This window comes from Strigops habroptila, chromosome 4, assembly GCF_004027225.2.
Source record: "Strigops habroptila isolate Jane chromosome 4, bStrHab1.2.pri, whole genome shotgun sequence".
Classification (NCBI taxonomy): Eukaryota; Metazoa; Chordata; class Aves; order Psittaciformes; family Psittacidae; genus Strigops; species Strigops habroptila.
The window spans coordinates 31,976,430-32,048,518 of NC_046358.1; the positions used below are offsets into that span (position 1 = coordinate 31,976,430).

The 72,089-nt window shown below is 36.7% G+C and overlaps 2 long non-coding RNA genes across 2 annotated transcripts; both read left to right on the plus strand.

Annotated features, from left to right (window-relative positions):
* Nucleotides 1–11,626: 11,626 nt before the first annotated feature.
* On the plus strand, nucleotides 11,627–37,118 carry LOC115606673. The gene is made up of 4 exons (XR_003990962.1): nucleotides 11,627–11,703; nucleotides 26,918–27,122; nucleotides 36,638–36,745; nucleotides 36,936–37,118. It is a non-coding gene; the product is annotated as an uncharacterized LOC115606673 (long non-coding RNA).
* Nucleotides 37,119–59,798: 22,680 nt separating this feature from the next.
* LOC115606674 lies at nucleotides 59,799–62,485 on the plus strand. The gene is made up of 4 exons (XR_003990963.1): nucleotides 59,799–59,883; nucleotides 60,798–60,874; nucleotides 62,138–62,199; nucleotides 62,354–62,485. It is a non-coding gene; the product is annotated as an uncharacterized LOC115606674 (long non-coding RNA).
* The last annotated feature ends 9,604 nt before the right edge of the window (nucleotides 62,486–72,089 follow it).

Consider the following 72,089-nt stretch of genomic DNA (forward strand, 5'->3'; position numbering starts at 1 on the left):
GTACACCAGATCTATACTTGAAAAAGCCTAGATATTATGGATTTCTAATGGTCCAATCAAGATCAGTATCTAATGTATGTTTTCACAAACTTCTGATTCTTATTTAGCTAAAATAAAGGTTTTAGCCAGGCTAAACTGAATGTGACTCACATGTACTGTGTGGCTTACCATTCCTCCTCAATCCATCAGAAAGCGGTGACAGCACTCTTCACTATGAGTCGGCTGTCCGTTTTAAAATGTTATTCTGGTTTTTTGTAAGATCCATCAAAGATCCAAGCAAAGTGTTTCTAACAAGGAGAAACGTTTATAATAGATTTAGTGAAACTGGAATCCACTGTAAACAGCAAAACAGAGTACAGAATACAGCCAAACAGAAGTAAATGTATTAGTTCGGGTATAGCACAATAATATTTAATGGGAGTTTATTGAAATTGCATAATGTGGAACACCTTTATAAATTCACGATTTATATAAACGTACAGAATTGATCTAGGCTATGTTACTTTACCAGCCTGCAATTCTTTCACATGATCAGCTTGTCTTTTTTTTTGGTTTCTTTTTTCCCTTCTCTCAAGAGCTGTATACACCATGCAAGGCACACAGTAACACAGAACATCATGAATATTGAGAACATATGTTGTCTGCTTTGGGATGTTTAGCGCAGATTTACAAAACAGAATTTAAACCACAGTCTCAGGTTCCCTGAGAGTTTCTGAAGCAGCTGTTAAAATAATAAATAAATAAGCTTGCCTGCAATCAGATGAGTTGACTGGAGAGCGCTTTATCATTTTGGCTTAACTTGGTAGATACATCGAATTCAGATGCTTACTACCTCAGAAAAGAAACAGCAAAGCCATCGTGCTTTCCAGCACACTCCTAAATTTTTTTTTTTTATTTTTTTTTTTTTTGATCCGTTTTGTTTGGTTGTGTTTGGGCTTTGTTTCATTGGGTTTTTTTTGATGAGGATCAGCAAACATCTTTCCCCTTGTTGCACCATGAAATTCTTAGCACAAAATTTTACCATTTTAATTTATTTTCAAAAATGAAAAACTTTTGACTACAGCTACATCTAGATGTTGTGTATTATATAACCAAATAGATTTGCAATACAAAGTGCAATCTCAAAATTACACAAATCACACAGATAATCAAATACTACCCACTTTGTTCTTTATGTATTCTCAAAAAGTTATCCAAAGTGAATACAGAATCATGTTTACTACCAAGATGTCTAAACATCAAGCTTTCTGTTAGTACAGTTGTAGCATTTTTTATCAGACTTATATCCGCTGCCAACAAAATAAGCATGTTTCTTATATAGTAGTCTCTTCCTCCTATGGAGAAAGAATGCATTCTAAAAACACATTCCTCATCTTGTCCTGTACACAAGAAGTGTGGTCACACCAACGATCCACGTAACTGAGTATTGTGTAGCATTTTGGGAATATTCAGAGAAAAGTATATACCAGAAAAGATATATCTATACCTTATATATTTATTCCCCAATATGTTGTTCTACTGTCCACCAATTTGCTTTATGGACTTCCTAAAACAGAACTTATACCACTGTATTTAAAAATGCTTCATAATTTTTTTCTTCTATGAATTTGTCACCTATCTTTTCCAACTTTTGTTATCTTTTAGTTTAACTTCACATTGGTAAGTGAAGTTATACCATTTTCTTTGTTTCAAGCTTGCTTTTTGATGCATCTCAAACAGTCATTCTCTTTTCACCTCTTCTTTACCTTCACGCTATATAAAATAAACTTGAAGGAGGAAACTACACACTATGTAACACAGTGTCTTGAAAATTTCATCTTTAAAATACTGTTCATGGTCACATTGATGAAATCCAAATGAGCAGATTGATTTAACTTGGTTCTACAGTGTATTTTAACACAGTTTGGCCTCTCATTCAGAGAGCTTAACAGCAACTTTATATCTTTTTGTCTACTGCCAAGGATCATATTTTCCCATCCGTCTTGGATCAGAGAAACTTGGCAGAAAAAAAAAAAAATGCAGGAAGTAGTGAGCTATTACAGTTTTCAGGAAATTTAGGACAATTTGAACACTTTCTATTGTGTCAAAATTCCTAATTCAAATGGCAAAAACAAATCCTACCTGCAAGGAAGGAGGTGTGTTAGTGGCAAATACTGAAACCTGAAAGCAACTTGATAACCACCCAATCTTGCTCATGCTCATACTCATACACAAGATTAGCTACTTAAATAAAGCAGAATTACCTGACAGTGTTTAATTCTTGTTTGACAGGTTTAGTAGTGAAAGTAATTGTCTCTGTAACTATGGCATTCTTTGGAGCATTACCAATTTTGAACCAATTAAGTGCAACAACTACTCAACCTAAGAATGCCATAACAGGGGCAGTTAATAAACACTGATGGGGATTCAAATATAAAATCAACATCACGCTGTTTCTTTAAGAAACTAACAATAACAACAATTAAAAAAAAAAAGCTAGGAAATGTGAAATGTCTGTTCATTGTAGAAGTACAGATTCCATTTCAAGGGAAAACATGTTCAAGTATGATCCAACAGTGTCTTCTAAGCAAACATTTAACTCAAAGTTGACCTCAGATTTTATAAAAGTTGTAAACTATATACTATATATAACCTATTTAAGTTTTTCAGGCTTAACATCTATTAATCATGAATGAGGTTTTCTAAAAGTAAGAACTAGAAAGTAAATGCCATTTTAACAATTTGGTAGAGTAAATGAGGTTTAGGTTGATGAAAAGGAGAGCTTGGTGAGCAGACCTATATTAGAAGGTTTCGTATGATCTGAAATAGTTGAAGTTACTTTTTCTATTTCTATCTATTCTCATAGTGGTTATAAAATTACTTCCAGCTCTCTGCATCATTACCTGTAAAATCTTGTGAAATAATCTTTTCATGCTGATTCTTATCACTCTCGCTTATCTTTTGCAAAAAAGGATGAATCACAATGTTGAGATTTAATTCAAATGCACTCTTAGACTCTCACCTTGATAAAAGGGAACTTGTTCCCTTATCAATTGCTACTTTCACCTACTGGATATCTTTTCAGAAGTTGTAACTATTTTCAAAGAAAATATATTAACGTTCAATTCAATATAAAAGGTCAACACAACCCTATTCACTGACAGAAAACTCTTTTCGAAACAGCAGGTATCAAGATCAAAGTGCACATTGAATTCAGCTGGAAGGCTGCATCAGGTTAGTTAATGGTCATCTGTGACAACTGTGTGACTTCAGTAGATTGCTCAAGACTTCTAACACAGCTTCTGAAAAGCAACATGACTTGTGAGGTTGTTATATCACAAACATGTTTGCTTTCTCTAAGGGACTGTATTACTTTAAATAATCATGATGTTACTTTCCAAATTTAATTCCTAGTGCTAAACTTCAGCTTTAATTCAGATGGTAAAAGATTTGTTATCTCTGCCAATCTCAACTCTGAAGATATTTCTGTTTCAAGTGCCTGGCAGCCTTTTATGAAGGTTGTGACACCTCTCAGCCTAATCAGGCAAACCACCTGCCAGTATTTCTGCAATCAATGTGCAGATTGCCTAAAATGGCCGGTGTAGTTAAGAGGTGAGCAGAGCTGGAAATGTATCAGTGCTCAGTTGCTCCTGTGGCGACCCTTTTAAGAATGGCATAACAACAACTACGAAGTCTGTTATACCAGACATGATAAAATGAATTATCCATTTAGCAAGTGTTGTTGGGACAATATGCGTTTACAGACAATATGTCTATAATGATATGATTTTCTAAAGGAATTAGCTATGATTTTCTGGAAAAATCCAGCAAGACCTTTTCAGGGTGCTCTGGGAAGATTACTTTTATTATATCAATGTTAATGTGCCAGTGTCTGAGCAAGACTTGTAAAGCTGTTGTGACTAATGCATGCCTCAAATTATAGTCTACACAGGAGTGCCATGACTCAACTTTCAAACAAGTTTGCTTTGATATGGGGACAGGAAAGGGAGTAAGAGATTAATTGAAAAGCAAAGGTACTTGATGCTTTTTTTCACTGAGATAAAGCATAGGTGCCTATGTTAATTTTCTTTTGTCCTAGCCAATCTCATTAAATCTGGGGAGATGAGTTCTGGAAAGATGGAAAGATTTCATTGAAAAGGTTAAGAGAAATTGGATATGATAGGATATGCACCTCTTTAGAAATGCTTATTGAGAACCTATTAAATCTGTGGAAGGTTGTCTATCCAAGCTGAACTGGGAACTTCTTTTATCATTGTCCTTAATCTTTCACAGGCTAGCTGAGTGACTATGATTTAAAGAGACACAGCACTAGTTTGAACCCTTCATTTCTTTCTCACTAGATGGTGAGGAACATAAATAGACACCAGTGTCAATTACAAGTTTTTTAGTCTATCGCTTTATTACCTGATTTTTTTTTTTTTAATAATTATAATTTAATGAGAGCATTATTGTGGGGGATTTTTTTTCCTAAATTCCTTTCTGTTACTTTCCATTTTAGCAACTTGGTGGTTGCTGAAGGATTTTGTTAATCTACCAATCTGAATTCACCTCTCCCAAATGGAAATACAGTCATTCAGAGACTGATACAAGAGTTTATACACAGCTGCTGTGGATTTTGCTCAGAGGGAGAAGTTTGAGTAACACGACTATAGAAAGTGGAAAAAAAAGCTGGAGCATGAAGCTTAAAGTAAAGCACTGGCATCCAAAGGCTTAGGTACTCCAACTAGTATTTTTGTGATTTTATTCCTTTTCATTTGTATGTTTTATTCTGTGAAAGTGACAAAGATTTCAGAGAAAACCTTTGAGAACACCTACTTCTTACTCCAACATAAATAGTTGTAAAGTCCAGAAATTTTAGCTGTAATTTTTACCTCTATCATAACTATTTGTTGCATATGTTCACATTTTACACAAAACTTTAATTTCTAGAATTCTTATGGAATTTTTATAAGGAATCCATTGTAATATTTGATTGTCACACATTCAAGCCAACAAAAACCACATTCTACTGTAGTTCTACTGTGCTTTTGGCATTTCTTTATATTTTTTAAACAAATCTTAATGTAAACTATGACATTTCACTTGTATTGTGCAAGTGTTAGGTTCAGGGCTCAAGTCTTTGACAGCTATATAAAAGATACCTATCTAAATAAAGTGGAAGAAAGCTAGTAGGGTAGAAGTGTGAAATGCAGAGTTATTTCAGATGATAGACCTTTGTCTTGTCATGTGAGGTACCCTTTACATACCACTACAGTCTTAGCTTCTATCATAAGATTTCTTTTGTTTTTCAACTGCATCCAGTTTTTTAACGTCTGCTCAGTGAAGAACAGTAAGGGTCTGAAATGCTATATTTATCATCTCTTAGGGTACAGTGAGGACTGACTTTTCTGAAGTAAAGGATCACAGGCCTTTCAGCTAATTTATGCAACATAATATGGTATAGGCACAGTATTATGCTAAAATGGCTATAATATTCAAACAGTGCACTGATATTTCTGTATAGCATTATTGATGCTATGCCTCTTCAGAGCTACCTCAAGGATATCTGCCCAGTGACACAGTCACCTTAACTTCATGAAACTTGTTAACAGTTAAGCATCTTGTAACATCATATTTCACTCTTTAGTGAAATAGACATTTATTGTGAAATCTGCACTAAAAGTAATTCCGTTCACCTTTGCTTCCCAGCACTAGGGGCTAAGCACATCTGTCATCCCATTCTTATTCCCACATCAACTTACAGTGGTGTTATGCTGACTCCAGTTTGTGCCAGTAAACTCCTGAAAGCCTTGTGCAGTACCAGCAGGGGGAAATTAAACTAAAGGTTAATGTCATTTTTTTATGATTGACCAGTTATTTAAAAACACCAAAGGGAAGGTAACCTCTGAAGCCTGAAATATTTATTAGCCTGAGGACCATCAGGGAGTACCAAATATACCTGTCAAAGCTGAGTTTATCGTCTTGTGAGGAGGAATTACATTTGCTTGTTACAAAAGCAGCAAAGTCACTAATACTGCTCTCAAGTCAGCATTAATGTAACAAAGACGGTAGCAGAAAACTACATACAGAAGTGGGTACAACATAAATTCGAACTGTAGTATAATTTCCAACCTCACAACTAACCTTTACAGGATTTTTTTTTCTCTAAAAATGCATTACAGAAAAAGGAAAACACACTTTTACTATACACTGTGCATGTGTGTGCATTCTCACACGTGCCAGTACAAGGAAAAAAAGTAAAAATCCATGTTTTGTATCACGTACGTCACAGAGATTCTTTATAGATCATGGTGAATGAATTTACCTCAGTGAAAATTCTAAATTGATAGCTATACCTATATAAACTCAGCAATACCATACTGGTAGAACAGGAAAATATCATTTACACAATAGTGGCCAGTAATCACCATTCTTCACGTGGAAGGGTTATTTTGTTTGTTGGTCATGAATTCATCTTGCATCACATGCTTGATCTTTGGGTTTCCAAAATTACTTAAATAAAGTGACAGCTAGAGATCATGGGTTACAGTGATGGTGGTGTTTGGTTTTGTTTTAGATCAGGAGGGTGCACTCTAACTATATTACATAACTAAACTGACTAGTAAGTTGAGCCAGTAACTATACCCTGATGTCAGGGTACAATTTCTTCATGTCCCAAAGCACCTTCTGGACTAAACATCCTACAGTATTGAACAAGCAGTAATTGAGAGATGGAAAAGTTACCAATAAGAAAATGAGAACAGATGATTAAAGTAACTCACCAAAGTTTAATGAGCTAGAACAACACAGTGAATCTAAGTCTCCTGCATAGGTCCACAACCAAATTGTCATGAAAATCTATAGACTTTTATCACTGCTGTATGATGACATGGTCCAGATTTGAGCTAGCAGTCACTAAGCATGAAAGATGCCCTACTGTATTATCAATGTTTGGCACACTGCATCAAAAATACCCCAAAATAATTAGCATAAATCCTGACAGTATTAGATTGCTAAACATGATATTAAAAAAAAAATATAAAAAGGAGTCTTGACAATAACTCTGCTGAGTTGTGTGTATGTATATACACATTCTGTCAGTTACTGCATAAAGTTTATCGATTTGTTTGTGCTTTGGATATTTGCTTCTGTAATAAACTGGTGTTTTATGACTTGACCTGATGTACGCAAGGAATATTGGTTGGTGCAGAGATCAATACCTGGAGAAATGAAATATATTCTCTGTGGACATGTGAGCCATACTATTCTGACATTTAATAAACTAGATTAAAACATATGCATATTTGGGTAGTATTTTCATTTGTAAACCATATATCTGAATACAGGTGTATTTTACTAAATTTGTGTTGCTGATGATTTGTGTAATTCTTTGATGTATGTGGCATTATGAATTCTGTTTACTGGAAACCATAAAAATAACCACATAGTAACTATGAAGGTGGTCTGACTGTTTATCTGATAGATTACATCTACAGAAACCTGTACCTGTTGTTTTTTTTTTACATCCTTCTACTCTGATATGGAGCACATTATGTGAAATCTGTGTAGTAAGTACCCCTTAAATATATTTCCTAACTGCTTTTAACATCTACTATCCAATTTATGTACTTGTCAAGTCCATTGGCCTGAGGGCTGCATTTAAGTTCAGGCTTTTTCACTTGCAAGAGCTATGTTGTAGGTGTGTTTTGCTTTGCCTTACTGCTCTTGCCTTGCTGCCTGGTGAGTGTGGATGTACCTGTCACTTGCTGACTAGTTGGCTGAACCTGACTGTTATTGCTGGACCTGTTCTGCTCATCCTGCTCATATATGATGGGACTCCACTCCTTGTATCTGTTTGTCAACTGCCTTGCCGTTACTAGTTCCTGGGCTGGCTATTCCTGTAGAGCAGTCTGCGCTTGCCACTTTGGATACTTTTCTGTGTCAGGATTAAACCAGACTCTTCCCGGGGTAGCAATATTGTAAAAATAAGGTGTGCTCACAACTCCTTTTACGTGCAAGCACAAGTTTGTTCTGAATCTTTAAATTTCTAAGCTTTGTAAGACAGGAAAAAGGTTCTTTTCTCCTCTGTGCAGCTTTTAACCCCACTTCAAAATGGGCCTTTCTGTAGTCTAAGTATTAAACTGAACTGTATTGAAGTAACCTACAAGCGGTGTTTCTTATACTTTTTTTATCTTACTATGCGGGAGCACTTCTGGTTTGAATTACATTTAAAAAAAAAAAGAAAAATCAGTACTTGCCTTCTCTTGGGAGGGCTATTTCCCTTTTAAGAGAAAGCAGAAGATTGTAAGACAACCTATAACTAAACCTAACTGTATTATTGAGGGAATTGGGTACATATTGCACTGTTGCCCAGCAGAGGTAAAGCCATGGCTGTAGCTCCCTTAATTTCATTATCATTAAATCATGCTTTCCAGATGAACATTGAAGTGCAACTGCCTTGCTCTAAGGTGTATTAACTGGCTGAAACACGAACTGTGAAGCTGATGAGCAACTGAGTGGCTGAGATGAGAAACAGGCCAAGCTTCTTTTTGGAAAGCAAAAGCAGTACTGAATCTGTCAATGCACTGGGTGTGCCTGTCATTCTTGGTTTTTTCTTGAATGATGTATAGAGGTGCATTGACAGTAGTGCAGTACCCCAGAACAAAGTTATCTTCCTAATGGGTCAGTTGCAAGAAGGTGAGGTGTCAAGCTAGATTTACAATAAAAATACTGGAGTTTAAGAACAAGGTAGAGATAAGTTTCATAGCTAATTTAACACATCAAAGTCATAGGGGTCAGTTTATCATCTATGGGAACTAGCAAGATATGGCTAAATCTTGTTTGTACTACTTTTTTCCTTTTGTTAAACTTTATCTGGTTGCTGTGTCTGCCTGTTTTTAGTTTGTAAATCAGCTATGGCAAGGACCGAGGGCACATAAGGGTAATCTTGCCATATCATCTTGTAAGCTTGTTCAGTGTCCATCACACTATAAATGGAAGATATGGAAAATACTTAACTTTCAAATCCAAGTTGTTAGCTAGTTTTCTGTGCAGATGCTACCTATTTGACTTCATTTGTGCATTTTAACAAGGCTTAGATCTCAACTTGCATGGCTTGGCCAAGATTTGTTTTTTAAAAAAACCCAACTCATAAAGGCTAGCTCTTGTGCAGATCTAAAAGAAGGACAAAGGCTGTAACACCATAAACAATCTCATTCTGTCCCATTCTTGTAGGGTCTCAGAGTGCTGTGGTCCAGGACACTCAGTTATTTACCCTATTAATGCTACTAAGCAGATGAATTTGTGTAAGCTTGTTCCTGTATGATAGACATTAGTAACTTTTTTCCCTCAAATGCTAGATTGCTTCCTCAGGAAAAAGCAGTCTTAGGCAGTGAAGGAAAAGACAAAAACACTTGCCAATCATACATTTTAAAGTTACTATAAGTGTACTGGCAAAGTTTTGGTAGCAGGAGAGCTGCAGCGGTGGCTTCTGTGAGAAGCTGCTAGCAGCTTTCCCCATGTATGACATAGCCAATGCCAGCCAGCTCCAAGACGGACCCACTGCTGGCCAAGGCCGAGCCCATCAGCAACAGTGGTAGCACCTCCGGATAACATATTTAAAGAAGGGGTGAAAGTTACTGCGCAGGAGCAATTGCAGCCAGAGAGAGGAGTGAGAATATGAGAGAATGACTATAGACACCAAGGCCAGTGAAAAAGGAGGGGAGGAGGTGCTCCAGGTGCTGGAGCAGAGATTCCCCTGCAGCCCATGGTGCAGCCCATGTTGAGGCAGGCTGTGCCCCTGCAGCCCATGGAGGTTCATGGTGGAGCAGATATCCACCTGCAGCCTGTGGAGCACCCTAAGACAGAGCAGGGGGAGGGCACAAAGGCGGCTGTGACCCTGTGGGAAACCTGTGCTGGAACAGGCTTCTTAGGACCTGTGAAGAGAGGAGCCCATGCTGGAACAGATTTGCTGGCAGGACTTGACCCCATGGGGAACCTGTGCTGGAGCAGTTTACAGAGTACTGTAGCCCGTGGGAAAGACCCCTTTTGGAAAATTTAGCTTGAAACTGTCTCATGTAGGAGGGACCCGACTCTGGAGCAGGGGAAGAGCTTGAGAAGGAAGGAGCAGCAGAAATAATGTGTGAACTGGCTGAAACCCCCATTTGCCACCCCTCTGTGCTGCTGGGTGGGAGGAGGTAGAGAAACTGGGAGTAAAGTTAAGCCTAGGAAGAAGGCAGGGGTGGGGGAAGGTGTTTTTAAGATTTGGTTTTATTTCTTATTACTAATCAAATCAGATTAGGATAATAACTGAAACTAATCTTCCCAAGCCTGTGGTGGTAACTGGTGAATGATCTCTCCCTGTCCTTACCTTGACCCATTAGCTTTTATTCTATTTTTCTCTCTCCTGTCCTGCTGAGGAGGTGGAGTGACAGAAGTCAAGCCAGGGTCAACCAACCACAGCAGAACAGTTGGACTATTCAAGTACTAGGGACAAATACAGGCCTGATTTGAAAGAAAAGAGAACTGAGTGACCAGGCTGTGAAGCTCCTTGACTACAAGAAAATTATGCATACAGCCATATGCAAGCATTAAGATCTGCCTGCATGCCATATAGAGCTATTGGCGAGAAGGGTCTGAATCTTTGTCTTCTCTCCTATGACAAATTTCATGCCCTTATAAAGCCATTTTTACTCCTTTGCTCCTACTCATGCTAACTTAGCTTAGCGCCTAAACCATTCTAGTTGGGTGCTCCTAGGTCAGTGCCTCTCATGCTATCTGTAGACTTCAACAAGCTTGTGAACTACCTGCCATGTGATAGCTTTGCCTGCGCTTATCCTAACTGAAGAACTTTCTTTACCCATAAATTTGTGCATTTAGGGTGGATTCACATGTTTAAAGATAATTCTCACTCTTCTGTAAAAACATTACTGCAGTTACTTGAAGAAATATCTGCCTAGGAACAGTGAGTAGAGAGAAGAATGGATGGTAGGCTGAAGAAAACAGACAGTGAGAAGGGAGATAATAGCTGCCATTCTTCTGTTAATTACCTACTCTGTATTCTATCCAGTTACAGTAAAACTTCTTGTTTGTTATTTGGCTTTTTCATTTATCTAACCGCTAGAGTAGTTAGATAAGCTATTTGTATATTGAACTATAGTATGTGTCTATATTTGATCTTCAGGAAGTTGTTGACACAATTTCTAATGTATTATGCTATAATAAGAAGATTTTCTGCAATTGACCGTAACTTTACTACGCAGTGGAAGTAATTCCATCTTCTGTAATAACTCTTATGAGTTAAATGTCTGAGAGTAGAAACTCTTAAGGATGAACAATAGCACTAGAGTTTCAGTTCTGGGTTTTTTTTTACCGGATAGTTGGATCATTATACAATTCTTTTTCTCCTAGGTTTCCTGCTGCAAAGTCTTGATAAGAAATAAGCCCTTACATTGGCATTGGTTTTGCTCTTAAAATCTGATGGATCTTAAAATCTCATGTCCTGGTCCCTTCAGACTTCACTAAATTTTTGCTAAGGAAGGGTTAAACATTTCATAAAAACACAGGAAACCAGCTGCTGAAATGTATCCTTCAGATTACTTCAGAGCTGGTTTAGGATCTAACTGCCGTTTCCGCTGCATATGCTCCACAATAGCAACATCAAGTGGACAGAGAAAGGCTGCCAGCACTGTACCTGCCCAAGGCCAGAGGGAGCAATTTAGAGTGGTAAGCTGAGTAAACACCTATTTATTATAACTTGTGTCCAAGCACATTATAAGGTAGGTCAGGCCTATTTTCTAAGAACTGCAATACTATAGTTCTACAGAACTGCATTAGTTCAATGTAGAACCTGCATGAAAGTTGTTCTTTCTCTACAGTGTACATTGTTAGTAGAAGTACAGTCACAAAGACTAACAACCGACAACAGGATTTCTTAACTTCTATGTAGTGCTTATGCTTAACTTTTTGATTATGAGCAGAAAAGACAATTGTAAAAGAGAGTATTTTTACAAGACTAATGCATTCACCCCTGATGTACAGCAGAATTTTCTACTGAAGTGCTGAAGCTGTTTAACATTTACTCCATTTTAGGTTTTTTTGACAATTAGCTGGATAATGTTTTGATTAATGTTTACTGATGAAATAACTGACAAAGTTGATCAGTACAAAGACTTTCAAAAGTCTCATTTTTGAGAAGTTCTGAAACATTTTTTGCTTCTAACTTTGTAATTAAAATCAAAGTACTAATAAAACATATCAGGAGAAACCAGTTATGAAACATAATTCAGGAGAATTTCAAACTAAATGTGTATCCACTTCACTTTCCTTTCCACCTGTTGAGAAAAGTCTTGCAAAGATGGTTAAGAACTCATAGGCATGCTTAGATTTCTGTTATTATACCTAAACAAAATGCTCTGGCATTCAGTTTGGGGTAGTGGAAGGAGGTATCTTTATTGTTTCTGCAGCAACCTGATTAAATTACTGCAGTTTTCAAACTAAATTTATTCTGTTTAAGACCATAATACTTAAAGCTACTGTCTAAGAAACTAAGCAAGAACAAAAGAAAATCTCATTTAGTGCCTGCTGCTAAGCAATTCTGGTCTGCCATGGGTGTACATTAAAACACATCAGCTATGTTCAGAAATTATCCACATAGCAACAGTAGCTAGACACAATTTTCAGACATTGTTTTCATTTGCATATGTTACACGAATGTAGAAATGTCATTATTGACAGTACATTGAAAATAAAATTAAGCAGGGACAAAGTGTTTCAACATCACCACAGGATGGTCAACTGCAAGTGAAAATTATCAGCTACTGAACAAAAACATCTGTCACTATTGTCCTAAAGCTTCTAAAAAGCAACAGCCACTCTTCATGACACTGACACGGATTATGCTTAGGCAGCAAATTCACATTGTTTGCTGTAATTACTGTAAAACATTTGACTGGGTCATGAAACCAGACAATGTCAATTAGTGCTCTGCATGCAATTCAAGTGGATTAAACCCCAAGGTGGACTGCTGAAGAGATTTAAGGGATGCTTTATTGCATTACGGAACAGCAGAGTATATAAACTAAAAAGCAATTCCAGTGTATGAGGTGTCTCACCAGACTAAGTTATCTCAAGGTCCTACAGTAAACTGCACACAAATTTAAGTGCAGTAGAAATGGCAAACAAATGTAAACAGCAGTAATGCAAGTATATATGTATAGGTGTGTCTGTGTATATAATTACATGTTTATACACCATACAATTTCAGCAGCAGGAAATACAAATTTCCCTTTCAGTTTACATAGCTGGAAATACTTTTGCTTATTCTGAAGGGGTTAATGGACAGAATATACAAGCTTTGACAAACTAAGATAGTACTGAAGCATTAAAGAGGAGCATCGAAGCATCCATGTAAGCAGATGTTATCACTCCTTCTCATAAAGCTGGTTGCTTAGCTCAGAATATTTGATTGCTACCAGCACTTAAGACTTTCTTTTCTGCCTTTCTAGAAAAGGCAAATTGAGTTTTTCCCTTCAGAAAACTCATCAAAGTGTCAGATGAGTACTTCCAAGTGAAATCTAGAGCTTTTGTTTGCTCTTTCTCTCTCTAATTTCTCAAATGCTTTTGACATGGCTGCTTTTTAAGCACTGCTGAAGGAATGGTCTGGCTATGGATGCAGTCTCTATGATGATTCAAAGTTGTTGCATAATAGATCAAGAAACATTTTAGCATCTGCACTGCTGTCACTATAAAGATCTCAAGCACTTTATACCCTAATATTAACCTTCACAACCCTGCTGTGGAATATCTGTATTCTACCAGATCCTTTGCTGACAGATGCACTGAAGATAGTGTTGTTTGTTTGTTTGTTTGTTTTTTTAATCTGCCTGCACAGCGAGGCATAGGCAAAGTCATCAATAGATGGAAGCAGCACTGACTCAAGTAGGTGTTACAGTTCCTAGATACCTTCTAGAGCAATCAGCAGGAATTATGTTCTCTCTCTGGCTAATTGGAAGTTGAGCAGAAAATGATGTTTATTCTCCTGCTTGCAACTTAATAAAGAATGGGTGGAGCAAGTTACATGTAAATCAGTTGTGATATGTAATTGTTGTGGTATAGCAGGGAAGATTCACAGGCATTGGAAATTCTTTTAAAGAAAGAAAAGGTTCTAAACTGGAAATACAGGTGAGATTTTTTTGGGGTTGGTTTTGGGGGGGCGGTTTGGGGTTGGTTCCCCCCCCCCCGCAAGAAATGAAACATGAATTGATATCTCTACTTTAGCACCTGGAAAGATGCTGTCCCAATTCCACCAGTTTGGCTAGAAAAAGCCACTGCAACCACCTTACAGCTGTATGGAAATACAAGTAAAAATGTTCACATGAAAAGATAAAATGTATGAAGCACAAATATTTTTCAGAATGCTTTGGGTTCTCTCCACCCCCACTTACCTCACATATTTCATCTCCCACAAACACCACCTCAGAAGAAAGTATCCTTCCTCTAACAGAGATGTTACACTTCTATGAATATTATATAAGAAAAAACATGTCTCTAAAGTATTTAAAAAAAAAAAACCACATTCCACAAAATAATTATTGATAACATATTACAAGTTATATTTCATATAAAAACCTTTTATGTCCTTGGGCAGCTATTTCATGTCTAAACCTAGATCAGAAAGCGATAGCTGAAGTATGGCCTCTATAGGAGGGCACACTGTATGTTTCCCTAACTAATTTAAGATGCCGCTCAACAGAATGGTTGTTGTCTTAGGATAGTCTGGAGAAAAAAGTCTTTCAGGAAGAACAGAAACATGTCTGTTTACAGAATAAATGTTTATAAGTGGTTTGTTTCTGTGCTATTTTTTAAATTATTTTCAATGTGGCTAACCAGACAACATGATGGGAAATTTGCTTACATGCAAAAAGTGTATAAAGCTGAAAACTACAATACAATGGAAAGCATGGGAAGCTGTGACTTATTTCTCTTGCATTCAGTTATTTGGTACCTCGTTTTACTCTGACAGTGTAACCATACAACTTACAAAGCTAAAAAGAAGTCCTTTATCTTTGGCATGCTTAAATAAGATTTAATTATCTAAAATATTAAATTCTCAGCTTCATTTTAGACATGGAATAATGTTTCCCCTGCAGAAGATTTCACAAAATGTCCACAATTTTTATAATGTTTTTTCTGTTACAAAGTACAGATGCACCTTCATAATTCTCCTCTCTTCAGCAAAATAACATTTGAGCAAGTCTTCTCAGATCTAAAATAAAAATTTCTATTTCTACCCACGATTTTTCCCCACAATTATCTATTCTTTGCTCTCTATTTAGTAAGGACAGACCAGGTAGGTTTAAAATGGGTCAAAGTTAAGTTTTGAACCCCCTTAAATAATGGAACTTGCCTTATGACAATGGAAGAATTTGAAGTATTACAGCTACTGCCACCTGTTTCTGATAGCCGTGTTCCCCTTTCACTGCACTACTATTCTGTATTTTGACAGTCATGGAGAATTGATATTTTCATCATAAAATACTAATAATGCTCACAAAATATTCAGGCAACTTTGACTTTCTTGCAACTTTCATATCCTGTGACACTTTCAAACTGGATTGCTAGCTCACTAAATTCTCATGCCAAGTACAGCAACCTAAGAAACAGATCCTAGCCACATATTTTACTGTATTTAATTATTATGAATGCTGAATGTATAAAAACTTAACCAAAAAAACCACTTCTTGTTATAGCGTCTCCCTTTATCCCTTTTCTCAATATATATAAATCTGTTCCTGGCAGCTCTAATGAGTCCTTAGATTCTTTATGAATTCAAGCCAAGAGTTTAGAATTTAATACATGCTGGACTTCTTAGAGATATTTCTCCCTTTGGAAGACTAGAAGGCCTTAAATGAGATTGAGTATCTGAAGCTGTTATAAGGAGGAAAAATGGTTAAAGTAAAGAAGCAGTGGTGAGAAAATGCCTAGAACAGGGAGCTAAGGTTTGTAATGTGTTTAACTTGCACTCATGCAGGCAAGGTGGGGAGTAAATGCAAGTTACAGGATAGAAATACATATTTTCTGAAGTTGTTGCACCATTTGGAGTTTCCATAAGAATTATGGCTGGAAGAAGCTGAATCTTACACAATGAAATTGCAGCTGGGAGGCTGGAGCTTAATTTTGGAGTTTCATCACAATTCTGAATTTCATGGGTACTTGTCACAGACATTTCGGCCCACTTGTGACTGAATTTAATTGTTGTCCAAAGTGTAGAAAGCAACCACAACCTTCTCTGAGAACTGTAAAAATTGCCTAGGAATGAAAGACTTGAAGCACTTTGTCTAAAAGAAGACCAAGACGTGATTTGTATTGTGGCCTGTAACTCTCTTAGTAGTACTCATTTATTAAAATAACAGGTACTAAAAGGATCTTTAATACAGAAAAGAAAAACATGGAAAGAATGAATGGCTTGAAAATGAGTTGGATGAATGCAAGGCTCTGCATAATTGAAAAGGAAAGTTAAGAAAGATTTTAGACAATTTGTGGTATCTGTGGCTGAATCTCCTTTTAATTTGGCTACTGGTTTCAATGCCTTTTTTTTTTAGGAGGGGTGAGTAACCAAAATCTACAAGCACACAGCTTGTAGAGAATAAAGTCCTCATGTCAGTAGTGTGGAGTGAGACTAAAAAACTGCTTTAACAGTGATATATAAGTAAAGTAGTAAATTCTGGAAGCTGGCAAGTAAGTAGTTATAAAATAAACTCAATAGAAATAGTTTGGGGGCTCAGGATTAAGTCTGCAATTGAAAAACTGTTTAAATGACCAGGAAGTCATATAAAAAGATGGATTGCATATCTGAGAACAAGCATTTTGTGTGAGAAATTGGATGATAGGAGTCTAAATTTACAAGGGTGAAGAGAATTGGAAAGACTCCCAAGACAGAAAGGGCCTCTTCTAAATTGTTCCAGAATAACTTTTTATTCCATGTATGAGTTTCTAAACTTGCACTTCAGGAAAGCTGACAAAAGTCAGATTATCTTTTTGGTATGTACAATGCATTTTACTTTTTGGTGGCTTGAGGCCATGCAATTCAGATTAACTATCTAAACAGAGTTAAGATTTCAGGCTATTACTCATGGATATTTGTATGTTGTGTTTAGATTTTGTCACTGTTTTGGTTTGGGATTTTTTTTTAAGTATTTTTCTGGCAGGCACAGTTCCATTACTCTCTAATCATGTCTGAACTTTTTTATTCCTGTTTTATAGATGGGGTAGATTATTTAAGATAGAAGTAGGTTACCAGTACAAAAGTAAGGGGGAGGTGAACGATTAATGATTGGGGCTCATAATTTCTGTGACTTTAAAACTCACATAAATTCTATCGCGTTATCTGAAAAGCTTTCTTAATTAAAAGCTTTCTTAACTTTCCAAATACTCCTGTATTTTTGGTAGATTTGTCTGTGCAGCTTTTTCACATGCATATGCGCATATTGAAGTGGCTATAGATGCAAACACATAATGTAATTAAATTCAAAGAAGTTTTGTGATAAAACTTCTTTTTAATTACAGGAATATGTCCCACATGTATGACCAGAAAACTTCAGATATCCATATTAGCTAGCATTGAAGAACACATTCAAACCTGTATGTTTTGGACGTGTCTGAAGTAAAAGTGTAAGCTAATCTGAATTAAGACCCATGCCTTTGCATGCCTTTTCCCCTTCTGATCTTGGTTCTTGATTACAAACTCTCTTAATTTCTAATTTACTGTTACTAGTTACAAAGCAAATTCTTGTTTATTAGTAAGGTAACTGAATCGAAAAGTGAGGTTTTCAAAGATCATATGATGTATGGTAAACACTAGCTCCAGGTTTCAGGTTTATACACTACCCAGGTTCTTATTAAATTGGGTACATGTTGAAATGTGCATCCATATTGTTCCTGAAGAAAATCTTCAATGTATGCTCAAGAGAGATGTAGAACACTTCTGCAGTGTGAATAGCTGCACCTCAGAATGCATGTCCTCCACAGTATAGATTTACTTATTGTTTAATAGCATGTATATTGATCTTTATTAGATCTAAATTCATTTAGATCTATATTAGATCTATATTCATAAACTGGAGAGAAAACAGAAGTATTTGTTTCAAGTACGATTTTAGAATGCACTCAACCAATTTAGATTCTAAAATCCACTTGTAAGAGTGATTTAGGCACCCAATGCTAAATGCTGTGAAGAAGCTAAAAGCCATCACATACTGCAACGTTTATACTTTGTGATGTCATATACCTTGTAAACCAGAGCAGAACTTCATTCTAAACAGGATTTAGTTTGTAAGACTTTGGAAGGGGAAGGAGTGAAGGATTGAGTCACTGGTTCTGATTTGTGGTCCCAGAACTAATTATAGATTTTATAGTAAAGCTGATAGATACAACTGGATCCACTCTTTGGAGCACTATAGTGCAGCACCAAATCTTGTGTAAAACACATAAAACTCCAAGCTGAGGAATCGTAGCTCTTCTGTGGTCTCTTCCAAATTATGCATTCCTGTCCGCACAATGGCCAAGGGTCTTGGAAAAGATGACTTTGAAAAATCTACTGCAAATTCCAAGTCATTTCCCCACTGAAAACGAAATTGTAATTGCACTCACTGAGGTTACAGAAGGGGTGATTTCAGACTGTTCTCCTATAGATAAGCATTTTTGCACCTTGTATGACCTGGATTGTGTGACAGTTGAACAGATATTGTGGCAAGTTTCTGTTCATTTGAAACAATTCTGTACAGATGTTTTCATAGGATAAGAAAGCTGATCAGAAGGCATTTGAAATCCAGGAAAAGATAAATATCATATATGAAATAAACAAATGTAACTGACATTGCTTAGACCTTTAATTGCTGTATTGTGCTGACAGCAATGCTGAACATTTTAATGTTTTGCTCAAGATTGTGGAAACTTTAACCCCTGGGAAGCTTAGTCATGGGAATTACTGCACAGGTTTTCTCATCGTAATTTTTGTTTCAAAACAATATTAAAAATGAGTAGAGTCATTCAAAATAAATAGCATCCGACCAAGAGCTTTGCCTAGATTTTGATCTGAACCTTTCTTTAGGTTCAGGCAAGCTGAGACAGTGTTTATAAAAACTTTTGTCGTTTCTGGTCTCTGAAGGAAATGAGATCATGGTTTGTCTCCTTCTCTGTATCTGTCAACTCCCTCTGAATGACAGTGTTTATTGACAAAATGGACTACTTTGACAGAGATGGAAGGGCTTCAAATATTTATTTCCCTGAAATTATTGTGAAAATAGAAAAACATGGTAAAGACAGACTGCCTTGATTAACTTTGTGATTAGCTCAATCTGAAAAAAATAGTACAGAATTTAAATTGGCAAACATCACTTCAACTGTTCTTAGCATTGAATAAGCTTCAAATGGAGCTTTTGCTTTATCAGGTAATGAAGCAATCCAAATACAAGATACTAGACTTCAACACATCTACTGCTTACAGTAGTATTTACTATATTTCTGGCTATTACAGAAACAGGAATTTCCTTTCTCTGACTTCATTTTCATTTAATCTTCTTGTTCACCATTGGGAAAGTGAGATGAAATATTCTCTTCTGCTGTACAGTCTTCTCTAGAAAGTCCTTTCTTCTGTACAAAGTATTGTATCCTAGTCCTCAAAGTTTGCTTCACAAATTTCTTAAGCAGTCCCTTGCCATTTCTTTGAGTGTTTATTAAATGTTACCCATCAAAAATTGTAGACACACAGAGTTTCAAATATCTCTTTCATTCTTCTGTGGTGTCAACAACTGGAACTGTAATGTTTCAAACAGTTTGTCCTTTCCTAAGCGTTGAGTTTTGTCAGTCTCTGAGAGTGAAAACTTTCCAGGACATGGTTCATTCTCAATAGTATAGAACACTATTCTCTATATTTATTCTTTATTCTCAAGGCCAAAAGTCTCTCAGCAAATAAAAAACCCAAATATGAAACACAAATATACAAGGGATGTAAATTTAGCCCACGAAAGATTTTTTTTATTTTATTGTTAATCTTAATGACAGATCTGGTTCTTTACAAGGCTATTTGTCTTCAAGCTGTAATATATGCAGCCATACATACTGTGGCTTCAAGAAAAATAGTAGCGTGCATATATATATATAATACTTATAACAATATGCATTCTCTAGGAAAATAGAATTTAAGCATACAGAAATCCTATGTGCCAAGTTCCAAAATCAACCATACAAACAAAAAGTGCTTAGATGCTTCCTGAAGGGATCCTCTTGATATGAGGGTTCAATTCTCTGTGAATAAAATGGTATTTTTATTTCTTCTCTAATTTGGCTTGAGGTCTAAATTTTTGATCTGACTGCTATTTCTTTTATTGCTGTGGATATTAGGAGTGGTGTCCACAAAGAGTAAGGGAGAAAGACTGGATAAAAGACCACTTATGCCTTTTTTTCCTTTTGTAAGGTCTAATTATATCTAATTATAGGAAAACTAACTCTTGTACTGATGGCATCATGATTTTAATTTGGGGTGTGTGTTTATACATGCTGATTTCTGCCATTTCCTCCTCCATCAGATCTCTGAAAACTCCAAAAGGGGCCAGTTGCGTAGCAGCAACACTCGGAGTTTGAGCAGAATATTACACAAACAAACCCCAGCATAGTCTGCTTAAAAAAAACCATTCTCTAACCTCTGTTGTGAAGACAATGTAGCTGTTCAAAAGATACACCATTTTGCATTTCTACAGAATCATTCAACAAAATACACTTCCAAGTACTTTCCAAACAAGAAATTGAGCTAATTCTATGTCACAAAAAACTTTCTTAGGGAAACTGAGGCAAGGAAGCCTAACCACAGTTTCTCAATGTTGAGCCTTTCTTTCCATGTAAGCGAAATAGTGTTTCTTTCTGTTTCTTCATTTTACTGCAATTTTCTTTTCCTGTCTTTTCTCAGTTGTAATTCATTCTGTAAGTCCTGTGAAATTCAGACCTCAAATTTACCAGTTCTTCCTATACCTTTTCACAGAAGCTCCACTGAATTCCTCTTGCCATTCTAGTCAGCAGAGTATTTTCACTGGCTTACATAAGGTTAGAAGATCTCTTGCAGTTATGAAGTTTTTCTCCTTCTCTATTTTTCAATGTACACAACTCAGAAATTTAAATAACACAGCATGTTACACCATCAAGAAAGTTTAAATAACAAAGCATGTTACATCATCAAGAAATGTACAAATGATTTAAACTTACATTTAAAGCAAATACCACTAAATTATGATGTGCGTATACAAAAATATTTAGGAATATTTTCATAACTTTCTCTCAGGTCTGTTGCCCTCTCTTCTGTTAAGAATTGAAGTAGCTACAAGATCCTTTGAAGCTTAAGAGACATGGACCGATATTTTTGCCCCACTGTCATCAAACCCGTTGAAGTAAATAGAAGCTTCCTTGCTTGTTATTCAACTTGCATTTTTCCAAGCTGAAGTGAAAGAAGAAACAAATGTTTGTCTGCAAGAACAAAAAAAAATCAAAACCCCTTTTCTTGAAAATCTCCAATTATGAAAATTGGTTTTGTGGTGTATATAACTGTTTATTCATACTACTGTGCATATGATTAGTGTGGTAAATTTTGTATGGCATTCCAACATATTAGTGTACATTAAGAAAAAAATTGAAGTTTTATTGTAAATGGGAATGATGAAAAAAAATTGACACCAGTCTGACATTAATATAAGAAAAGAAACTTTGAGCTAAAAAAGATACTTCGGACATTTAACTGCTTGTCCATCACTAGCTATAGGGATTGCAATCATGAACTGAAAGGTACCTTGTTACATCTATTGTTTTAGGCCAGTGAGCTGTAATTAAAAATCTATAAAAATCATTAGAGTTTCCTGGTCACGAGGCTTATTTCCTAATCCATTGTCTATAACTAGCCAGGAAATCACTTGGCATTAGTCACTGAAAAGGCCATAGGTAATCGTGCCAGCTTTACCACTTCCTGAGCTAATGTTTGTAGGAAGCGGACATGAAAACAATAAAATTTTCAGTTGGGGTTCATTTACTGCTTAAAAATAGAAAACTAACAAGAGTTTAACACTTGACTGCTACCTTAATCTTGAAATCAACCATAAGAAGTGGCAATTTGCAACCAGAGCAAATTTTATTTTGCTATTTTGTTCAGTATGTTGTATATAACTAACCACCCTGAGTATCAACTTCAATAGCTTCTTTAGCCCCAACTATGTATTCTAATATATTAGGAAAACTTTCATCACTGTTTTTGTGACAAAGGAACAGACTGCCAAATTACAGCTTCAAATATAATCCAAATATACTTAAATATCCATACTCAGAAATAATATTTTCCATTTATACAAAAAAAATTGAAAACCTATTCTGATTTTTTCCAGATTTCAATATAGCTAAACTATAAATTCAGACATCTTTTATTAGCAGCAGCATTTGAAAATGAACATAAGTGATGAAAATATATGACTGAATATGGAATTTAAAATAACCAATAATCTTTTAGAAACAGTTTCTTCTTTCGCCTCTTCCAGCTGACATAGCTGGGTATTTATCTAAAACTGAATTAGAGCAAAGAATAAACTCCTAAATGAAGGACACTTACTCAATATGGAACCAGTCAATGAAAATTGTTCTGTCTCCATGTTTTGTTTTACACTCAAAATGCACATACATGTATGTTTATACTTTGAGGGATTTATGCTACTGACAGGAATCTAGAAACTTTCTGAAGCAGTTTCTTGACAGATTCAGAAGAAAGAATCAGTCCCTTGTATGCATCAGGAAGTATGTACTGACAGTTTATTTAGCAGAATTTATATGCAGTGCAAAGTGTATTATATTTGCTTTATTTTCATAGGTATAAATAAATATAGAGCTAAGTACCACTTGTGTAGTTTTTTAATTAACATTTGAAGTGTAAAGTTAAGCATTTGAAATTCCTTAGGAAGTAAATTAATTAGGCTGCCTTGATGATTCATTTTCTGTTTTACAGTCTAACTTCACTTGAGTGGAAAAACTTCCAACTGTATAGAAAATGAATTTTTATCTACCATTGTCAACAATTTTCTATTTTACTTCATAATTTTTTTGTTTCCACAGACTTCTGGGTTTTTTAGTGTACATTCTTTTGCAAGATGGTCTTTTACTCGAGACATATAGACGTCTCAAACATCCAAGTTAAAGTTGTATCAGTTCTAGACACTAGCAAGAGGAATTTACAACACAATTTTAGGCAATGAATTACTTAATGATACATTAATCAGCATGTAACAATTATATTTTAAAAGACACGAAAGGATTTAAAAACCTGTGTTTAGCATTTAATTTGGCATTGAATGCTCCGTGTCAATTATCTATCTTATGCAAGTGTCTAATATATTTCATAGAATCATAGAATCATAGAATCATAGAATACTTAGAGTTGGAAAGGACCATCTAGTTCCAACCCCCCTGCCATGAGCAGGGACACCTCGCACTAAACCATGTCGCCCAAGGTCCTGTCCAACGGGGCCTTGAACACTGCCAGGGATGGAGCATTCACAACTTGCTTGGGCAACCCATTCCAGTGCCTCACCACCCTCACTGTAAAGAACTTCTTCCTTATATCTAATCTAAACTTCCCCTCTTTAAGTTTGAAGCCATTACCCCTTGTCCTACCACTACAGTCCCTAAGGAAGAGTCCCTCCCCAGCATCCTTATGGGCCCCCTTCAGATACTGGAAGGCTGCTATGGGGTCTCCACTCAGCCTTCTCTTCTCCAGGCTGAACAGCCCCAACTTTCTCAGCCTGTCTTCATACGGGAGGTGCTCCAGCCCCCTTATCATCCTCGTGGCCCTCCTCTGGACTTGCTCCAACAGCTCCATGTCCTTTTTATGTTGAGGACACCAGAATGGTACACAATACTCCAAGTGGGGTCTCACGAGAGCAGAGTAGAGGGGCAGGATCACCTCCTTCGACCTGCTGGTCACGCTTCTTTTGATGCAGCCCAGGATACGGTTGGCTTTCTGGGCTGCAAGCGCACACTGCTGGCTCATGTTAAGCTTCTCATCAACCCACACCCCCAAGTCCTTCTCCTCAGGGCTGCTCTAAATCTCTTCTCCGCCCAACCTGTAGCTGTGCTTGGGATTGCCCCGACCCAGGGGTAGGACCTTGCACTTGGCTTGGTTAAACTTCATAAGGTTGGCATCGGCCCACCTCACAAGTGTGTCAAGGTCCCTCTGGATGGCATCCCTTCCCTCCAGCATATCAATCGAACCACACAGCTTGGTGTTGTTGGCAAACTTGCTGAGGGCACACTCAATCCCACTGTCCATGTCACCAATAAAGATGTTGAATAGGACAGGTCCCAACACTGATCCCTGAGGGACACCACTCGTTACTGGTTTCCAACTGGACATTGAGCCACTGACCACAACTCTTGGAGTGTGACCATCCAGCCAGTTCTTTATCCACTGAGTGGTCCATCTATCAAATTGATGTCTCTCCAATTTAGAGACAAGGATGTCATGCAGGACAGAGTAGAATGCTTTACACAAGCCCAGATAGATGACGTCAACTGCTCTGCCCCTGTCCATCAGTTCCACAGCCCCATCATAGAAGGCCACTAAATTGGTCAGGCAGGATTTCCCCTTAGTGAAGCCATGTTGGTTGTCACCAACCAATTCATTGGTTAAAGAATGATAAAGCTACATAATTCTATTTTCCAATAGGGAAAAACTGCCCCAAATAGAGCCTGTCTGCTCCTGTTTCTGCCTTACAGAATTAGCACAGGCTTCCCACCAACTCTAAGGACCTGCAAATACGATGGAAAACATTCAATTTTATGAAAAATAGATTGTATATTTAGTCTTGAGTAAAAAGTTTTCTATTCTTTCTTGTTCCTTCCTTTGATGCAGAAGAACAATTTTCACACTTATTAGCATAGAATGGGCAGAAGAAACATAATACCTTTGGTTCTGTCACTGAGTTTTTTAAATTTTAGTTCCTCTGAAAAGACTTCTCAGTTTCTGTAATTCCATTCTAGAGGAAGTATGTAATAATGAGAACTGAAGTCTATAAATCAGTTCTAGGCCAAGGGATTAAAGTGAACGTATGAGTTTTTTCATTTAAGTCCTGAAAAAGCCTTCTGCTTAAGACAGACTGTTCATCAGATACAATATGGCTGTTGCTATATGCAAGTTTACAAATTTTTTGAAGATTTTTGCTTTGAGAAACTATCTCTGTTCATGCCTGTGACTCAAAAGATTGGGGAATGTTCAGCAGATCTACTTGAAAATTAGATTAAAACTGCTGCTGTGTTATTTGAAAGATATACAGCTGAGGTTTTTTATAGCTCTAATAATTACATTTTAATACAGAACATCTGTACAGGTGTACTAGTATCTAAAAATTCTTTCTGCTCTTGTTTTCTGTTTTACACTTGCGATAGCTGTATCAACTAATTGATGAAAAAGAAAGACACTGGTATCACTATGACTTGCTTCTGTTGTTAGTACAGTTTTAGGTTCCAGATAGAGGGGATTTACAAATAATAAAGGTCTGTGAGCTATTTTTGCCAATCCTCCCATATAATTAATAGAACTGGAGAAAATGCTCTTGTTTCCTTTTCAAAATTATCTAGAAGCAGAAAACTGGATAAAGGATGAAAGATGATGGAGTCAGTGTGGTGATAAAGCAGGTGCTGATACTGGGAAAATCACACGAATGGCTTTTCTTTTATTCCAAGAAGGGAGAGAGAGAACACAGCAGAGAGAAGGATATCATGTCTTTCAGTTCTTCCTAATCACCTTCTTGACCAAAACCACCTTCTTCTATTCTCTCACTTCATGTCAAGGCCCCTAATTAGCTGTTAAGCATGCTATCTTGTCTTTCCAAAGTTAGTTGGAAGGTTAAGAGTAAGAGGCTGGGAAACAAAGAGAGAACTTCTCAATTTGGTCTAAGGTGAGGGTCAAATGCAGTAGATCTTTGTAATGCAAGCTTCTTCAACTCCAGACCAAAGCAAATTATTGTTTATTAAAATTAAATCTCTTTCATCTCTAACTCAAAATGTAAACATGTACTAGTATACTTCATACACAACATATTTTGAGAAGCAAATCTGAGCCCTTGCTTTCAGTGAGTAACAATTTAGCCTATGGTAATTCCACAGAATATTGCGCAGGACCTCCTCTCTGTAGTGTTTTGTAGACTGAGTAAAGGAAGAAAAGAATATGGTTTGTGATAATTATCACCATCCTTGAGATGCTCTTAAATGCATAGTTAAACATTTGTTTTGAAAATGCAGCAGTATAAAATAGTCTTCCAGATACATTAAAGAAAATTTTAAGGGAAAACAACTGTTCCTTGATAAGCTGACAGAAATAATTTCATTTTAACACTGAAGAACAAAAGCTGAAAGCAAATATTGCAGCCATAGGGATTCTGCCAAAGTAAAGCTTCCATAAATGTTAAAAGTAAGCTTTAACAGAAGAGAAATAATTTTTCATACTTGTGTGAAATTCTGGCTAAGTCTTTTATTGTAAGGCATTTCTAAGTTGAAGATGTAGAGAAAAAACTTCCAGGTTAAAGTTTCAGGCTGTCTATTGGTGCTCAGGCTACATTTTGCTGACCGTATTTGTATAATGCAATTCACTCAAGCTAAAAGACAGAATGTGGTGGAACTTTAAAATGATACAAAGAAAAGGTATGACTTTGTCCATTTTAATTTTTTTCTGCAACAGTTGAAATTATTGATAAGCTGTAAAAGGGAGGGAAAAACTTATTTTTGTAATATAAGTTAGAGCTTATGAAAATGCTGAAGTGAATATACTGGTTAGCAAGTTTTCTGAGCATGACCAGCTCATGGACCTGCATGTGTTTTCTTTGTAGTAATCTGCTCTTCTGTCTTTGCTCTCAAATTCCAGCACAAGCCCTAGAAAGGACTTCAGTATTTGATCATTGAGGTCATCACATTATGTTATGAACAGCGATACTGTTCTTGTGAAATGTAACCAACAGAATCTTGAAACCATAATCTTGTGCTGCTTTTGATGTGTTAAGACCACCTAACACTGGTACACTTGAACAGCTGAAAGCACTCAGCACCTCAATCCTCTCACTTTCTCTCAGGTAAGACTTCTAAGCTCTCAATTAATTGTTTTCCATTATTTTCCTTGCTGAACAAATAGTTTTTTTGTTTTTGTGGCTGTCTAACCATCACCAGCCATATTTCTAAGCTACTGAAGCTGGTGTACATTATTCTTTCAGAACTTTGTCTAATGCATTTACAATTTGTATGGAACTTAATTATCATATTTATAGATAGACTTTTTCATAAATCCTGAACAAATAAAACTAATTAAGCCACCTGATAATTCTGGATTTTTCTTTTCCTTAATAGCTATCTTGGGGATACATACAATAAACGATGGAATAAACTTCTGTAAACTAGTTTGAAATAATTGTTTATAAAAATCAGTCACCAAAGGTGCAGTCCTTGGAGAGGAACTAAAATACATTTGTTGTTCCGTTAAACTTCATTGCACTTAAATGAAATAAAAAGAAGACATACCTGGGATTCAAGTATTTGACATATTCCAACTAATCATGTGCTGCTTCATTTATTTCTCACATAGACTTATCAAGAACCAAATCCTTTCCTTCTACTCCCCACCTCACTTCTCAGTTTTATCAGAAGCTAATTAGGATGATCACAAGAGGAAATTACATGAATTTCCAAAGTGACCTTTCTTCCTTTTACGAGGGGTTTCAGCTTTTTATCAATCAATCAGATCAGTTAGTTAATTGGGCATCACTACCCTAACACATCTCACTTACAAAAAAGCCCTCACCTTAAATAAACAGTCACACACCCTCATTTTAGATTGAAAGCTGGAAACGCTTGTAACTGGGGTCTGCTGCTGTTTCTTTGCGAATGCTTGTATCAGGGGATCAAGCTGCATGTAATGCAATCTTCTTCGATATGAACAAGAATGTTATCAAAATAAACCTTTTCTTCTGTCCCTCTCCTTCCCTGCTTTCCCTGTTGCAATGCTAACTGAAATAGACTATTAAAACAAGAAAAAAAAAAGGGGGATGGTGGGGAGTCCTCAATTAGGCTAAGCAAGGTTGAAAGGGAATTTTATATTCCTGCGGTATTTTAACTTCAATGTTGTTAGTGAATCCTGCATTCAATTACACTGCAGTTGTGCTATTAATGATCCCATATATAAATATACAATATTATACTAGCAGTGAAGTATGAGGTGGTTATCGAAGGTCACACTGTTTAAAAAAACAGATATGATGTAGCTGAGGGCCTTTTAGAACTATTTTCCCATCTACTTTTACATGCTTTTTCAGATACATTCTGACTTGATCCTCTCTTTTAGTATCCTATTTCTTTCTTAGTCAAGACTCCCAGCCACAAAAGTCATCTAAAAGAAAACAAGGGCTGAAAAACTAAATATCCCAAGGTTTTATGTTGGAGTATTAGTGCAGCTGCAATATATATACTTCATTTATTTAGAGACAGTACATATTTTTCACATACACATATATATTTTCTTCTCCTGTGTGCATGCTCTTAGGTCTGTTAGACAGGACTACTCCGTAAGTTGTGAAAATAGCATTTTTCTAAACGTGAACAAGGCAAATACATGATGTTATTATGAAACAAAAGCATTGTACAAGAGAGTGCCATTCCTTTCCATTACAATGGGGTTGCTACTGGATGTGTCCTAGGTCTGGAGTTGACCTGTGAGACTTAGAGATAATAGACACATTAAGAACAACTGTTCTGATGGAAAGGAACAGCTCATGTAAAAAGTATCTTAAAACTACAACAAACATTACAGACTAACTGTTTATTATAGGGGTCTGCTTTAAAATTACTATCAAGTTTAACATCTCAGAGTAGAAGGGCTATGAAACAGAAAATGAGGAGTTTCCAATGCTTAGGCATTAATTTTCAAGCTCTTTGTTAATAGTAATGATTGAAAATAGACATTTAGGAATCTTTTCACTCATCGCTGAAACAGAGCTGTGTCTAAAATTGAATGTAGCAGCTGTTTAGCAGTACATGACAACATTAAATAAATATTTAGACAAAGGGAAGGAAAAATATTATACACAAAAATTATACTTCAGTAGGTTTTAATTACAGAAAGCAATGCAGGAAGAGTTGTTTCTAAATGTTTAACATGCTTTCCAGACATAGGCTTTGGCTCCTGAAATACATCAGCATTCCAGTGATTATTAATATGGTAGACTTCAATGTTCTGGTATATTAATGTTAATAAAACTACATCCTTAACTTATTAATGCAATACAGAGAAATTTTTCTGAACCAAATATATCCTATGGCTAAGGATGGTCTCCAAAGGTTTTACACCAGTGATAAATGTTTTCCAGTGTGGTCAGTATATCACGTTTGTCACTGCGGTCAACTGCTGTTTTGCCATTAGTTTGAACAGTAAGCAAAAGTTGTAGTGGTCTGCAGCTGTATCAGCAATTATGTTTGTGGTCATCACAGACTATACCTTTGGAATGTCAAAAAGAATGGATTTAAGAATGAACTGGAACACAATGTTTTTTGTTATTTTATTTGTGGTTGTAGATCCCCAGGAATAAAAAAAGGTGTGTGTGTAAGTAAATGAATTTTATGCTTTATTGCATAAAAAGAGCTATACTAGGGGTCAGAAAAGAACATTGCTGATGTTTTTGCACTGACAAGGTATTTTAGAAGTAGGAGTGTTTGTATGGGAAGGATGTCTGTTGTGGCCTAATGATAACTTTAATTGGATATAGCTAGGTCCAGGTTTGTTCAATAATCCGCAATGTTTGCTTAATTGCCAATAAAGTATAGAGTGTTAAGACATCAATACTGTATTGCAAGAGAGACTGCAGAAGAATGAAAATGCATTTAAGTCAAGCAAAGCCAAGAGCAGTGCAGGAGGAAGGCTTTAGTATGATCAGAAAGTGAGAAGTAGAGAGAAGTAGAAACCCTAGGGAAGGAATCTGTATGAGCAAACCACAACATAACACTGCCCTCTTCATGTTTAGTCATGTATGTTTTTCATTTACTTTTGAAAAAGTGAGAAGGTAAGCAAGAACAAAGTCGAGACATAGGTGTCAAGAGTCATTTTTGGTGTAAGCAAACACAAAAAAATGGTGACCGAATATTTATGCAGTGATCTTTTAATTAAGATTTTAAGCATTTGAATTGTGTGATGATATGTGATATAATCTTCAAGCAGCCAGAGAAAAGCATTAGGGAGGAGGTGCAACAGAAAGCAAGAAGATGGTTCTAGTTACCTGTATGATAAGTAATAGACAGTCTTGGCTAATCTTTTCCCTAAAACTCAAAGGACACCCCTGATGGATGTAAGCTGCTTCAGTTTACTGATGTCCCCCATAGCAACTTTTTAAAAATGAAAGAAAGAGCTTCTAAATCTCTTTTTGAAAGAGATTAAGGAAGAGTCAGATTCTGTAAGCATTAGTTCCACTGATGAGCACTTAACAGTTGTATACTCTATTGTTATGTTGGCCTTATCTAAGATTTCTTGCACGGGTTATGCCTACTTTATTATACTATGTCCTAACTGAAGCTTTTCTAAGTAGTGAAGAATGATCTTTTAGGTCTCAAAATAGCTGTTTCCTATAGTAAGAAGAAAGACGAATTGTAGTTTGGTTTGAAATAGAAAAAACCATGAAAGTTTCCTCGGTGACCTGACTAGACTTTTTCATTAAGGCACTTTAGAAAAAGTCTGACTTACTTGAAATATGTTTATATTTTGGTATGATGTTGAGCTGAATGTTACTATTGTGAGTTTTGAATCTGAACTGTTTCACAGCCTTTGGATATTTTAGGATGTGTTAGTTTGGCTGAAGTCCAAATGCCATACCAAATGCCAGAACTGTTTCTTTTTTGCTGTTGACTACTTTAGGGCAAAAGTGTGTGGGCAGGCTAGGGCTTAAGAGAAAGGAGTGACTGGCCACCCTACATACATAGTTTTCTCACAAACTGAATACAGGTGGTACCATCTGCAGTCAACAGTAAAGGCTTTCAGAAAGGATGAAAAAGTGTCAGGAAGATAATTTTCACAGAGGTGGAAACAATTTTAAGAACAATTTTAACCACGGTTCAAGAACTAGCTGTGATCTCAACAGCTGATCAGCTGAATCAAATTACCTCAAACTCTAACAAATATCTTGCAAACAGTAACAACTGAGTAACATTCTTAGTGGTTGCCCATTTGGAGTACTTGTTTTTCAGCAACTGAAAGATTATTTTGAGGATTGCCTACACTCTAAATACATTTGCATAGCTACCTTATCATCCTGATGAAGTGCTGCATGATGACTTTAGAACTGATGAGGACATCTATTTTCCTTTGAAAAAAAGGTCAATAACAGCCTCAGTGATGGGCCGTTGAAAACCCAAATATGGCATAAAAAAGTGTCCCCAGTGTACAATCAAAAAAAAATACCTGAAGATGAAAACTGCTGTAAACAGATTTTCTAAGAACTTGAATGACTTCCAACTCCTGTAGGCCTGCCTAAATAAAGGAAGAGGAAAACGTAAAATCTCAGTTATCTTTACAAAAAAAGATAATGTTTTTACAAAAAAAAAAAATATCTTTACAAAAAAAAGATCTCCTTGCACTTATCAATTCAGACACTTTGGTTTTTTACTTCTGGAGTCAGTAGTGAGTTAACAATTTATTACTGTGAAAACCTTACCACCTCAGGAAAATACTTTGCTGTAAGAAATGTGTACAAAACCAACTGTCTTCTGTCTTATTGACCTATTATTTGCCATCCAACAGGGTTGATTTGGAGGGTTATTGGTTTGGTACAAAGGAAAAACATTGTGGTTTTGTTGTTTCTGGCTCTCAAATTTGTGAATAAATTTTCCTGGAAGTCTGAGCAATTATTTCAAGAAACTGAAGAAAAGTATTTAAATGTTTGAGTACTTGATCTGATTTCCAACAACGATATTTTTCGGGTCTTCAGAAGTACATGTAACACAAATATTACCACTCAAACAGAGACTTTTAGAAGTTTTTCATAACCAATGTAAGTGCAGTCCTCTTGTAAGTGGAAATGAGACAAATTGACAATGATTTAGCTGTAAATTTGGTTAAAATTGTCTCAGTTCTGTGTCTTAACTACAAGACTATTTTTGCCCTAATAGAGCAGTAAAATCCAGTGCTGAACATAGAGGGACTACTGCAGGAGAACAGAAATTTTATAAATCCCCAAGATAAAGGCACAGAATTATATGATGAAGAGAAATATAAGGTTCACTGTGTCATAGAATCATAGAATCATAGAATCGTAAGGGTTGGAAAGGACCTTAAGATCATCTAGTTCCAACCCCCCTGCCATGGGCAGGGACACCTTGCCCTAAACCATGTGGCTCAAGGCTCTGTCCAACCTAGCCTTGAACACCGCCAGGGATGGAGCATCGTTGGAACTAAATGATCTTAAGGTCCTTTCCAACCCTTACGATTCTATGATTCTATGATTCTATGATTCACAACCTCCCTGGGCAACCCATTCCAGTGCTTCACCACCCTCACTATAAAGAACTTCTTCCTTATATCTAATCTAAACTTCCTCTGTTTAAGTTTGAACCCATTACCCCTTGTCCTACCACTACAGTCCCTAAGGAAGAGTCCCTCCCCAGCATCCTTGTAGACCCCCTTCAGATACTGGAAGGCTGCTATGAGGTCACCACACAGCCTTCTCTTCTCCAGGCTGAACAGCCCCAACTTTCTCAGCCTGTCTTCATATGGGAGGTGCTCCAGCCCTCTTATCATCCTCGTGGCCCTCCTCTGGACTCGCTCCAACAGCTCCATGTCCTTTTTATGTTGAGGACACCAGAACTGTATGCAGTACTCCAAGTGAGGTCTCACAAGAGCAGAGTAGAGGGGCAGGATCACCTCCTTCGACCTGCTGGTCACGCTTCTTTTGATGCAGCCCAGGATACTGTTGGCTTTCTGGGCTGCAAGCGCACACTGCCGGCTCATGTTAAGCTTCTCGTCAACCAACACCCCCAAGTCCTTTTCTGCAGGGTTGTGTCATTTTTATTGCCCAAAAGTATTAACAAGAAAAAAAATAATTCCTTTATCGGGCTTGTGGTGTTCATGCAGAATGGATGATGCTCTTGGATAAATCTTTTTTTCTAGAAGTTATGACTTTCTGAGAAAGGTGTCTGTAAGTTTATCGCTTCATTAAAACTGACTTCTAAGACTACTGATTGCAATTTCCCAAATATATCCAAGAAGGGTGGAAATTAGAACACTTTTTCACTTCATCATGAAAATATATTGGTATTATATACCATGCATACTTATACACACATAGTGTGTGTACATATATATAATATATTAATAAACTACTTTTTTCTATGAAAAATGCTTCAATCAGTGTTTGGGGAGGAAAGTGTAATCAGATTGCAGAATCACAAAGTCTTTGTAGAAACCTTTTGCCTTATGGTGATGTTATTTACAACTTAAGAATACAGCCACAGACTTGTAGCTCCTGTGATGGATCCTTAGTGTTGTCTTGCTGCTCATTCCTGTCACATAATAACACTTGCCTTTGAACTCCCAGATGGTTGAGTCCCCTCCTGGAATTTATGCTGGGCTTTTCTGGATGAAAAAAGGATGAGATATTCCCAGTCAAGCGTAATATGAAGATTTAAGCTTGAAAGTAAATTGGATCACTTATGCCATGGCAAAACCACCACATCTTCTATTCCGTTTTCCATAGCACTGGTACATGTGTATTGACATACACAAATTTTAAAAGCATAGCTCTTTATTGGATCCAACTGATTTTCCATCTCAACAGACTATACTGAGCTGCCACTTGACCAGTGCCTAAGTAAGAGAGTGAGGAGGTGAAGGGAAGTATGGAAAGAGCAGCATCGATCAACAAGACAAACACTAAGAATATTTTTAAGAATATGAAAACACAAACGGCCTTTCCATCAGTGACTGCATAATTTATGAACATTACCCTCTCAGACTAGGCACTGTTTTCATCTGGCTTTATGTCAAATTCTTGTGAAATATGTCTCATATTACATTTGATTGTGAAAATAATAGTACGAGTAAAGTTTACCACAGTAGCAAGGATGTGTTTGTATACTTGCACACAGATAAAAAAGTTATCACAAGATAGGTACAAGTTTCAGTTGTACCTGTGCCTTACTGGTTTCTCTGTCCTTTTTTTGAACCTTCTTCTCTTTTTTTTTGTTTTTTTATTGCTGTAGGCCTTGTAAATGTTGTAGCAAAGTAAGTAATTTCACCAAATGATTTTCACAAGCTTAACATGTTTTAATGCAATCTTCAATATTCTTTATCACATGAGGTTTCAATAAACAGTCTCCTGAGTTTCTAACAGACTACTTTCCAAAACTTTTTATTTGTAACTTACTTGCAAAGAACAGGCCTTAGTGTCTATTTTATTTGTGGGATTGCTATAAATCAATGCAGTCTCATCCAGCTGGGTTATCTCAGCAAATTTGAACTTGAAGTCAGTCAAAGAGGCCAGATTGCAAACATGGAGGATAATCTGTACTCTACATTTCCAGAAAGTAGTTTCAGCAATAACAGAGGTGATAATACATCCTTTATACTGAGGCACAATAAGCTCAATTCATACCAGCCACCTCCTGGATGAAAATCTGGTCCAGGATCAATGCTCTGTTCAGTTCTTAGTTTTTCAGAGTAGACTTAGTAAGTTATGTGTTCTGGATTAGTCCTGTGAGAACAGTGAAAGAGAACTGTATTGTCAGCTACTGCAGAAGCATCAGATCTGCTCATGGCATCGGGAGTAGGATATATGTGTGTTATATTTTAGTCAGAGAATCTGCTTGAAAATCACAAAAGCTGGCAGCTCAAATGGGGCAGTATGCAGGTTAGAGTTTTCCAGGACTATAAGGGTCTGTATCTCTTGGTTTTATACCTTTTACTGTAACCATTAATTTTTATCCTCTGAGATCTTGCAGTCTGGGCATGGACTTTAGATAGATTTGCCTCCATATCTTCCTTAAGTGAGCATGCTAAAAATGTCAGGATAATCTAAACCAAGTTTTATTGTGGTACAAAGATGAACAACTATCAAAAATGATATACAGTAGTAGTGTGTCCAGCAGATATTAAAATAACCCCCCACAAAACTGCCAAGGCCCTCCTCCCCCCAAAAAAAGAAAAAAAAAACCCTAACAAAAACAAAACCAATGATTCCCCATGTTCTTTTCTACAGGGTCATACTCCATTTAGTACACATCTTAGTTTTCTTTATTGCCCACTGTTGTCAGTTGACACCAGCCATTTTCTGAACACCCAGACTCTCTTGCTTACTCCCCTGTCCCACAGGGCAAGGGGTAAATATGAGGAAGATAAGACTTGTGGATTGAGGTAAAGACAATTTAATAGATGAAGCAGGAACTGTGCCTGCAAGCAAAGAAAAGAAGGAATTTATTCAGTACTTCCAATCAGCCAGCAAATGTTTAACTATCTCCTGGAAAGTGGGATACCAACATGTGTAACAGTGGCTTGGAAAAATAAATGCCATGATCACAAAGGCAATTGCTGTTAAGGGCAATGCCAAGAAAGAGAAACCAGAAATCCTCCCATCCAGGCGTCACTCTGGAGATCAGATTTTCAACATAAGCACCTCTTCGCCCAATGCAAAAAATGGCTAACTTTAGCAAAATCAAGGACTACACCTTATTCTTTCTTACTTCTGGCTTCCTGAGTAAGCAGATGGCTAGTTTGAGAGTTAACTAGCAAAGGTAACCTGTAGCTAGTCAGTTCTTTATTCACCCTTGTGAAAGACTTGTAACTTTGTCTGATCTGTTATAAACGTTCAGCTTGAGTGGAGAAAGCAGTGTTGAAAATGTTTACTGACATTGACTCCAAGCAGAGGAAGTCTCTGCTGCAAAAGGTTCATTGCTAGAGGAGATTGCAAATCTCCTTATGCTTCTTAAAAAAATGTGTTTTGCTTTGTATAGCCTTTGCTAGAAGTTCATTCGTTGCACTCCATTGAACAAGGACTATACGCCGTTTTAGAAGTATTTTATATGGAACCATAATTTGTGATTAATTCTACCTATGCTAGAAAGCTGCATGAGCTTGTATCAAAAGTTATGTTTTAAGTAACTATATCACATGTACATATGGTGTAATTTGACAAGTATTAAAACTGAGGGTGGGAAAAAGAGGTAGGAAGAAGAAACGTAGACTAAGAGGTCTCTACTATTAGAAGGGTAGCTGAAGAGGCTGCATGGGAGTAATAAAACAATTTCTTTTCTGAGAGATGATCCTGAAGAGCACTAAATAATTGCAAATCCAGTTACTGGAAAATCTTGGTCTTGGCAAAAGCTAATTTTTGTTATCCTACAAAAAACAATAATACAGTTGTATTCAATATAGAGCTGGGCCATAAATACATTGGAAAAGGAAGAAAGGAAATTTTGAAAGATTATGTGTGTCATTTATCTTCATATTCCTTTTTCTATGCAAGAAATGTAAAAGAAGTTTCTTAATTTGCAATGGGTACAAGAGTATCTGAAAAAAGTTAAACAATTTTGGCTGTCACACTCACAAAGATATTATAACTTGCAGAATTTGACCTCTGAGGTTTCCAGAGCTGAGAAAGCATGAACTGTAATTGATGCTGTTCTGCCACGCCACAACACTGACTGCTGCGGTGTTTTAAGTGAGGAAGCATAGGTATGCTATTTCTGACTTTTGTTTTGCCAATACCATCTCTGGACCACATAAGAACAACTCATTCTAGCAACTCCCTTTCAAAATATTGCTGAAACCCTTACAGAGTACATTTAAGCTGTCTTAAAATTTCTCTACTGCTTCCAAAAGGTGTAGTATATCCTCTTATCTTTGGTTTTGTTTTGCTTCCAAGATGAACACTGCTTCTGTGAATGTTCTGAACACCAGGGTATTCAATTACTCAAACTGGATATATCTAGTAAATTCATGACAAATTATTCTGTGGCCTGCTTCCAAAAAGTGAAAACCACTCTTACTGTGGAAGACAATTCAGCTGCAAGGCCAGCTTGCATAAACAAAAGTAGTATAAAGGAAATTCACATAATGTAAGTATTCATTTATTGAAATGATCTTAAAACAAATTTGTAATAGATGCAGTATGATTAACTATTCTTACAGTGGACTACTTCTTAAATCTTTTGTAAGGTCATTATCAGTTTAATCAGTTTGCATTGCTAAAGACCACAAAAGATCTTACTTTGTAAAGTAATTTTGGAGATTGAAAATTAGAGCATATGAACTATTCTAAAATAAAACAAGCCTATGTGAATACAGTAATTTTGATTTTTTTCCTCTCACTAAAGATTTGAAATATATCCCATGTTACTGCAACACTTTAATAAGAATGTTATCATTTTCCATAGAAAAAACTCCAAAGATTTATGCTAATGACAGCAATTATGTATGAAATAAGCATATGCCAACAGTATGTAGTCTTTGTGTTCACTGAGACACATGTGAGGAAAGCAGTGGTTTTAGAATGATATTATAGTGATGTACTACTCATCAGAAGTTTGGCTACTTTTTTCAAACCTGTTCAGCATATGTGTTGATTTTCTTAGTTGTCTTGAGAAAATTCTGTCCATGGCAAATTATGGTTAAGAATAGTTCACTAGGCATGATATACTTACTAGGTCTGATAAATGATTGATTCTACTGAGTATATACAGATTGTAGTTTCTATCTAGGCCAATGCATGAGGGACCTTTAGAACACAGTTTTAACTTGAGTGCCTAGACAGAGATAAGGCTGTAACTTAATTACCTTTTCATCACAATAGGACATGCAAGTTGTATCTTCTCAATCAGTATAATTCTTACAACCATTGACAGCTCCAAGTGACATGGTAAGCATCGAGCAAATCACAGGACAGATTAAGTCCTTGCCCTTTGTTTTTTTTTTTCGATTGTCATTTTTCTGCAAACCTGAATTCTCTCTCCCACCATACAGATGTCATTACACAGACAAAATACACATAGCCACTCTAACATGTGTGGAGTTTGTTGTAGTCATTTAATAGAAGAAGGTATGCTTGTTAGATCAAATATTCACATATCCGTATAACTAGAGGTGTAACAAAGAGGGACTAACATGGTTGTAGAAAAGTTTCATGTGTTAGAGATGACAGGATTTTTTCTGGTCTGAAAAGTTGGGCAATTCAGCCTGCAGTTCAGCCACACAGAGAAACTAAAATATATATTTGACAGTAGCCTGCAAATACACAGATGCACTTCTTAGGCTAGTTAACACGACAATTGTAGGCAGTAGATATTTCAGGTGAACCATGGCAGAACATGACTGGTTTACTATCAAAAGAATCATTTACTGCTGTAAGCACCTTGCTGCTTTGAGCAGAACATACCAGCATTGTTAAAGAATGTAATGGTCAGTTTAAAAATGTTGCTCCCCATAGGCCACATAGGAAAAGCATGTCACCCAGCTTCAAACCATATGTATTACTACTGAAAATTAACATTAAATTCACTCTTTAATTAACATGTTACATTTTATTAATTTATTTTTTACATGGAAGAAAAGATATCAAATCTTCAACAACTCAACAGTGAATACCTATTTCTTCCCTCATCTCCTCACTTTAGTTTTTAGCCATAGTTGAAATGGCTAGTGTTCATATTTTTCTATCTATTTTCTTTAAAGCAAAATTCAAGCCACAAATTTTTGTGAAAAGAAAATTCACTGTTGCTTGAGAAGTTACAATTGATTTAATTTTCTGAAAAATAAAATCTCAGGGTAGAGGATGAAAATAATAATGAATACTTTCTCATGTTGCTGCTGTGTTGCTGCTGTTCAGCACTCATTAGTCTTCAATGTCTTGTAAACTGTGATTATTTTGAAGTAGAGTGCTTGAGAGAAGGACAAATCTTTGTTGAGTATCTAAACTGATTTCAGGTGGGAAGGGGCAATTTTGTATTGTTTGGTTCATTTTCTGCACGGGAAGACCTTATCTCTTCATTGTGTCTGTCTTCGCTACTTAAATTATTTTTTCTTTATTATTTTACATTAAAACATTAATGTCTTGAAGGTACTTCTCTTTGTTTCCAACCTATAGAAGTAAACTTAACATCTATGTATTATAGATGCAGAACCAAAGTGGAGACAGTAATTGGCTTTCCAAGCTCACAGATTTTTGGCAGAATTGTTCAAGTCCATGACTAATGCTATATTCACCACAGGTGTTCTGAGCTTTGTCACAGCATTTAGCCTGAGAGAGCTGTCCAGCTATGAGCTGGACAGTAGGTGAAAGAAAAAAGAAAAGCATGTCCAGGCTGGACAATGTCAAGCTGATAAATTCTGTATTAACAAAATTTGACACATTTAAGTCAATATTTTTATATTAGCCTTCAACTACACCATGAGTTTGAAATCAGTACAATGAGGAACGTATATTGTGGTTCCCAATGGACCAAACCACATTTATAAGCCTTATGAAACTTTAGCTGCAAAAATCTGTGTAAAGACACAGGCTGTGTAGAATAATTTGGAAGCCTGCAGTAATCGACCTTGAAAGTATAGAGGAACAGATAACGAAAATAAAAGGTTGTGACCTATAAATCAGAGTGGCATCACAATGTTTTTTATAGCATAGATTTCATGAAAGAAATACGAAAAATTAGAAGACTATGATGCTTTTAGAGTACAGTTCCATTTCATTAAAAAAAAAAAACCAAAACCAAAGACAATCTTATAAAAAAAAATATTGCTTTTTCTCTGACAAAAAGTAAAAAGCTCAATTTAGCTACATAAAGGTGAAAAACCCACAGTCATGTAAGAAAGGGACCTAAGGAAAACACAATCATAACAAATAACCACTACTTTGTATTGCTCAACGACCAGAGCTCTGACAAGTCTAACAACAGAAGCAGTTTTAAACCTTCCAAGACACTTCTTCCTTCAATATGCTTATGATGCTGTATCCGAGGACCAAGCAACTCATCAGGGTAGCAGATAGTTATTATTTCAATTACTTCCTTTTAAATTGTAGAAAGCAGTTTCATTTTGGATAAGGAAAAGTCTCAGCTGGAATTGAGAATGATTAAATCACAGTTCTATACCTGGAGTTAGGTCACAACCTGACCACTGGGGTGAAGGAATGACAAGAACATCACAGGAGATCCCAAAGACACAAAAGCTTGAAAATAGATTCTTTTCTGCTACCTTTTCCACTGCCTACTCTTGTACATTTGTTGCAAGTCATGGTGCACTACTAAGTAAAGAGCTCCATCTGAACTGGTTACTTCTTGAAACAAGAAATTAGTAATTCCTTTGCACAAACCTGCATACTTCATTTTTCCTTCCCTTACAGTCCACACCTTAATGTAGAGCATGCAAGATTAAAAAATACATCTTGAAATTATTCATGAATGCAAAATATAGCTGGAAAAGAAAATTTCTTGAGCAATTCTTGTGTTTTTCTTATGACGCTTCATCTTCCTTTTTCTCACACACAGAATTTTTTACTACAGACCAATAAGACAAGGTTAAACTGGATTCTACTATGGTTCTTTCATCATCAACAAAATAGTCATTTGCATTCTAACAGCAAGTATTTTATTACTCATAACCAATCAGAAAGACCACTGAAAATTTTCAAAACCTCAATTAAATTTCAAGGCTCACAATTTGAAGGTGATGAGTGGTGGTGGGGGGGTGAAACCCCGATGATTTGTCCCTAAAAACCATGCGCAAATTTCATAGTAGAGACAGAATGAACCCCTACAGGGCCATTTTATGAAACATTTTTCCTGATTCTTTTGTGCTGTCACTGTCTGAATTAGGGACAGAAATAACCTTATTGTCCTCTACCAGAAATACATATCAGATCAAAACTGAATTAAAAGTTAACTTTTAATGACACCTTCAAGAAATGTAATTGCAATCTGTATAGTCTTAGTAGGCATGACTTCTTACCAGATATTCTTCATAATTTGCAACACACATCACATATAGTTTGAAATATGTGCATGTATAAACATTTCTTTGTCTTTGAAGGGAGAAATGTCCAAGACATTTTCTCTCTGGGATTTCCGTTGACTGATGCAATACCTTTAGCAGGGGCAAAACTGGTCAATCTGAAAGATCCCTGCTGAACTCAGTCAACAGGCTGAACATGACCTTGGCAGCTGTTTCTGCTTTCAAGGTGACTACAAAACTTACAAACTGTTTTCTTTTCCATCCCTCATAGGATTAAACAGCAGTATAGTAAAAAAGAACTAACTTAAATAGAAGTCTCAAGAGAAAGTAAAAAAAACCAATAAATACATCCAATGGGGAGCTACAATGTGCAGAAAAAGGTCCAGTTGGGGTCATATCCAAGGACTATAGCTCCTATTCTGCTACAGTGCACTACACCTCTTGCTGAAGGCAGACTGTTACGCTGCACATTTAGAATCTCTATGCTACCAACCCCTGCCTTTCTTTTTGGCAGAACATGCTTCTTACAGGATTAAATGAATCAGATAGGAAGAAGGCATTACATCTTTAATGTTCTGAACTAGAGATATTCAGCCTGCAGCCTAAAAAATATGAATTAAGACTGTAAGAAAGAAAGGATTTATTCTTTCCTTCCATTACAAGTTTAGAAACCCCAGCCGGAGCACAATGAGAATGTGAATAGCTATAAAGAAATGTTTTTTGCCCGTCACTCAGGACACACTACAGGTTGAGTGTAAAAGGTAGAAATCGTGACACAAGTGTATGTTTGTCCCTACTCAGGATTAAAAAATTGGGAATTATTTTGTTATGAAGCAGTGTTTGGCACAGAATCTCTGGGAATAGGTGAAGCAAAAAGCCATACTTTCACTTTCCCAACAGCCATTTAGTCTCCCGTACTTGCGGAAAAAAGAGTCACAGCATATAAATAGGCAGACATTCAGGACTACCACACAGTAGGGAATCCTTAGTAGTAATTTATGAGAGGTCTCTGCTTACTTTCACTATGCGTACAGTTCAAGTAGAGTCAAGCTGCCGAGGAAAACTTTTCCAAGGATCTACTTCTACCCTTGCATTTCAAAACAGCATGTTCATGTAAGTAAACATAGACATGCTGATGGTTCAGTGTATAACATGATTTAAATATATCCAAGCATTTCTTGACGAGCCTTTCCCTCATACTTTTCAAGAATATGTTCCAAGATGCATGGGCATAGAGGTATCGTTTGGGTGTTTTCTCTTCTTTCCTGGCCCAGTCTCCTTATGGAGAAATAAACAGAAGTGTCAAAAAATCTTACAAAAGACCTGTTCTCTTCAAATTGCCAGGTTAGTTTTGAAGGATCAAATTTTCCTTCTTCCTAACAGGATGGAAGTGTTGACTTTACAGTTGCTTTGAACTGCCAGAATGGCCCTAAACAGTTGTAGCAAGGCTGAGAATCTGGACCAGAAAGTTTGGAATGGTTTCAGAAAATCATCCCAAATTTCCTATGCTATACCAGCTCATGTTGCCAAAGGAACAACATCCGCTGCTTCAGTGCTATGCAGCGCAGCTGTGTGACTACTCAAAAGTACATTTGAAAACTGCGAAATCAGCAGGCTTCATTTGCATGCACTTCTGGATTCTCATATAGGTCTAATTTAGCAAATACCACAAAGGAATAGGAAACACTACGAACATATTGAGAAAATTCAGGAAAAAAATGCAGGGAGTTATGTACACTAATCATTATTTCTCTCACTTATTCCAATTTGTTTCGCCTCCTTTTGTTTAATTTCCTTTTTCTCATATTTTTTCTTCTACTCTATTAACCTATGAAACAATCGCTTATAAGATACAATTAAAAAAGAAGTTGTCAAATCTATTTTAATACACGAATTATGTATTGCTATTGTATTTTGGTGGCATTTAAAATTACACTTTAGGATAAAGCTTATAAAGATTATAAGTCTTCCTATTTAAAAATGATTGTCATCTGCTGTTAGGAAGAATTTTTTCCCTCTATAGAGAATACTACATAGCACGTTTAGGTGTTTAAAAGGGATTTCATGCCTCTGTCTGAAACATTGGATTAGGTATTTATTTATTCATTTATTCATCAATTCATTCTATTTTGGTAATACTTCAGGAGCTCAATCAGGGGAACTATTGTGTTAGGCACTGAACAAATGAAATCCAAAAAGTCCTTGATCCAGAATATTTACAATGAACAATGCAACTGTAAAATTAAACATTCTCCTTCTATTCAATGTCTAAACAGACAATTAACCTTTTCGCAGCAGGGTAGTTCTTGAGACTTGCCTCAGTTCAGTGAAATAAGAATAAAGAAAAAGATGAAGTGCAAAAATATCACCTTGTAAATTGATGGAATTCTTTTCACAGTTGCTTTTAAACTTTCCGCAGTAACAATGAAAGAAATTTGGTCCCTACATAGTCACTTGTGCTTGATTATATGCTCTACTTAGAGTTTCATGTTAAGCAATATAGTGAGAGTTCAAAAACATCAGGTCTGGCACCTGACACCTGTGAAGAAAACTGCCCGTTAAGTGGCCATGTAATACTATCAGTCACACATACTCAAGCAATACCCACTCCTGTGTGGAAAAGAGGGTTGTTCTACATACTTGCATTTAAAAATGTTCTTTAGATTTTCTCTGCATCCTGTTTATATTCAGAACTGATCCAATTAGCTATGTTTTCTCACTCCTCGGGTGCACTTTATTTTTCCCTTCCATCAATTGGCATTGTGGTCCAAACCAACTCTGCATCTTACTTCAAAGAGACCCTGAAGATTCGTGTCACAAGTAAGTCCACATAACTAACTTCTTCAGGCCTCTATGTGTATATCATGCTTGAAGAGGTTGATGTGGACGTAGAAGAAGGCACTATTGTATGTGAATGAATTTTCCTAAGCTCCTAGAAAACCATGGAATAATTATAATAGTCTCGTTGTGGCAGTAATTCACATTTAGGAACAAAAAACCCCCCAAAAACTCCCTTCTACACTGACTAAAAAATGGACTTCCTTATTTTTGCATAGCTATACCACAACATAGCTCAACATGTCCACATCTTTTGTCTTCACGTGTCCCCTATCATTGCATACTACTTTAGGTAACACTGCCTTTCATCAGCCCTTCATTTCATTTCTTTTCAAGACTTTAATTAAAAACTACTGTTCTATATTTTAATAGATGACTCTAAAGCATGCAAAAAAGTCCAACAGATTAGCAACACAGAGATAATCAGTTAAGGGCTGGAGGGGGAGAAGAGAGAGGGAACAAAAAAAGTGTTTCTCCTGGTCAGCAGAAAATCTTTTGATTTTTTAATGGTCTTTCTTGTAAAAGCCTTACTTTCCAATATTTGTATACAATACAGAAAGTAGAAAAAAGTGGGTAAAAGACACTCATTCAGTCATAAAATGCAAATGAAGAAAAAATCATTGCTGAGTACATGAGGGGGTTTGTTTGTTGTGTTTTGGTTTGTGGAGGTTTTTTCCTGGCTGAAAGCTGTTGCCTGGGTCCATTTCCAAAAAAACCTAAACACATAATTATATATCACGTAATTACTCAGCTTTCCAATTATATACAGCAAGGTCAGAAATTCTCTGCATTTGCACGGAAGGATTAATGAAATGGGTCTAAACACCTGGTCATTGCATGAGGAAAATAAATGTATTGAATGAAATCTAAGGTTAAAAGAATAGCATTAGTGTTTTGTATTCTCATTTTTGCCAACAATTTTGCTTTTTTAATAAAAATAAGCACAATGCAGTAGAATTAGGCTGGAAGTCTCACAAGCCCCAAGTCCCCTGATCCTCCTAAAGACAGGTGAGATACTTAAGGCAGCGAAGAATTAGAATGATTTTCCTAGTTCTCCCAAGCCACCAATACAGCTTCAGCCTGACATATCCTATCATGGAACGGGATACCTCATTACAGGGTATGTCCAAAACAGAAAAATAGATGGCATATTCTCTGAAGAAGACTATTTATATGCTAAACAAGACTATATTCCCTATTAACAGCTACACTTTTTTTTTACCAAATACCAGGTAAGAGTCCATCAGGAATTAACAGAATTCTTAAATAGTCTCAAAATGGTTATATTTTCACCCAAGATCTTTCAAAACTCTAGTCAACCGGGTTCCATGACTGCATGTGAGGTTAAATAAACCCTAAAGTATCTATTCACTGCTTAGAAAACACTGCAATATTTTCCTATGACTTATAGTCATCATTCTATTCATGTGGAATGATATCCACAGTTATTTGATTCATTGCCAACTTGCTTCAGAAAAAAACGCATCACCTAAAGGCAGAAAAATCCTTTGTTCTTTTGTTGATCACTGATAGTAATCAGCAAAGTGTTGAAACTGTGAACATTTGCCATATATCCCACAAATTCAAAGCCAAGTATTGGCGAGAGGTCAAAAAGCTGGCTCTCGATTTTCTGGAGATTTTAGCTATATTTAGCTATATATATATTTAAATATATTATATATATTTAGCTATATTAGCTATATTATATTTATATTTAGCTATATTTATGCTGAATCTTTCAGAGTGTAAAGTTAAGGTCTGGCAGCAATAGTCCAATTTGCAATAGTTAGCAAGGTCCTTAAGATCACTATATGTTCAAGGTAGAAGGACAGATGCTCAGAATGGAACTCAGAACTCTAAGGAGACATCTAATCCAGCCAAAAAATTTAGAAGAAAGTAGAAGTCTAGCTGATATCTACCCTTTCTTTGAAATTCAGTTGCCTAAAACTACAGTTTTCAGCAAGATTTAGATTTTCAGGTTTTCTCTTTCATACTTTACTTAAAAAAAGGAAGGCAGGATTTTTGTAAACTCCCCTGCTAGCGTGACATAAATTCTACTAAATGGGTAGTTTATTTGCCCCCCCCCCCTTTCTTTTGTTCAAACTGAGTCTTTTTCATCACCAGCTCAGAAACAATTATCATAATACAAACAAATCTGAGAAATATAGATCTTTTCATATGAGAAAAATTACATAAAGTTTCAAATATGGCATGTGTAGGCAAATATTAGCTACAGTAAGAGAATACTGAGGTGGCTAATGGAACTACTCTGATTTGTGCCAACTGAAATTAGCTCAGCACATTCGGTCTAGTGATACCATGAGTCACTGCCATGAGGGTTACTCCTTTGACCCTTAACACTTTTGAGGTGTATGAACTCTTATTATTAGCAACATCTGTTCCTGAAAGTGTGTCACTTAGCCCTAAATCCCTGAGCCCAGTAACCGAGCCCCATAGGTCATTGAGCAATTTAATATCAGGGCCCTTGTTTTATACAGATTCTTTGTAATAGTCCTTTTCTGTCTTCATCAGTCTCCACTACTGTATATTTTCTTTACCTTTTCAAAATTATTTAAATTCTGATCTTCAATCCTTCTAATTATCAAGTCTGTCTTATGTATCTTTAGTGATTACTATATATTCTTCTTTCTAGTGATTACTATATATTCTTTTTTCTAGTCACTCCCTATTTCACATCATTAGGACTTAGAATTATTAACCATTTTTTTCTCCCAAAATGTCTGTTTTCCATAAGAGAGAGAGACCATTTCAAGTTTAACTCATTAATATCATTAATATGTCTTCAGTTTTTCATTTCCATCATATTATTCACATTACTTGAGCTGGTATTATTATGTGAAGTATGATTCTGGATGGAAAATGGACATGTTTCAACCTAGTTCATCTGCACCTGGTTGAATATGTTTTGGGATGTTTTCTCCAATTATATGACCGATGAAAGGCAGTAACAAAGGTAGCTCCTCCCCCCCCACCCCATATGCTGCTTTAAGCCACATCTTCCTCTCAGTCATAGAAGCACATCTGATTTTTAATGTATTTCATGTACTTAGATTAAAAAGAACTCTCATGTTGCAATATTCCAGGCTGATATTTGTTTCTTCCTTCTGTGATCATAGTTATATTAGGATTGTTATATTAGTTTAGATTAACCTAGCTTTTTATTTACTGCAAATTTTGATATTCAGACCATATGTGATTTAAAATCAATCTTTGATTTTCTATTTTCATCCCTTTTAAAGTTAAATAAATCTTTCCTTATACTAAGCAGAATGCCAGAGCTATTTAGAAACTCCTCATCTGATTCACTCCTCCCACAGAGCATTCTTCTTGAGGTTTCCTTTATGCATTTTCCATCTTTACCAAAGGTCTTTGTCACACTAGTACTCACTTTAAACTCTAAGCAAGTTGCCTCAGCTTTTGAAAATAAACTCACAAACATTTTTTAATTGCCACATACCTGGCTTTTTATTCAAAGTGATCCAAAGCCTTTTTGTAAGACACATCAAGTAATCAGTGATACTTCGATCACACTTTGAAAAGGTAAGAAAAAAGTGATTAAAGACTGAAAATTATTTTTAGTCTTTTCCATATAATAATGGAATATAATATACAAACTGAAGGAGAATTTGTAAACTGTTTCGTGTTTTAAAAACACCACCCAAACCAAAGGAGGAAATATGGAATCATTTAACACTGTTACAGCAACTTCCTCAACCCAGTGTTTTCCCAGTAATAGTCATGTGGAGCCTTGAGCTTTCATGGCTCAGAAAAGGAAAAGAAATAACCTTAGATCTAATAAGATTTTGGAAAGTTATAAGCTGTTCATGTGTTGGATGTTATTGTAGTCAGAACTGGACATGTCTGAAAATAACCATGTTTATCTCAGCCTATTGGAAAAATCTGCTAAGTTCACTTGCTTCACTGATCCCTCAGAGCTGGTATCTATCTAAACAGATTTGTGAAAGAAAACAGGCTTTCCAAACTCTTCAGGAGGCAGGCAGGACTTTTAAGCCATTCATTCAAAATTTATCTTAAAGAGGTAATCACATTATTTTTTTTTTAGCTCATGTCCCCATTAAAAGTTTTGAGGGAATATATATAAAAAGAAAGAAAAATGTTTAAAATAAAAAAATCTTCCTAACTACATTTATATAACAGCACAAGATAAAAAATATTTTATATAGCAGAGACCTTTCAAATTGAGAAACAATTATTTTCACTGAAAAGAAAATTTTTTAAAAAGAAAGAAAAATCTGCCAAAGAACACATGATTGACCTAATGCTTTATAACATATTTAAAAAACTTCACATCTCAATCCGTGATAAATCTTGCAAAGATCTCGACTGGTGTGAAGTGGCTGCTTTTATGTAAAGACACAGAAAGACTCTGTAGAGACCAGTTATCACCTTCAATTTTACCAAGCTCTGAACTACAGAGAACAAACTGCAGAGAAGTATCCTTAAGTTTATAAGGACTCAGGTTTCTGTGGAATGCAGCACTAGAAAAGACATATAATTTTTAACCAAAAGATCTCATTTCTTCAATCAGCTTCAAGATTTTTCAGTGGGGATGCACTTATTTATCTCCATGACTTTAATAGTGACTTGTGAATCCAGAGGTAGACGTATCTGCCTTTTCTTTTTCGCTGTATTTTTTTCATTGAGCTACATCGAGAATAGTGGCTCAGGTCCCTGTAGATCAAGTTAAAAAGAAAATATAATATCTGCACTTTTCTAAAGAACATTTATATCTTTAACAATTTAATGGAGACTCATCCTCCTCTCCCCTCTTCAGCAGACAATGGTGTGATAATAACCTAATAGCTGTCTTCAGTCACAGAGTTGTAATTACAATAACCTAATAATATCCAGTGCTTGCTATTTTTTATCATCAGTATAAGGTATATTTCTGGATGACTATAGAATAGCTCTAGGTAGTAGTCTTTAAGTTTCAAAACTAGGTTGTGGAAAGAAACTAACAAAGAATAAAGCATGATTACCTTTTACTTCTAGGTAATAAAGAAACATTTAGAAGACTGGGAAAAGTTTTCACAGAATCACAAAAGGGTTTAGGTTGTAAGGGACCTCAAAGATCATCTAGTCCCAAGCCCCCTACCATGGCCAGGGACACCTTCCACTAGACCAGGTTGTTCAAAGCCCCATCCAACCTGACCTTGAACACTGACAAGAATGTGGCTGACACAGCTTCTCTGGGCAACTTGTGCTAGTGCCTCTTTGCCCTCTAAGACCAACTATTATGTTTTAAGGATGAGGCAAAGAGAATGGAGGAAAATCAATTTTCATTTGGAAGATACTTAAATCGCTCCATCATGGTCCATCCAGAGCTGCTATTTCAAAACATATCTTAAATGACTTATAATTTCATTTTCCTGCCATCTAATCATCTACTTCCAAACTCAGTATGAAACTGATTATAATTCTAACAGGATTCCGTCATTGAAAGCCACTGGCTAGCATTTAGAAATTCCTAGTCAGTGAGGGTATCTGGCCTCATATTATCCAAATGCTTCAACCAGGGATTTGACTCTAGTCACTGTTTCCAAAAAGAAAGTCTAACTTCAGGCTTTTAGTATGGGCTATTTAAATCATATAATCCAGGTTGGTTAGGAGCTATGTTTTAGAACTCTGCTCAGATGCTGCTTTCCTGCAAGCACAGGTCAAAGTTTCTGCTCGGCATCAAACATTCCCAGCTAGTGTTGTTTAAGAAAGAGAGAAATGGAATATTCACAGTCTCTCTCCTTGTTGTAAAATAACTCTGAAGTTGTTACACATTTAGTGGGAACATCTGGATCCATGGATAAAAGAACACAGCTGTCTTATATGATTTATGATTCCATTTTCCTGTCTTTACCAGGGCCAATTTCATTCTTTTTTACTCTCACCCCCTTATCCCCTGTAACTCATATAACTTTGTCATTTTAAAAGTATTTTAAAAAGTATTTTAACACGGTTCTCGCTTTCTGACTGTCCCAATAGATCCACCTTGAATTCCTTATGTTTGTTACTGCAGTATCTGTTCAACTAACAGATATATTAGTTACACATTCCAAGCAGAGCTACTTTTTATTTAAAAAACAAAAACCACAAGAGAACAATGCTTGAAACTGAATACAAATTTCACTTTCTAATTTCATTTCACACTTTAATATATTTAATGCTTCTGTTAATTCAGCTGAATAAAGTCAAAAAGAAAAATAAATGATGTTTTTTTACATCAAAAATATATCTCCTAATGATTCATAACTACAATTGGAGTTGATAATCTTAAAGGTCTTTTCCAACCTAAGGATTCTATGATGATATTTAGGTAAAAATTATATGTAAGTAAAATAGATAATATTTATGTAAAAATTATATCTGTTATCCTTTTTCCTTTTTTTCTTCATAAAAACATAAACTAATTGTATTCAGATTGGAAATGTTTTACCATGGATTCTTCAACATGTTACTAGCAGATGTTGGAAAAAAAACTGAGTGCAATTTTCTGACATTTTTTGTCTGAGTTCAAGTACATTAAAATTTGAACTATTTTAATACTATTTTAATTCTATTTGTGCAATTTTAAAAATACTACATCCCTGTTGTAGTAAAACACAGGCTAGCATACAGCTTTTTTATATGAGGACATTACAAAGAACTTTAAAATCAATAGAATGCTGTTTATAGTAAGAGTTACACCACAGTAACTATATAGTACCTGTATATAATACTGAGACAAAAAAAAAAAGTCTGATCTTCAGATCAGACATTGATAATAGGGTAAAAATGGCTTGAATAGCTCCAAGTCTTTGAGCCCTGGGCTTAAATCTAGACTGCTTTTGAGAGGTATTATAGGTTATAACAGCGTCCTCTGAGCTATTCAGCGTCAAGATACCTGTGCAGAATCAATCCCTCTGAGGAGAGCAGAGCTTTTAAATTCACCGAGACATTTCCATTATTTGCAACATACATACGGAGAAATACGTTATGCCCAGAATTAATTTGTGCTCATGTTATTTTGTAGAACTGTAATAACTGATTTAAGTAAATTAGACCATTCTTGATCTGTACCTGGGGAAAAATTGAATCCATAAGTGTTTGTTCCAAAACCTGAAAAAGCTTGGTTAACTTTTAAAGGCATGTAGTTATGAATATATCTATACGCATTTCTTAGTTTTTACTATGAATATTTGTAAATCATTATGCCAGTTCATCAAAATACCACATATCCTATAGAGTTGTGACTTAAAGAAAAACAACAGAAATTACAAAAATCTTGTGCTAAACTTTTTGAAAAGCTGGTTCTAATGTCATTAGTTTCATTTAATACTGATCTATTAACATTTAAGTGACCAAATCTCAATCCTTAGAAATAGGACAGCTGCATCTAAACTTCTCATCTTGTATGACTGGTGAAATCTCTACAGGAAAAAAAGCTTTAAGAATTGCTGTGCTCTTCCTCCCCACTTTTTTGAGAGAAAACTTAAAATATTTTTAAATTACTATACATATATTTTAATAGAACAAGCAACTCTAATATTTTTATCAAATGACTGAAAAAAAATCTTGTGGCCAAAGCGGAGATAGATAAAGGAAGGCAGTGACAGGAAGGTAGATTAGATCTTATTTCACTTAGAAATGAGACATTCCTAAGAAAGGTGCCTGTCTGTCCAATATCTTTGAACATATGAACATCCCATGATTTCCTTGGGTATTTTGTACATGACAGTGGTAAGTTTGATTGTAAAACACAATCATTCTTCTTCTGCATCTGCAAGATAGTGTTAAATAAAGTTAATTTCACTGCATGACTGATTGCTTTGATCCAGAAGAGACCAGAAATTATGTACACTTATATTTATATGCAGAGATGTCTATTATAAAACTATCACTAAAAGTCCCCTTTCTAGAAAAAATGAGTCCTGAATCAGACTGATTGTGCTTGAATATGATCTTAACAAAATTACTGGATGTAAATTGAAGTCAACTGTCTCCAGTAAGTCAATAATGCTGAACTACTTTGTACAAACTGTAAATATGACCTATGCTTCTGGTGCTTAATTTTTGTCTTCTTAAAGGGATATATGCTACATTAGAATATCTTCAAATCACAGCTCTATGGTTCAAAACAGAGTGAACAGGTTTCCAAGCAATTAGAGGTAAGAAAAGAACTAGCACTAATGAAACTTGATATACTTTTAAAAGGTAACATTTGCCTTAACTGACCTTCCGCACCAATCAGTGGGAATAGCCCGTTAAGGAACTGGATTGCAGCTCAGAACATTACCCAGAGGAAATGGTACAAGTACTCCAAAGCAGTTACTAGAAAAGCTGAAATAGTAAGTCACTCCTTTGAAATCATATCATTTAGCCTATAATATAGTAAATGCATTTTTTTAGGCCAACACCTTTTCAAACTCACATTTCCCCTCCCCTTTTAAAAATGCAGAAAGGCCTTACTTAATCTCTTTTTTAAGGGTGCTTCACAAGTTTTCAGTCAGATACTTTACTGATGTAAAGTGTAACAGCCACAGCATTAGAGGTTCTCTTAAAGAAAATTGCCTATGTATATAGAGTCTTTTTAACAAGAATGATCATTATATAAATAAAATGCAACAGATCTGCACTAGCTGACTTTCAAATATATGTAATATACTGACACATATTGTATATTAGGAATACAACTGAAAAAGATCTGCAAGGTGGGTAAGATTGAACTTTACCTGAGAAGACACTAGTGACTCAGAATTCTAGGCAATCTTTCCACAATAAAATGGTTTGTTCAAGTCCACCCTTAGTCCTGCTTAGTTCTCTAGTAGAGATGTCGCATAAGAATTCATGAGAAACTCATTACCTCTTTGAGTAGCTTAGTTTGAACAGATTAGTCAACAAACAATAACCAGTACACTTAGTTAATTTCTTGATTTAAATTTACACAGTAAACTGCATTAAAATATGTTTTGTCCGAATAGTTTCAGTTTATCAGGCAATGGCGCCAATGGTTCCATATAACTACTATAACATATATAATTATTTAGTGCTTCTTCACTATTTTTTAATTTTATCAGCTGTTATTTTAACTTTACCTCACAGGTAGCTATTAAAAATACTGAATAGTGTCAACCCTACTATTACTGCTTCTATTGCAGCCCTGTTAAAATACCTCTACTCAATTCTTCCATGATTCTTCTATGACATCTACAGCTTAAGATCCTTAGCTGGACAGCAGAAATTCTATGGAATATGTGCTTTATCCTTGTAGATAAAGCAGTTCATATGATCTGATGCCAAATGCATGTTCAAGTCTATTTTTGCCATCAACATATAAATATGAAACTTTTATTATCAAATAGTTTATGCTTATTCAGCAAGATGCATTTAAATATTGCACATTGACTAATGATAATTATTTCTCTTATTTCCTTAATTATTTATTGGTAGAATCCTGTGTGAGCTTGATGTCTGTATAATCAGCTTATAGTTGCTTAGGTCATCTTGACTGCCCATTTGGAAAATTATAGTAAGTATTCATTTAGTTTTCTAGAATGTCCTTGATATTTTAAAACACATTGATAATTCTCATCAATGGACTAGACATTTAGGAATTTTAGGAATTTTATTTGCATCATAGTATGTGATGTGCTACTGATTAGCTATTTGATCCATTTATAAACTATTGCTTTTTTAATAGTTGTTTTTGTTTTACCTTTGAAATTTCACAAAAATTTAGTCAAAACTGCTTACTAAGCAGAAAGATATCAGATCATTTCATACTGCACAAAGCGCAGAACAGAAAACTCACTCTACAAGGAAACTTTTGTAAATGTTGTGTTTATGACAAAGTAAAAAGCTTCTGACCTAATCATGGAAAACACAAAGCCTAAGGACACTATTATGCATTTAAGAAGAGATAAAAATATTCTTATATTTTGTCAATATGATGGCTTCAATAACCATGAAATGTGCAAAAATCAGGACTACTTTTTCTAAGTGCTACTACAGGAAAATGATTTTTTCTTACTAGAAGTGAATCCTGGTTTTAATAACTTAGTGATGAAACTTCTAGGATTCCACCCAGACCATGAGTTTAATTTCTCAAGGGAATTCTCTACTTCACAAGAACTGGGGGAAAAAAAAAAAAAAAAAGCTGTCTCATTTTTGTGGTAGAGGAAAACTATATTTGTCTGCTTTCACACCCAAGGAAGAAAGCTTATTTTTGCTTTTATTGTCTCTATATGGAACAACACTTCCTTTTTGAACTCTCCAAAACAGTAAGTACTCAATTCAGACAACATGGTTAATTTTTAATGCATTGCTTACATCCTTTGTCTGACTGCTATAATCTTCTATCTCTCCACCTAAAGACTCTTGGCCTCTCGAAATGCTGAAACTAATTCAAATTATCTTGTAAGTCAGCAAGGCAGGAAATTGTTGGGTTTTTTGGGTTTTTTTTCCAAAAAAGTGATTGGGTTGGCTTTATTCAAAAAAACCTAATAGTGCACTCTGCAATAAGAACCTGTAAGAGCTCTTCCAGAGTTCATTCTTAACCCTACACAATTTTTCACTTCTTTGGTAAGATTACCAAAAAATACTTTGCAAATGTTTTTCATCTGTGTAACAGAAAAAGATTATAAAACTGCTACCAGATTTTAGGTATTTGTAACTAGGCTTCACCAGAAACGAAGCACCCAATCTTGAGATACTTAAGGTATAAAAAGGTAGGTAGAAAAAATGCTCATCTTTCCATTGAGCATGCTTTCCCCTTTCTTCTTGCATTATCAAGTAGAATTGTGTCTTTGCTTGCTGGCTTTAAATGGGAGGCTTGGAGTCAGCGTGATAATTCAAAACCTTTATTGACAAATGAAAGATCTTCTTTCAGAAACCAATAATTCTGCATAACAAAGATTCTGCACTTTAACACTGGAAAAAAAAAAAAAAAATTGTCGCAGGCAACTTGTCAGTTTACCAGCTTGTGTTTTGAGTATATACAGCCCAAGAGTGTAGTATCCTTAATTGCTAAAACAGATCACAAGGGTTTAGGTTCCTGTACTGGTTAACATTTATCAATGGTCTGCTATTTTTCACAATGTCAATCTATTCCTTTTTTCTCTTTAATTGGTTGACAGAAAGACCCAACTGTTACAAAGAGCATTGAATTCGGTGCCTTTACCATACCTTAAAGGGGAAAAGTCAAAATACAGATGGAAAAATCAAGTGGTGTAATGGTGGTTTTGTCATAATTTAGTTTTATGCAGACAAGACCGTTTGCCCATAATAAGCAACAGCCTGTTTAGACATTTAGCAAATAGCCAAATACAATCTGTAAAATGTGATTTTTAAAAGTTTGCTTTTTTGTTGTGTTTTTTTTTTTGCCTACAACACTTGCAGAAAATAGATTTGAATTTATGCTCAGTTTAGCAGGAGGAAAAGAACACACAGTTTTCTTTCTCACAAAATCAAATAAGTTGTATGCTACCTAGAAAGAGATAAATTAAAGAGAGAGGCATATATGGGAAGCAATATGTAAATGAAAGAATTTCCTCTGCTTGTAAAGGTTCAGAGGAATAATGCGCAAATTGGTTCAGATAAGTCTAAAATCTACTTCTTTCTCTATTTTACCAAGGTCTTCACCATTCACTACTCAAAAAGCTTCACCAAAAGGTAAATCAACATTTTATGAGGTTGAACTTACTGAATAATGAATTTAATTATTTTTAATGCTTTCTTCTTCACGACTTCTCTACTTAGCTCTGATGGGAACAGGAAGTAATAAAATGCAAGCAGAAATATTACAAATATTGTGGAGGCTCTGTCAGAGGGGGCCAGTAATCCCAATAATAACTACAGAGCAGCAGGATGCTTGCCATATTCTAAAAGGCTCTGTTTATACACAAGAGTTGTACTGTTATGACTATATCAAAAGACTTATGTAGTGCAATCCCTTAAGTGTGGTTATGATTGCTGGCATAATGGTATGTAATTGCTTTAACTACTCCAGTTTATTTATTCTTCTCTAGGAACTAGAACTGATATAACTAGGCACATAATTGTAAGTATCTCAGTTTAAAGGAAAAAAAAAAAACAACAAAAAATCTTGGCCAACTGCATTCTACCAGTTAAAAAAACTATGTTTAGACCACATTTTCTAACTGCAACAATTTTGATGTGGATTTTCCTTTAAGAAAACAGTATTTTATTTCTGCTCAAACCAGGAACTCTAGTAGACAGTATGATTATTTTCATTTTTTTTAACTGCTCAGACTGCTGTTTATATAGCTTAGCGGTGTGTAAGAGAGAGCATTGCTAGTTCCCCCATGCTACTAAAACAAGATATAATTCTTACTCTCTTTCCTACTGTTACTGTAACAGGGAAGCCCTTTAACAAGGAGCTCCTGGGAAGAATGAAGTCCTCAAAAACATTGTAGAACAGCTATGAAGTTGACCCACCCTCACTTCCATCACAGAGGACAAACACTGCTTAAATGGACAAATAAGAAAGTGAAGTCTTTGCAGAGAATACTGTTTTATAAAGACATGACCTTTATAAAACGGTATATAACAGGATTATAAGTTAGTAATGAAGAAATGGCTTTCTCCAAAGCCTATCACTTATTCAAACAACAGACCTTGGCATGTATCTTTTACATGATCCAGACCTTGGATGTTGATCTAATTACTCAAGAAGTATTAGGGCATATTTTACTGTTCTTTACAGCAGAATTTGACTACCCTAGATATTGCTATTGCACCTCTACCTTACATCCTTTAGATGATTCCTATTACCAGTGAGAAAAGGTGCAAAGAACACGTCTGCCAAGAAGCTGACATGTAAGCTGAGGAATTCCTTTACACGTTACATGTGTGTTAAATGTGTACGTATACCAAAGTGTAAATGACTGTCTTGTGTTCACAAATATATTTCTGTTTCTATGAATAGTTTACTATGTTTATACTGAAATAGGTACATGTATTATGTCTGTTGTGGGGAAAAAGTATGAGTATGTGTTACGAAGTGTTTATAAACATACCTAATAGGAGCATTAATGTATTTTGATTGAACTATTCATCCTCAAAACTAAGATATTTTAATAGAAGTGTTTTACTTCCAATGTTCTTTTATGTAGGCAATCTTTCAGGTACATAGTTCTCTGATTACTTTTGCTGACACTAAGGCAGACCGAAAGAGAAAAGCTAAAAACATTGTCGGATTCCGCACCCCCCACCCGCACCTTAAAACATCTGTTTTGACACTTTTTTTTTTTTTTTGGTTTAAGTTTGAGAATTGTTTTGATTTAGTTCCATGCAGAATAAAAACAAATGTCGTACTCTGAGAGTTTTCATGCCCTGAATTGTTATTTTCTAGACAGTTACAACTATGGTGTGTGCGTTATGTGTGTAAAGAAAGCACGAAGGGAATGAGATATTACTTTAAATGTCTTTGCTTATGCAAAGGTTAAAAAATAAAAATAAAAAAGAACGAACACATCATAAAAAAAAAAGAGGAAACTGGATGAGGACACACATATTTGACATGAAAAAGATCAAAATACAAACAGCCCCAAGCCTCCAGGTTCAGGGAATCAAACCAATGTTTTCTTGAATTCCAGCCACATTTTTTATTGCATATAAAGTATAAAAGACATACCTCTCTAACACTTTGCAGCAAGTGGCTGGTCGTTACTAATTCTTCTGCTATTTACTGCAGAATGATAACAATCATGATGACCTAACTTTGTTTTACATGTGGGACTATTTACTATTGTGAAAAGGTCTGGACATTAAATTCAAGACTATGCAGTAGCATTAGCAGTATTACATTCTGTGCTAAAAGGGTTTTGTGGTAGCTCGATCACAGAACTGTGTTCTGACTGTTTCTTTGCATGGTAGAAGAACCTTTAGAGGGGTATAAATAGGGTTTGGGGTTCAGGGTTTTGTTTCAGTCTGAGGCACCAAACCTCAGGCCACTGGGGGTTCTGGCAACTGTCTCTGTTGCCTGAGAGAAAGCCAGCCCTGGTACTATTTGTGCAAAGAACACAGACCAGCTACAGAGACTCTGTAGAGCTTTTGTCAAGTATCATTTGAATTACTCAGGGGTGTCCTGGGCATTCCAAATGTCATTACCCACTTGACCTTGGCTACCGCTTAAGAAGTGTCTGAGCCTTCCCTAGGTATTGAGTCATATATACCAGCCCACAGGGAAAACTCAAGTGTCCTAGTGCCTCTGAAAAAGCCAGGGAACACTTGTGCTCATGTAAACTGAGCAAAGCTTCCAAGGTTCATTTCATTCGGCAATAGTTTAAAGGCTGAAGCTTCTAGTCATTAAACATCCAGAAGGCACTGCTCTGTAGTGTTAAGAGTTGACTGAAAGTCATGGCTTTTTTAATTGTTTTCTAATGCTGCTATCAAAGTAGTTTTAGATGTTGGAGCAAAGAAGCACTGGGAGTTGGACTTGATGATCCTTATGGGTCCCTTCCAACTTAAGACATTCTATGATTCTATGAAGTATCTGTATGTGATAGATTTAACATAAAGATGCTAATTTTTAAAGGGAGGACATTATTTATTTATTTTTTTATCTTAGTTTGATGAAGTTTAGCTGCAACTTGAGTGTGTGTACACTGAAGTGTAGAACCTCAGATCAAAACACTTGGTACAAATATTAATTAATTTTGGTGAGGCAGGTTTCTGCCTGAGGTTTTTTGGTAATAAAAGACATCAAATCACTTCTGTGCCCCTACTGTTTTTTTCGTTTTTTTCTCCCCTTCAAAGCTCAAAAATGACAGAATATCACAAAACAGCTATAAACTCTGCTATGAAGTAACACAATGTTGATGTGGTCACATAACCCTGAATCATTTTATCTAGTTTAGACCCTATATAGACTACTACAGCCTGCACTTTCTCCTGCTGTGATTGTTAAAAGAAGAATTACAAGATGAAAGAGTACACAAGAAAAGAAACAAAGTTTTGGGTGGAGAAGATGAATTACTTCTATTTATAACTCATTTTGCTGCTGTGGCAAGAGAATAAATGAGTTTTAACAGAGGTGTAATTACAGCTTACATATTCTCCCGGGATCTTTGGGGTATGGTTCCTGAAGGACCAGTACAGATACTCAAAAAACTTGAGGTCAGATCCTAACCAACAGCCTGGAAACCGACATTCCAAATGCTTGAAGTCATCATGAGGATCAGTGCTCCATCAACACTTGGGTTTCTTAGTGAAGCCTCTCTGATTTACTATTGTGAAGGGGATCATGTTTTCTTTTCCATATATGATACTATTTTTTTTTACATACACAAATTGAGAAATTACATCAACATAATGGCCTCAGTAAACATAGCTGGATCCTGTTGCACTGTGAATGAAAATTCATAGAATCAAATTGTAATATAGGTTATTTATTCATAAAAGCATTCTGTGACCCTTGATACAGCCAAAGCTCTAGTTACTGCTAAAGCAGTCCAGCAGAGATAAAGTACAAATTCCATAGTCATAATCCATCATACTTTGTAGAATGACTATACAAGTAATACCTTGTTTTACAGTATTGCAAAGACAATTGTATCACAAAATAATTTGCATGACTGAAATGAAAAAACTGAAGAAAATACAAGGTTTTGACCATTGAAACTCTACTGCCTATCTGTTTCAAATAAGATATGGCACCATCTATTTTATTTATTAAATACTTCTACAAAAGGCTTAAGAGGTATAAATACTTTGGAGAGCAACCAACGCTAATTATTGATTACAACTGGCACATAGTTAAATAAGGAAACATTTTCAATGAACACTGGCAGAAGCACTGTTTGTTTTAGCACTGTAACACACAGTTCAGAAACCCTTTCAGGCTTGTGAAAAGTTTTATTTTTAATTCTTTATTTTTTCTTTTTCCTTCTGCACAAGCAGGATGGCAATACTTCATTAATTCAAGCAGAAAATAAAGTTTGCCTTCTAGACTCACAGAGATAATGATCTGTCTTTGCCTATCAAGAAGTCATGTCCAGGTAACTTTTTTCTCTCTAGTAACAGTAAGTGTACAGAGCAATTAAGGGTTGTTAAGAAGTTAGAGGGAATAATAATTCCCTCTAAACCACATATTTCTGTAATAACATTGGCAGGAGTATACCTGAGAGAACTGAGTAAGGATGAAATGGAAATATTATGTCAGTTCCACAGAACATCTGCTAGAAGTTTTGTGACAGAACTTTCAAAAAATACAAATTTGACATTATGGACAAGATTTCTGAAAATTAATTCTAGTTTAGGACTTCACTCTGGTGAAATCAAGGAATGTCTGTAATTGGTGAAAGGAGATGCAGTCAAACTGGAGAATTTTTCTGGGGAATGTAGTTGAGCTGATGGCAGTCAATGGACTCAGTTGTAGTAGCATATGCCTTTCGTTTTAAGATCTGTCATAACAGACAGATAAGTGATGTCCCTCTTGTATCTTCTACACAGCAAACTTTAAAGAAAAAAACCTGCAAGGAGAGGTTAAGTGGTTTCTGTAACATGAAAACAAGCAAAGGTATTTTATTAAATTAGAACCAAACTGGATTTCTAAATTTTTTGTTATCAACACCAAAACAAATCTCTTTTTTATAAATAGACTTTTGACAATATATTACCAATTGAATTTATATACCAGACAGACTTCCTTTCAATACCTTATCATCTGTTTCCCATTACCCTATGTTTTGTCACATGTGCCTTGCGTGTCTATTTTGCACATTTTTATTTTACAAGTTTGCAATTGGGTTTACACCATACAGGTGGATCTATGTTAAGAACTGTGGGCACAGCACTGTTTTAGACAAAAAATTTCAGGATTCTTAATTGTAATCTGTTCAAGGCAAATGTCCATTATAAATATTATTTGATTCCAGTAACCCAAAGAACCCATATTAATTGATGCTTTTAGTGCTGTGTTGCAGAAAGACCAAGGAGGAGAGGAATGTTTTCCCAGACTGGCAGAGGATGAATGGCTGGAGCATTCAGGTATCATAGGTTCTTGCCCATTTTATGCCTAACAGCACTTATGTCTAATCACCACTTCCTAACAGTTACCATGCATTGAAGATGAACAAATATTGGTAGTGATTTCTTTTCTAGGGTTCAGTGCTAAGGAGAAAAGCTGAACCAAGCATATTAGTAAAATATAACTTTATAACTGCATTATAGACAGAAAAGTGCATATGTAGATTCCTAACTAAGTCTACACTTTCTGCTTTCAACAAATTGAGCAGAAGAAATACACTTACGATGAGTGGAAATTAGAACATGCTAGGAATATTTTAATGTATTATTGAATTATATTTATACCAGAAAGTTCAGACTAATGGTCGGAAATTCTGGAAAACTTGTGTCAATTTTTAAGGTTTGTTCACACTAATTCTGTACATCATATGTATATATGACGTAAAAAATCACAGAATATGTCTGAGGAATGTGCTTCCTTATTATGAAACTGGATCTAAGAACTTGGGACTCTTGAAAACCTGTGTTTATTTATACAATAGGAAAATACACAAACTTACTTATATTATGAAGAATTTTCTTCTTAAAACAATTAACAGAGTCTTATAACTGAATAATTAACAAACTTACTAATATTAATAGTCTCAATAGCTCACTAATATATGGCAAGAGAACGTTTTGAATTACCAACACAAATTTCTTACTGCCATTGCCATTGTCCTCCATTTATTGTTAACCACTGACGTAAACATAACAGTAGATGAATCACTGTCAACACACCTGTGTGTATGTCACTTGATTTAACTCCACTGGCATCAGCTGAGTCAGACTGATTTACCTCAATTGCAAATTTGCCCTGTGGTTCGTATTTCAGACACCGTTTTGCTTACCAAATATGAAAAGAAACATTTGACCTTTTGAGAAAACGTGACATGCAAACAACAGCTATCTTCATGAGTGGGATACAAAGAGTATTTAGGTAATCAGCAAAGGAGCAATTCTTTCCAAAAAGGTATAAATTAAGTCTATTTGCTGGAATGTTGCTCAATTCCTGCCCCTTACTTTTGCATTGGCTGCATAATCCTTACCACATGTTGCCACTAAGTACTGTATTCCTTCACCTGTTTAGAGCCTTTGCATGGGTGAAAATAGTCACAAAGAAACAAGCACATACTTGCAATTCGAACAGAAAACCCCACAGCATTTAGGTGTATGTGAATCTCATTTCATTCCAATGAGATATTTTCTGCAAGTATCCGTTCACTTTCCCAATATGATTTACAGACCAACCACAAAATCACCACCTATCGAATACAGCCAGCAAGTACAAGTTTCCTTAAAACAGAGTAAGTATTTTCACAACGCCAGCCATGAATTTGGAATAACGCCAACAAAACACCACTGGGTGCCTTAAACCTCTTAAAAGAGAAATATGTTATCCATTAAACTGTCCTATGATTATCTGTATTACATCTTAAAAAAATACTGATATGTTCCTAGGGATGAAGTTTACTGAACTCCAAACAACACATTATCCAAAGTTCAAGCAACCAAGGAGATACTAAGCAGACATTTGGTCAAAGATACTGAATATTGTACTTCCGTGCATTTCTAAACTCATATCATAAATGGTCTCCGCTAATAAAATGAGCATGAGGAAGATATTGTTTGCTTATCTTCTGCAGTCTGAGAAAATACTTAGGCTGAAGTTAAAGCCTGATGGATTGAAAATTTTTATCTCCCAGTGAATTTCACAGCTTCGTAATATCTTTGTCCATTTGTGAACACCATATTCTGCAAAAAAAAGAAATTAAAGTCAACCCAAAAACATGCATAAAACTTCAAATATACTTCATTTATGCATGTTTTAAATATTGCAATCAACTATAACTCAAAGCTACATACCACTTTTAGATGATTATTTTATATTCAATGACTTCATGTTGAGTATCACAAAAATTTTGGTAATAAAAAAATCCTTATCAGTTGAAAATGTTTTGAAGAAAGAATGAAATACTGCTGAGCATTATATTTTCCACTATCCAGTAAACTGATCCTGTATAAATTAGCTGCATTAGCTTTCCTTGGATTAGAATCTCGACTGCAGGAAATTTAAAATATCAACCAAAACTAAGAGAGCTATCTCAGTAGATGATGTCCTTATTATTAAACTGCTCCTACATTTGAGTCACTATTCAAGTTCAAAAGAATCAACTAATGAGGTCTTTTTTTTCTTTAATAGTTTCTTTCCAGTCAGCTAACTGGGGGACAGGTGGTGGCCGAGATGTAATTTCTGCAGAAATTATAAGAGTTAGTCACTTAACATGGGATTTCAAAATTCTCTTCTTTTTGGAAACCAGAGCAATTGCATGTTGTCCAACATGCAGAGCTGGTGCCATTGTCTGGAAGTTAGCAGTCTCTTTTCCTCCAGAGTGTTGGTTTACTCTTCACTAATCCAAACAAGTTGAGTGGCAAAAGCTGTAAATATAACCTCTTAGGTGTGACCTTGAAGAAGTAACTCAATTGACTCAATTTTATATTTATTCAGCCTTGATGCACTTGTAGCATCATTTGTTATATGAGCTTTTCAGGTTTCTCAGCCAACTTAGTGCGTTTCATTTTAATGCTTTTCTCCTGTCTTTATTTCCATACATCTTCATCACCAGCACTCCAGTTCAAGCTGCTGCTGAAGGGTTAAGCAGGAGATATTTTTTAAATGTAAACTCAGACAAATGTTAGCACAGAGCAGCTACTGGAAGTACAGAGATAGAAGGCCATTAAGTGGCCTAATTAAATTAATCAGAAATAATGGACTGTCTTGAGGAGGAATAATATAAACACATAACACTAATCTCACAAGCCCGAATACAATAATTTGAGACTCCAAGACTCATTGATTTAATACAGTATTTAGTGATAGAGGAAGTGTTTAGAAGAGATCAGAATGACTTCTCTTGTGTGATAAAATTTATAACTCTCTGATTCAAAGTCTTACTGTAACGTTTTAAAATAATTCACAATTAGAGTTTCCTTTTGACATTGATACCAGTTAGAAAGGTTTTCGCAATGTATTCTTAATAGGCTGTTAATACCAGGACAAGATTAAGGGATTTGTCCTATAATTCAGAGGTGCATGTAGCTGCTGCTAAAATGAATGAACAGATCTACTCATATTGATCACTGTAGAACACGTTCTTTGACGTTCACGCCCATCTTTCCATATGCCATTTAGGAAAAACTAACTGCATGGGCTGACAGTTTTTAACTTGTCTAATTCTTTTTCTAATCTTTCTCATATCTATCTGGTTTTCATTTTGTGACTGTAATGGAAATGTATGTCCCCTTTTCCCTTTATTTTGTACCTCAGTTTTCAAATATCAATATTAAAAAAAAAAAAAAAAAAAAGAATTTAGGGGCTTTGTTTTGTTGTTGTTCTTGTGGTTGTGTGGTTTATTCTCGTGTTTTTTGGGTTTTAGGTTCTTTGGGGGGGGGGGGCTGGGGGAGGAGGGCTGTTGTGGGCTGTTTTGGGCACGGTTGTTGGTTTTTTTTTTTAAGAAAAAAACCAACCAACCCACCCCCCAAAAAAAGAATACAAACCAACCCCACAAGAACAACAAAACAAACCCTGAAACAAAACACATTCTGCTAGAATATCTGTCCTACTCTATTTTGTCTTTGTTGAGATATTTGGTCCTGTATGTCTAATACATTATACGTGCTTGACGATACTGTTAGCAAGAAAATTTTAGCTGTACGAATCTTGTAAAACATACTCAGTTCTTAGACTTTACATCAGTGTACTTCAGAAAAATAATGCCAATTAACTAGATTACTTTTACCTTATTATATGACTGTGTAAATCCGCTTGGTTCAGAATTAATTTTAATTCAGTTTATCTTAGTTTACCCAGGAAGTAGATTATGTTAAATGAGATTTAGGTCACATTAATTTTTAGGGAGAGTATTCACATAATTGTTTATATGGTTGAACTAATGCAATTTAAATTGACACTTTTAGAACATTTACATTATTTTTTCCCATGCCCTCATGTAGATTTACCTTTCCTCTTCTTCCAAGTCTGTTCTTTCAAAAGTTCCTGGTGTCTCTTGTATGCCTATAGGACTGGGCAGAATTCATTGCATTTCTGCTAGGCTATTTTATAAGCCTATCTGTTCCTGCTTGTACCCACTTATTATGAAACAAATACTTGATATAAGTACAGGATCTCTCTTCGTTATGGGTTATTTCTGTTCCTTTATGAAGACTCACTGTTACTAGGGCATTTGTAAAGGAACAATTACAGCCTTTAGGATATTGCAGGCTGGCAGATGTCATGTTCTTGTCATTTAAGAGTCTGAGCCTATTTAAGATTGTCGAGAAGAAAAGTCATTGCTGATACTATAACTTTGTCCTTGATGCTCTTCATAAAATTCTAAAAATCATTTGCTGACAGAAATCATGCTAATGTGGGTGTACTATATTTTCTTCATAAATGCAGGTCAGCTCAATGGTGTATTGGCTAAACCATGCCCTCTTTAACATAGAACATTGGCAGAGACCTCTCAGATCATCAGGTTCACCCATGGTATCACAGGCACTAAAGTTAGATGAGCTGTTTGTCCCCACAATTCCTAGCAGGAGGTTCAGAAACTCAGATAGATATCTTCTAATACCCTGCCTAAAGATATTGATGAACAGATAATGTGCCTTTTGTACTGTTTTTTGTGGATTATACATCTCTTGATCCTAAGATAATTAATGGAACATCATCCCTGATTAACCTACATTTTACTGCAGTAAACCAGGGTCACAAATTTTCCCTTAAGTGAGATTATGACTACAATAGCCAGTCTAAGCATATGTACCAGTTTTATTTCATCTTTTCCTATTCATTCAAAAAAATGAAGATTTTCTGTAAGCTATTTAAAAAAATTATTACTACCCTGTCTTTACTGATACATAGCATTTGCCTTGCTCTAGGATCAAGGTGTCTCTTTTTCTTAAATGTCTATGAGCACAAACCTCTTCATAAAAGAAACTAAAACTAATTTTATCTTGCATTCCACAGGCTTGTGGTGGCTTGGTGCTCAATCCAGACAAAAGTACAAAAGAAATTACGAAACTTCTTTATATTGCTAACTACATAGTTATTGATCAGAGTCTGACCCTAAATATTTCCTAAATTCAGGTCAGGCATGAAGCAATCTCCAAATAGTTGTATAGTTCTGAGGTATAAGATGCAATGCAAAAGGGTAGTCTAGCAATGAAGCAAAGAAATAGATTAGCCAGATCCTTTTTTCTCATGCATTTTTGGTACTGATTCATAGAATCATAGAATAGTCATGGTTGCAAAGGACCTTTAGATCATCTAGTTCCAACCCCCCTGCCATGAGCAGGGACACCTCGCACTAAACCATGTCGCCCAAGGCTCTGTCCGACCTGGCCTTGAACACTGCCAGGGATGGAGCATTCACAACTTCCTTGGGCAATCCATTCCAGTGCCACACCACCCTCACTGTAAAGAACTTCTTCCTTATATCTAATCTAAACTTCCCCTCTTTAAGTTTGAACCCGTTACCCCTTGTCCTACCACTACAGTCCCTAAGGAAGAGTCCCTCCCCAGCATCCTTATAGGCTCCCTTCAGATGCTGGAAGGCTGCTATGAGGTCTCCATGCAGCCTTCTCTTCTCCAGGCTGAACAGCCCCAACTTTCTCAGCCTGTCTTCATACGGGAGGTGCTCCAGCCCCCTTATCATCCTCGTGGCCCTCCTCTGGACTTGCTCCAACAGCTCCATGTCCTTTTTATGTTGAGGACACCAGAATGGTACACAATACTCCAAGTGAGGTCTCACGAGAGCAGAGTAGAGGGGCAGGATCACCTCCTTTGACCTGCTGGTCACGCTTCTCTTGATGCAGCCCAGGATACGGTTGACTTTCTGGGCTGCAAGCGCACACTGCTGGCTCATGTTAAGCTTCTCATCAACCCACACCCCCAAGTCCTTCTCCGCAGGGCTGCTCTAAATCTCTTCTCTGCCCAACCTGTAGCTGTGCTTGGGATTGCCCCGACCCAGGGGTAGGACCTTGCACTTGGCTTGGTTAAAATTCATAAGGTTGGCATCGGCACACCTCACAAGGGTGTCAAGGTCCCTCTGGATGGCATCCCTTCCCTCCAGTGTATCAACCGAACCACGCAGCTTGGTGTCATTGGCAAACTTGCTGAGGGCACACTCAATCCCACTGTCCATGTCGCCGACAAAGATGTTGAACAGGACCAGTCCCAACACCGATCCCTGAGGGACACCACTCATGAATGTAAAATTCTGGGAAAACAATGTAGGGGTTTATCCAAAAAAGAGTTATGGAAAGAATTCACATTAGCTACTTGTGAAATAAGTATTTATTCTATTAAAAACTTTCTGTGTAATAAAACAGCAGTAATTTACATTACTAACCCATACTGAAAACAGGCACTTGCAATGTTCCTTACCTGTTACTTTAAAGAAACATTGCAAAAGCTAGGAGGTCTAAAATTTTATATAAATGTACTTGCAAACTTCATTTAAACCGCTTGCACACAAGCAAAAATAATCAATATTTGCTAAAGAATAATTCTGATGCTCTTTGGGAGAAAAATAAAACAAAATAAATATACAAAATACGAAATTAACAGCCTCATTCTGCTGTTTCAACCCGCATTATTAAAGGAGCTTAGCTTAACCTCCACAAGAAACACCATAAATAAGAAGTGCATAATGCACTTCTTGAGAATGAAAAAAGTTTCATATGGGACACAAGCTCAGCCCAACACAGGAAAGTCAAATTACGCCACTGGAAGAGGAAATCCTTTTTACAGCAAACATTCCTATCATACCAGTTCAGGATCCTGTAACAGCAAAATTGTACAGCAGAAGGTTTTGTTGGCACAAGTGTCAAATCCTTATGGATAGTATGATATTATGGTTACTTTGGTTTATATCAGAAATGGGCTTCAGATCAGGAAAAAAAATCAAACCAAAACAAGACAAAAAAAAAACCCAAACAAAAAAACCCACCAACACCCAAACACACATACATTCATCCCATGTTTTATTTACTTTCTTCCATTCAAATTTAGCTACTCTGGTATTACCCTGAGTTATTGTCGTGGTTTGAGCCCAGCCGGTAACTCAGAACCACACAGCCGCTCGCTCACTCCCCCCCCCCCCTTCTTCCTCCCCCCGCTCCCGGAGGGATGGGGAGGAGAATGGGAAGAATGCAACTCCCACGGGTTGAGATAAGAGCAGTCCCGCAACTAAGGTATAATACAAAACCACTACTGCTACCACCAATGATAATAACGATTAGTGAAATAACAAGGGGAGACGATACAATTGCTCACCACCCGCCGACCGATACCCAGCCCCACCCGAGCAGTGATCTGGGCCTTCCGGGTAACTCCCCCCGGTTTATACACTGGGCATGACGTGCTGTGGTATGGAATACCCCTTTGGCTAGTTTGGGTCAGGTGTCCTGTCTCTGCTTCCTCCCGGCTTCCCCTCCTCCCTGGCAAAGCATGAGACTGAGAAAGTCCTTGGTTAGAATAAACATTACTTAGCAACAACTAAAAACATCGGTGTTATCAGCGTTGTTCCCAGGCTGAAAGTTAAAAAACACAGCACTGCACCAGCTACTAAGCAGGAGAAAAAATGACTGCTATAGCTGAACCCAGGACAGTATCCACCCCTTATTCCATACCATTCACGTCATGCTCAGATCCCACATCTCTCAGCACACCATCACCCCTGTCCCATATATACACATATATATACACCCACACCCACACACAGAGAAAGATATCGTTCCCTAGTCCATGGACCAATCCCTGTAAAATTGCTGAACTCATCCAGTCCATGATGTCAGGCTCCATCTCTTGTAATAGTCTTTCAGGGCAGGAGGGACGGTACATAGTGTTGGGTTGTTGCCTGCTGATGATACCGCCAAACTCATCTGGTCACTGCTGAGCTCGTCTGGTTTCCTCAAAATTCATTCTTTGTTGAGGTGATGATCGGAGGGAAGTCAGGGTCAATGGCTGGTGACCTGAAGATATCTAGCTGGTGGGCTATAAAAGTGTTATAGAGCAGGCAACAGCGTACAATTGAGTTCATTGGCTGTTTTCCCCCAAAATCAAATCCCCTTGAGGTACACATCGGACTTCCCCATCTTCCCGCATTACCCACCAAGTATATCCAGGTCCCTGAGCAAAAGCAACACCACGAGTGGGTTTGCCTTTACCTGAAGCAGGAATAACCCAGACTGTCTTCCCCAACAAATTCTTTATGTGCACCACAGGAACTTTATCCCCCTCTACAGTACGTAAAAGTTCTGATTGGGCTGGGCCAGCCCTGTTGGCAGATCCCCTACTGTTGACCAACCAGGTGGCTTTTGGTAAATGTGTATCCCAGTGTTTGAAAGTCCCACCACCCATTGCTCTCAGTGTAGTTTTTAACAGCCCATTGTACCGTTCGATTTTCCCAGAGGCTGGTGCATGGTAGGGGATGTGATATACCCACTCAATGCCATGCTCTTTGGCCCAAGTGTCTATGAGGTTGTTCCGGAAATGAGTCCCATTGTCTGACTCAATTCTCTCTGGGGTGCCGTGTTGCCACAAGACTTGTTTCTCAAGGCCCAGGATAGTGTTCCGGGCAGTGGCATGGGACACAGCGTATGTTTCCAGCCAGCCGGTGGTTGCTTCCACCATGGTAAGCACATAGCGCTTGCCCTGGCGGGTTGGTGGGAGTGTGATATAGTCAATCTGCCAGGCCTCCCCATATTTGTACTTCAGCCATCGTCCTCCATACCAGAGAGGCTTTAACCGCTTGGCTTGCTTAATTGCAGCACATGTTTCACATTCGTGAATAACCTGGGCAATAGTGTCCATCGTTAAGTCCACCCCTCGATCACGAGCCCATCTATATGTTGCATCTCTGCCTTGATGGCCTGAGGTGTCATGGGCCCACCGGGCTAAAAATAATTCACCCTTATGTTGCCAATCCAAGTCCATCTGAGCCACTTTAATCTTAGCAGCTTTATCCACTTGCTGGTTATTCTGGTGTTCCTCAGTGGCCCGACTCTTGGGTACATGAGCATCTACGTGGCGTACCTTCACCACCAGGTTCTGCACCCGAGCAGCGATATCTTGCCACAATGCAGCAGCCCAGATGGGTTTACTTCTGCGTTGCCAGTTGCTCTGCTTCCATTGCTGCAACCACCCCCACAGGGCATTTGCCACCATCCATGAGTCAGTATAGAGATAAAGTACTGGCCATTTTTCTCGTTCAGCAATGTCCAAGGCCAGCTGGATGGCTTTCACCTCTGCAAATTGACTCGATTCACCCTCTCCCTCAGCAGTTTCTGCAACTTGTCGCAGGGGACTCCACACAGCTGCCTTCCATCTCCGATGCTTTCCCACAATACGGCAGGACCCATCAGTAAACAAGGCATATTGCTTTTCACTCTCTGACAGTTCATTATATGGTGGGGCCTCTTCAGCACACGTCACCTCCTCTTCTGGTGACATCCCAAAATCTTTGCCCTCTGGCCAGTCCATGATGACTTCTAGAATTCCTGGACGACTGGGATTTCCTATTCAAGCTCGTTGTGTAATTAGTGCGGCCCACTTACTCCATGTAGCATCAGTTGCATGATGTGTAGAGGAGACCCTGCCTTTGAACATCCAGCCCAGCACAGGCAACCGGGGTGCCAGGAGGAGCTGCGCTTCAGTTCCAATCACTTCTGAGGCAGCTCGAACCCCTTCATAGGCTGCCAGTATCTCTTTTTCAGTGGGAGTGTAGCTGGCCTCGGATCCTTTATATCCCCGACTCCAAAAGCCAAGGGGTCGACCTCGAGTCTCCCCTGGAGCTTTCTGCCAGAGGCTCCAGGTAGGACCATTCTCCCCAGCTGCGGTATAGAGCACATTTTTCACATCTGGCCCGGCCCGGACTGGTCCAAGGGCTACTGCATGAACTATTTCTCGTTTAATTTGTTCAAAGGCTTGTTGTTGCTCAGGGCCCCATTTGAAATCATTCTTCTTCCGGGTCACGTGGTAGAGAGGGCTTACAATCAGACTGTAATTTGGGATGTGCATTCTCCAGAACCCCACAACACCTAAGAAAGCTTGTGTTTCTTTCTTGTTAGTTGGTGGAGACATTGCTGTTATCTTGTTGATCACGTCTGTGGGGATCTGGCGGCGTCCATCTTGCCATTTTATTCCCAAAAATTGAATCTCCTGTGCAGGTCCCTTGACCTTATTCCGTTTTATGGCAAAACCGGCCTTCAGCAGGATTTGGATTATCTTCCTCCCTTTCTCAAAAACTTCTTCCGCTGTATCACCCCACACGATGATGTCATCAATGTATTGCAGGTGTTCTGGAGCTTGCCCCTGTTCCAGTGCAGTCTGGATCAATCCATGGCAGATGGTAGGGCTGTGTTTCCACCCCTGGGTCAGTCGGTTCCAAGTGTACTGGACACCCCTCCAAGTGAAAGCAAACTGTGGCCTGCATTCTGCTGCCAAAGGGATTGAGAAAAATGCATTGGCAATGTCAATTGTGGCATACCACTTGGCTGCCTTTGACTCCAGTTCATACTGAAGTTCTAACATGTCCGGTACGGCAGCACTCAATGGTGGTGTGACTTCGTTCAGGCCACGATAGTCTACTGTTAATCTCCACTCTCCATTAGACTTTTGCACTGGCCATATGGGGCTATTAAAGGGTGAGCGGGTCCTACTGATCACTCCTTGGCTCTCCAGTCTGCGGATCAGCTTATGGATGGGAATCAAGGAGTCTCGGTTGGTGCGATATTGCCGCCGGTGCACTGTTGTGGTCGCAATTGGCACTTGTTGTTCTTCGACCTTCAGCAACCCCACAACAGAAGGATCCTCTGAGAGACCGGGTAAGGTGGACAGCTGCTTAATTTCCTCTGTCTCCAAGGCAGCGATACCAAAAGCCCATCTATACCCTTTTGGGTCTTTGAAATACCCTCTCCTGAGATAGTCTATGCCAAGGATGCATGGAGCCCCTGGACCAGTTACAATGGGGTGCTTTTGCCACTTCCTCCCAGTCAGGCTGATTTCAGCTTCCAGCATAGTTAACGCTTGGGATCCTCCTGTCACTCCAGAAATAGAAATGGGTTTCACCCCTTGATACCTTGATGGCATCAGAGTACACTGTGCACCGGTATCTACTAGAGCCTTATACTT